The following is a 72089-nucleotide window of genomic DNA, read 5'->3' on the forward strand; positions in this document are numbered from 1 at the left end:
AGACTCGCCTTTCCAGGGCTCGCCCAGAGCGTCCGGGCATGCCCGCTCTCGCCTTTCCAGGGCTCGCCCAGAGCGCTCGGGCACGCCCAGCCTCGCCTTTCCAGGACTCGCCCTTGACACCCGGGCATGCCCGGTCTCGGTTTTCCCGGGCAAACGCCCCGGCATAAATGTGTATATATATTGCTGCCCGATAAACGGGCTTGTCAGAATACCTGAGCTGTTTTGTTTCAATAAAGCAACTCGGACGAATTCCGTCTTTGGTCGCGTCAATTCTTTCGACTCGCGTTGGAGAGCAGCTCCTTCACTGGTGACCTACCGACATGGACACGGCAGTGACTCTTAAACTGCCTACCTTCTGGGAGGCTCACGCAGCTGTTTGGTTCGCCCAGGCGGACTCCCAGTTCGCCCTGCGAGGCATCACCATGGACGACACCCGCTTCCACCACGTCGTGGCAGCCCTCGGTTCCGCCACCGCGGCCCGCGCCCCGAGCCTCCTCGAGCACCCGCCGGCTGCTGACAAGTATGACGCGCTGAAGACGCTCCTCCTCGACGCTTTCGCCCTCTCACTGGCGGCACGCGCACGGCGCCTGCTCGACCTGCCCGAGCTCGGCGACACGCGCCCTTCCGAGCGCATGGAGTATATGCTCTCGTTGCTCGGTGAGCACTCTCCGGATTTTCTGTTCCGCGAGCTGTTCCATCGCCAGCTGCCTCAACCGCTACGCCTCACCCTGGCTGGCACGTCGATCACCGATCCCCGCGCCCTCGCCAGGGAAGCCGATAAGATCTCCTCGGCAGGCCAACACATCGGCGCGGCTACCTGGAGCCTGCCGCCATCCGAGGCGACGCCCACGACGCCCGAGCGCCCTGCGCGGTTGGAGGCCGAACTGCCGGTGCAACTGGCGGCCGCCACGCCGTGCCGACCGCTTCCGACACGACGGCCGGGGCCTCCACCTGACCAGGCGTGGTGTTATTACCACGCCAGGTTCGGACACAAGGCTCGGACGTGCCGACTCCCGTGCACTTTCGGCAAGTCGGGAAACGGCCGGGCCGGCGTTCATTCCCAGCCATGAGCACCGGCCACTCGGGCAACTTGCTTTTTGTTCGGGACAAAGCGTCCGGGCGGCGTTTCCTTTGTGACACCGGCGCCCAACTGAGCGTCATACCCGCCTCCGAGCAGGACAGGCTGGACGCCGTTTGCGGCCCCTCTTTGGTCGCTGCTAATGGCTCGGCCATACGCACTTTTGGCCCGCGCGACGTCACCCTATGCTTCGGCAGCCAGCGCTTTCAGTGGACTTTTGTGACCGCCTGCGTCCCCATGGCTTTGCTGGGCGCCGACTTCCTCTGCGCGCACGGGCTGCTGGTCGACGTCAAACAACGTCGCCTTGTCAACGCCGAGACCTTCAGCTCCCTGGCGTGCACGATGAGCAGCTACGCGCCGACCGAACTGGCGTGCGACCTCCCGACGGCGAACGAGTTCGCTCGCCTGCTCGCGGAATTCCCGGCCCTCACGCGGCCGACGTTTTCGGCCGTCGCAGTGCGGCATGGGATCGAGCACCACATACCCACTACGGGCCCGCCGGTCTACGCCAGGGCCCGCCGCCTCGACCCGGCCAAGCTCGCCGTGGCCAAGGCCGAGTTCGACGCGTTGGAGCACCTCGGCATTGTGCGGCGCTCCAAGAGCGCGTGGGCCTCACCACTGCACATCGTGCCAAAGCCGGGGGGCGGATGGCGCCTGTGTGGCGACTACCGCCGCCTCAACGATGCTACCACCCCCGAAAGGTACCCGATCCCGCACATCCAGGACTTTTCCGCCCGTTTGGCGGGACGGGTCATATTTTCCAAAATTGACCTGATACGGGGATACCACCAGGTACCTGTCCGGGCGGCCGACGTCCCGAAGACGGCCGTCATCACGCCGTTCGGCCTGTTCGAATTTTTGAGGATGCCGTTTGGCCTCAAGAACGCGGCCCAGGCGTTCCAGCGCTTAATGGACGGCGTGCTGCGCGACCTGCCATTTCTTTTCGTCTATCTGGACGACATCCTCGTCGCCAGCACGTCCCGCGCCGAGCACCTCCTCCACCTCCGAACACTGTTCGGTCGCCTCAGCGAGCACGGCTTAATTGTCAACCCGGCCAAATGCCACTTCGGCACGACGACCGTTGACTTTTTGGGCCACCGCATCACCAAGACCGGGGCCGTGCCGCTGCCGACCAAGGTCGAGGCCATCACCACGTTCCCGCGTCCCCGTTCCATCAAGGCCCTACAAGAGTTCCTCGGCATGGTGAATTTTTATCACCGATTCGTGCCCCGCGCTGCTCGGCTCATGCGGCCCCTTTACGAGGCCCTCCGGGGCAAGCCGGCCAAGCATGACATCGTTTGGTCTGCGGCCATGGACGCGGCCTTCACGAGCGCAAAACGGGCCGTCGCCGACGCAACGCTGCTGGCTCACCCGGTGCTCAACGCGCCCATCGCCCTCACTACGGACGCCTCCAACTACGCGGTGGGCGCCGTCCATGAACAATGGGTGGACGGGGTTTGGCAGCCACTCGCTTTTTTCAGCCGGCAACTCCGGCCGAACGAGTTAAAATACAGCACGTTCGACCGCGAGCTGCTCGGTCTATTCCTGGCCGTTCGCCATTTCCAACACCTCCTGGAGGGCCGCCCGTTCACGGCTTTCGTCGACCACAAGCCGTTGGTCTACGCAATGGCCAAAGTCACGGAGCCATGGTCGGCCCGCCAGCAGCGCCACCTCTCCGCCGTGTCGGAATTCACCACGGACATCCGGCACGTCGCCGGCAAAGACAACGCCGTGGCCGACTGTCTTTCTCGGGCCAGCACGAACGCGGTCCACCTCGGCGTGGACTTCGCGCTCATGGCGGCCGACCAGACCACCGACACCTCGGTGCAGGCCCTCCGGGCGGCGGACACGGGCCTCCGCCTGGCCGACATCCCCTTCGCGGGCACCGTCCTGCTCTGCGACGTCTCCCAGGGCCAGCCTCGCCCCATCGTGCCCGTTTCCTGGCAGCGCCGCATCTTCGCCTCCATCCACGGCCTTTCTCACCCGGGCCGGAAAGCTTCTCAGAAGCTGGTGTCGGCGCGTTTCGTCTGGCACGGCCTTCGACGGAACATCCACGACTGGTCCAACGCCTGCACGGCCTGCCAGTGGGCCAAGGTCCACCGCCACACCCAGGCCCCGCTAGCCCCTTTCACCGTGCCTGCACGGCGTTTCGACCACGTCCACGTGGACCTGGTGGGTCCCCTGCCCCCATCGCGGGGGTTCACCCACCTGCTCACCATGGTGGACAGGACCACCAGGTGGCCGGAGGCCGTGCCCCTCACCTCCACCACCACCGCCGACGTGGCGCAGGTTTTCATCGCCAACTGGGTCGCGCGCTTCGGCGCACCGGCGGACATCTCGTCCGACCGCGGCCCACAGTTCACGTCCGAACTTTGGGGTGCGGTCGCCCGCTCGTTGGGGGTCACGCTGCACCCCACCACGGCCTACCACCCCAAGCCAACGGGTTGTGCAAGCGGTTTCACCGCTCCATGAAGGCCGCACTCATGACCGGCCTTCAGGACGACGGTTGGACCGACCGGCTGCCGTGGGTCCTTTTGGGCCTCCGCACGGCCCCCAAGGAGGACCTCCGGGCGTCCTCCGCTGAGCTCGTCTACGGCCAGCCGCTCCGCGTCCCGGGCGAGTTCGTGCCCGACGCTACCAGTCCCTGGTCCGCCGCACACCAGCGCTCGGACCTCCAGGAGGCCGCCCGACGATTTGCCCCCGTGCCAACGTCCCGCCACGGTGGCCCCCAGTCCTACGTCCCCCCGGCGCTTCGCACAGCGGAGTACGTCTTTGTGCGTCATGACGCGCACCGGGGGCCACTCCGGCCGCCGTACGACGGGCCCTTCCGGGTCCTGCGACGGGGCGACAAGTCCTTCGTCGTCTACGTCGGCGGCCTGTCGGACCGGATCTCTGTGGACCGCCTCAAACCGGCGCACATGGACGTCGACCGACCACCACGGTTGGCCCTTCCTCCGCGGTGAGGCCGCCCCCCGTCCACAGTTCCCCCCGCTCGACCACCCACCACCAGATCGGACCCCCCCCCCCCCCACGACCCTCCAGGGGTCGCTTCGGCCGGGTCATCCGGACCCCCCTTAAATTGACCCTGCCGGTGCAGGTCGATTCTGGAGGGGCGTGTGTAGCGGTTCCCGCTGAATGTACACAATCGCCTTGCACCTGCCAGGACGCGGCCAGGGCGCGATCGCCATGCCGGGCTAGTCCGGACGGGCCCAGACGCACCTCTCCTGGGCATGCCCGGACTCGCTGTTCCCGGGCACGCCCGAACCTCCCGGGCACGCCCGGTCTCGTCTTTCCCGGGCATGCCCGCTCTCGCCTTTCCAGGGCTCGCCCAGAGCGCCCGGGCACGCCCAGCCTCGACTTGCCAGGCCGCGTCCAGGACGCCCGGGCATGTCGAGACTCGCCTTTCCAGGGCTCGCCCAGAGCGTCCGGGCATGCCCGCTCTCGCCTTTCCAGGGCTTGCCCAGAGCGCTCGGGCACGCCCAGCCTCGACTTGCCAGGCCGCGTCCAGGACGCCCGGGCATGTCCAGACTCGCCTTTCCAGGACTCGCCCTTGACACCCGGGCATGCCCGGTCTCGGTTTTCCCGGACAAACGCCCCGGCATAAATGTGTATATATATTGCTGCCCGATAAACGGGCTTGTCAGAATACCTGAGCTGTTTTGTTTCAATAAAGCAACTCGGACGAATTCCGTCTTTGGTGGCGTCAATTCTTTCGACTCGCGTTGGAGCGCAGCTCCTTCAGTATCTATGATTTGGATGATACGATTATCATTTCAAACTCCACAAAAAAGGAAGACTATTTTAAGGTAAATGCTATAACAGGAACAGACTGGAATTCAAATGGAACAAAAAGTTTTGAAATAAATAATCAACAAACTTACTTGAATATAGCTGATAGTTTCTTGCTGTGTAAATTTAAATTCACTAAGGCTGCGAATAATACTAATGCTACACTCGTAAATGATTTCTTCTGGAAAATGTTTGACAGTGTCCGCCTGTATATTGGAACACAAGAGGTTGAAGCGGTTGATTATGTCTCTGCTACATCTGAAATGATGAAATTCACACTATATTCGTTTAGTGATAGAATGGGTAAGGGAGCTGTTGAAGGTTTTATTCCTGATATGTCAACGGGTACAAACGCAGACCCTGGTTATAGTCAAAGGAAGGCAATGTATAATGATGATACAAAACCAGAGAATAGTTTTACGGTAGCAGTACCTCTTCTAGGTATATTTGGATTTTGTGATTATGACAAAGTTTTGTATGGTCTTAAATTAGATTTCAACTACAAAGGAATGATAATGTAAATAGGTTGCTTTTTGGGGCTCAAAATGCTTTTGGAGACAACAATAAATTTGGTATTAATGATTTGTGCTGGTATATCAGTGAATATACTCCTAATCTTAATACGGAAGAGATGTTAAATAGAAGACTTTACTCAAAGAAACCGCAGAACCATGATACGATTATCAGAACCATGACATGATACCATGATATATGACATTATAATGTATCATACCTTAAAAGAAGATGACAACACGTTAAACTGGAACACCCGACCTTATACGGTAGTGTTGGCTGGTACTCAGCTCCGGTCTCCACGACGGTTTGGGGCCGTCACAGGTCCCGTGTCCCTGTGCGGGAAAACACAAAATGGCGTGAAGTCGGGTCATTTTTGTGCAGCTGCACCGAGCTCCGGCCGTCCCGAACCTCCCAGGCGCGCACGACACGAAGCGCAGCCGTCACGAGCCAACACCAAGAGAGAGAGAGGGATGCATCTTAACCAACGCCCAGAACAGAGAGAGTCAATGCAAATGCGACTGCCTTTTACCGTGCATGCTAATTATGCTAATTTAGCATGCTAATTTATGCAAATCTACCTGAACTAAAGTAATCACTGCCTACCCCCTACAAAGGTAACAATATCTAGTATTATATGGTTCTGCTCTCCAGTATTATATGGTTCTGCTCTCGTATTATATGGTTCTGCTCTCCAGTATTATATGGTTCTGCTCTCCAGTATTATATGGTTCTGCTCTTGTATTATATGGTTCTGCTCTCATATTATATGGTTCTGCTCTCCAGTATTATATGGTTCTGCTCTCGTATTATATGGTTCTGCTCTCGTATTATATGGTTCTGCTCTCCAGTATTATATGGTTCTGCTCTCCAGTATTATATGGTTCTGCTCTTGTATTATATGGTTCTGCTCTCGTATTATATGGTTCTGCTCTCCAGTATTATATGGTTCTGCTCTCCAGTATTATATGGTTCTGCTCTCGTATTATATGGTTCTGCTCTCCAGTATTATATGGTTCTGCTCTCGTATTATATGGTTCTGCTCTCTAGTATTATATGGTTCTGCTCTCTCATATTATATGGTTCTGCTCTCTCGTATTATATGGTTCTGCTCTAGTATTATATGGTTCTGCTCTCTCGTATTATATGGTTCTGCTCTCGTATTATATGGTTCTGCTCTCTAGTATTATATGGTTCTGCTCTCTCATATTATATGGTTCTGCTCTCTCGTATTATATGGTTCTGCTCTAGTATTATATGGTTCTGCTCTCTCGTATTATATGGTTCTGCTCTCTAGTATTCTATGGTTCTGCTCTGCCCGAGAAATGGAGATAAACATGATCAGGTGTACCGGAAACACTTGCAAATTTTGCCAAAGGCACCCATGACTCGACATGTCGGATATCTAATTTATAAAACTTGTGTGACTCGGCGTGCTCCGCGTGCCTCACCACACATCGTTTCAGAGGGATAGGCATCTTTGACCATTTCGGTGTCTTTGGGGTCTTTTGAGTCTTCATGGTGTTTTGGATCTTCGGGGACATTTGGGTCTTCAGGGTCTTTTGGATCCTCTGGGCCTTTAAGGGTATTTTGGGTTTTTGGGGTGTTTTGGGGCTTTGGGGTCTTTTGGGTCTTCGGTGTGTTCAGGGGCTTTTGGGTCTTAAGGGTCTTTTGTTTCCTCTGAGTCTTTAATTGTCTTTGGGGTATTTTGGTTCTTTGGGGGTATTTAAGGGTCTTTTGAGTCTAAAGGGTCTTCAAGGGTCTTTGGGGTCTTCAGAGTGTTTTGGGTCTTCAGGGCCTTCGGGGTCTTTTGGGTCTTCAGGGCCATTTGGGTCTTCAGGGTCTTTTTGAGCCTCAGGGCCTTCAAGGGTATTTTGGGTCTTTGGGGTGTTTTGGGTGTTTGGGTGTTTGGGGTCTTTGCGGTCTTCAGGGTCTTTTGGGTCTTTAAGGGTATTTGGGTCTTCAGGCGTCTTGGTGGTCTTAAGGGTCTTGGTGGTCTTAAGGGTCTTGGGGGAATTAAAGGGTCGTCAAAGTTGTGAGGGGTCTCAGCAGTCTAAACGTAATTAAGAGGGTTGTAGCGGTTGCCGCTGAACATACACAATCGCCTTACACCTGCCGAGGACGCAACCACGGAGCGATCGCTGTGCCGGGCTCGCCCAGACCGCCCGGAGACGCTCAGACTCGCCTTTCCCAGGCTCGCCGTTCCCGGGCATGTCCAGGCACACCCGGCCCGTCCGGCGACACCCAGGCTCGCCGTTCCCGGGCATGTCCAGGCACACCCGGCCCGTCCGGCGACACCCAGGTTCGCCGTTCCCGGGCATGTCCAGGCACGCCCAGGTCTCCCGGACACGCCCAGTCGCGCCTTTTAAGGGCAAACGCTCCGGCATGAGATATTCGAGTGCTTGTATATAATGCTGCCCGATAAACGGGCTTTTCAGTTTTAGCCGAGTTGATTTGATGCAATAAAGAAACTCGGACGAATTCCAGCTTTTTGGCGCGTCCATTCTTTCGATTCGAGTTGGAGCACAGCTCCTTCAGGGTGTTAATTTTATTTGAAGAAGAAGAAGACGTTTTCGTCCATATAAACATAACGACACAACCATATACGTTTGCTCTATTATAATAAGAAGATAAAAGGATCAAACAATATAAAGTTCCCATTGCTTGTTTGTTCCAGTCGAAGTGTATATGTCTATGTGGGTAAACGAGTGGCGTATATAGATCCTTGTGGCTGTGAAAACGCCGTTTAAACCACAAGAAGAAGAAGAAGAAGAACTTCCTGTATATGGTGTTTGCTTACGTGTTCATTGCAGTTACTTCCTTAACAACGGTCATTGTCATCACCATAAAGTGAAACTTTAAACTTAATTGTTTATTATATGTAGGTCGTAGTGGCTTTTGTGAGTGTTTATACTTGATGTATAAATACTAATTTTAATTCACGGCTGAGCTCACGAAGATACTTGGGAGATGTAAAGCCGAGTTTGTTTTTGTTCTTCCGCTGTTCAAGGAATCTTCAGCAAGCGATTCCCGGCGATCGTAAATGATCCGGACGTGAGCGGGTGAGGTCGCCATGGAGGGTGAGGTTGGAGGGACAGGTTCTGGAGAGGGATCGAGGAGGTCGGACGATATGACCTGGTGGTACCGGATTTTGGTCCGTGGGGTCGGTGTTTGCGGTGGAATCTGTGAGTACCAACCATGGACCAGTCACTCCAGAATGGTGATGAACTCTGAGACCATTAACAATGGCGGTTTATATGTCAAACTAGGTCTAGTTGATGCGGATTATCTTGGTTTAATATGAAATTTGAACTCTTATTACATTGGATGGCACCCGACGAAAGTCTTAAAGACTGATTAGGGACGGTGACCTGATTGGGGACGGTGACCCGATTGGGGACGGTGACCCGATTAGGGACGGAGACCCGATTGGGGACGGTGACCCGATTAGGGACGGAGACCCGATTGGGGACGGAGACCCGATTTGGGACGGTGACCCGATTGGGGACGGTGACCCGATTGGGGACGGTGACCCGATTTGGGACGGTGACCCGATTGGGGACGGTGACCCGATTTGGGACGGTGACCCGATTGGGGACGGTGACCCGATTTGGGACGGTGACCCGATTGGGGACGGTGACCCGATTTGGGACGGTGACCCGATTGGGGACGGTGACCCGATTTGGGACGGTGACCCGATTTGGGACGGTGACCCGATTGGGGACGGTGACCCGATTGGGGACGGTGACCCGATTGGGGACGGTGACCCGATTGGGGACGGAGACCCGATTGGGGACGGTGACCCAATTGGGGACGGTGACCAGATTGGGGACGGTGACCCGATTTGGGACGGTGACCCGATTGGGGACGGTGACCCGATTTGGGACGGTGACCCGATTGGGGACGGTGACCCGATTGGGGACGGTGACCCGATTGGGGACGGTGACCCGATTTGGGAGGGTGACCCGATTGGGGACGGTGACCCGATTGGGGACGGTGACCCGATTTGGGACGGTGACCCGATTTGGGACGGTGACATTCCTCCAGTTCAGTTCTGTTCTGCCTCGTCATGGATGACTATCACTTCATCCATTCTGTGTTCCTGCATCATGACATTAGTTCCATGTTCATTTTGATCTGTGGGTACGAAATCGTTTTCCTTATTCTTCCAACGATCATTGTCCCCCGTCGCACCGCGGAGCGAAAGGGGGACTATGGTTTTCCCCTCCGTCTGTGTGTGCGTCCGTCCCGTGCGTGCGTGCGTAAGCAAAGGACCGAATTCTAATTTGGTGTGTGGGTGCAACCCACGTCAAAATCCAAGATGGCTGCCACCATGTATGTCTGAACCTTGTGAGCGGAATATCTTGAAAAATAAGCGAACTACTAACTTCTAATCTGGTGTGTGGGTGTATCTACGCATAAGGGAGAACGCTATTGAAAATTGGGTCGCAACGTCAAAATCCAAGATGGCCGCCTTGCGTCTTCCACTTTGTCAACTCACATCACTCCACCGACGGTGGAACCTCGGCGTAACGCTTGTTCAGTTTTGTTTGGAATCGGTTTACACATCAGGAAATCTACTGGAAGACTGTTCCGTGTGCGATTATTGGTTGGTTGAAGCTCTGGGGCCACTTCCTTGTCCTGCACCTCATCTTGTACCGTTTCAGGTTGTGGGATTCTGAATAAGTTGAATAACTTGTTTGTTTCATAGTCATGGGGATGTAGCTTCGGTCCTCTGTGCAAGTCGCAGGAGGAGGCCATTTGGACGGACCATCATGCCTGTGCCACACCAACACCAAGTTAAAGGTCCACAGACTCAGATTTTTTTTGATCATTTTGATTTTAAGTAATAAAGAACTGAAGGTGGTTTTTAATTCTAATAATTTTTTTGAAGTCTTACAGTTCAAAAAGCAAAACCGGTGGGTACGTCCCCTAAATATTCCAGAAAAGCACGATGGCCATGACGTCATCTGCGTGACGTGATTAAGGGAAACTTTATCTCAGCACGCAATGGATAATGGCCACACAACTTGCTTCAGACTCGTCAAAGTGAATTTGACCAAGATTTTGACCAATACCTGATTGGGGCAAGAATCCTCAGATTAGGTTGGAGACAGAAGGGGATTTAGGCTGGAATTTGTAATTCGTTCAGGATGCCAGCGATAAATCACCTACTCCGCAAAAGACACAGCAGGATCTTTAATATCCATTAATGCTAGAAGACGAGACACCCGGCTTAATAAATATTTGTGAAAATCTAGTGAGGAATATGTGAAATAATGATCCAAGGGTTGGTGTACCTTGTGATGCCCGCCCTGCCTCCGAAGCACCAATCCGACAGTGTATCGTCGCGTCGAGAATCCTACCGGGATTTGATGGCTCAAAGCTCAATACACCATTACCTCTGCACCATTACCTCTGCACCATCCTATCTGACTTTACATGTGACAAGCACACAGAATATTTTTGTCTCGTGTTTGATAACAAATACGAATATCTAATAATTATGTCTTGCCTATGTAATCAATGGGTTGGAAGAATATGTCAGAAGTAGTGTAATCACCATATACACGTCCTCCAGAAAGTATTCACTCACACCACTTGACTTTTTTCACATTTTGTTGTGTTACAGTAAGAATATAAAATGGCTTTAATTGAGATTTTTTTTAGCACTAATCTACACATGTTATGTAATCTACACATGTTATCTAATCTACACATGTTATCAATCTACACACATGCTACACATATAATGTTAAAGTGGAATTTATTTTTTGAATTTTTACAAATTAATTAAAAATGAAAATCTGAAATGTCTTGAGTCAATAAATATTCAACCCCTTTGCTACGACACTCCAAATTGAGCTCAGGTGCATCCAATTTCCTTTGATCATCTTTGAGATGTCTCTACAACTTGATTGGAGTCCACCTGTGTCCAATCAACAAAGGGCCGCCACAATAACTACAACGATCCACTGTAAATTGTCTCATTTGCTCACAACGCCGCCCAGGGCTAACCAACACCCAGTGCATTTGCCGATCGGCATGCAAGCCCTGCCTCACGGCCTTCGACGTCATCCAAACATTCCAGAAGAGAGATTAGACTCCACCCCCTCGACATATCATAACGGGGAAGCCACGCCCCGGCCTTCGTGATCGAGTAGTGCTCGGTGATTGGACAGAGTGTGACGTGAGGGTGGAACATTCGAGAGAAGGCAAAAAGACTCGTCTCGCCATCTTTCTCTCTTGTTCTGGTTCTCGTCGCGAGTGGATGTTGTGGTTTCAGGTGCGCTGGTGAGGAGACGTGTAGGGGCTTTGGGACTTTTTGCAACGTGGAAGGACGAGGTGTTGGTTGACGGTGGTGCCCTGCAGAGAAGGAGGGGTCATGAGCGAAACAAAGAGGGATCCTGCCTGCTTGTCTCATGCTGGCTGCGGGTGCGATTCTGCGCCATTTTGTGCATTTCCCGCACGGTAGTTCGAGGCGACGACCTTACCAGCCATTTGGGGATGGAAAGCTGAGTTTGGCCAATTATAAAAGGGATTTTAATTTTACTTTCGTTTTCCCCTTGTTTGTATATGAGTCTGAGTGGCGGGTCCCTCATTTAGGAATTGTGGTTTACCCCACCTTTCATTGTTACTTGCATTTATTTTCACGAGCAACGGTACCCGCCCTATGGGCGGAGCTTCAATTGGGAGGCCGAAATGAAAAGGTAAAATATCATAAATTTAAGGTTTTTAAAATTTAAAAAAGATTTATATAAATATCCGTTAACCCTATCGGACCCGCTGTCGACTTTAGTCACCACGGCCATACTCAACCTTCTGACATGAATTTCACCATTCATATAACTGCATGACACAGCTGGAAGTGGCTGGTCCTCACGAGCAGCGCTCGCTTTAGTGGAACGGGTCCGATAGGGTTAAATCATATCACACGCAAATCATCAAAATCTAAACAGTATCTTTCAAATTTCAATAAAAGCCACATCACTGTTCATATCGGTAAATATTATTCCATCGTGTTTCAAATTGTGATATCAACAGTTGATATCACGATTTGAAACACGATGGGATAATATTTACGGATATGAACAGTGATGTGGTTTTTTAAAATCGAAATTCTAAAAATACTGTTTAGATTTTGATGATTTGCGTGTGATATTTAACGGATGTTTATATAAATCGCGCCTCCAAATTGAAGCCCCGCCCTTAGGGCGGGTACCGTTGCTCGTCATATATAATGGCGATACAACAATTTTTACCGCTTTGCTTTGAAGAACGGGAATGAAGGGGGAGGAGCGTGTTAATATGTCTGGTTGAAGGCGTTGGACTGTGAGGGGGTTTGAAGCCAGATTTTAATCTTGCAGCTGCCATATTGGTGCTCACCATCACTGCGATGAGAAGCGAAAGACGCCTCAGAGCTGTCACATTCACAATCGCTGTCGTATGTACTCCCGATACGTGTTTCCTTCATTGTAAAAACTACCAAATCAACAGTTAAAAGGATTTTGAGCCGATAGCTGTTACGGCCTTGGCAAGATCGATGAAGAGAGCAATTTGTTAGCGTATACACCATCCAAATAGCTACGTGGAATTCTCTTATGTAGAGATTAAACGTCGTTTGAACTTTGGCCGAGGTCATTATTTACTTTTAATGATGTTTATATACGAATCGAAAAGAAGATAATTGGTTTTGGGTCGTCCTTTCCACATATCTCGTGGGATTGTGAGTTGGAGAGATGGCAGTGATGGCGGGGAGGGGGTTGGAATTCTCTCAAGCAGGGATTCAACCCGTGTCCTTATAAAAAGGTCTTTGTCTGAGGTCACCGACTCCGATCGGTGCAGCTGTGCAGCGATCGGTGCAGCCGTTTGTGCAGCACCCAGGAAAACAACATCGTCATAATGAAAACATCATCACAATGAACGTTATGCGAATGCGAATGTTATGCGGGAGTCCAAACCTGAGAATACTGGAGACCAAAGTTGAAATTGGAAAAACAAAATAGCCCATTTTACTCCTGGAGATCCCAGGATTATCCACCCAAAATATCGTTGCAATCGGTTCAGCTGTTTTTGCTGTACCTTCGAACGGACAGACAGACAGACAAACAGATGGACAGACAGACAGACGGACGGACATTTGGTGAATTATAGTAAGATTAAATCATTATTTGTCGAATCTTACTTTTCTTGTATTGTGGATTTTGCTTACTTGTCGAATCTTACTTTTGTCTCTGTGTCTGTGGGGATCGGATAACCCCTGTGTGTGTTCCCGATCAGGTAAGACCTTGAACCTTCCCGCGCGTGTCACTACCGCCAAGTTAGGTATACGCCTCGGAGTTAAAGCTCGTTTTGGCCATTTGTCCTCTTGGGGTCTTAACCCCGGGGACACGACAATGTTATTATACTTGTGTTGTATTTATATTTGTGTTGCACGACATTTCATTTTCATCCATCCATCCGTTACCTGTAATAATTATATTGGTTCTTGTTTATCATCCAATTGTTTAAAGCATCTTCTTTACTTTATCTGTTCTCAGCAAGTGCAATTGCTGGCATGTGGAATTGCATCACCATCTACCCACTTCACGTCGTCTCCGGCATCTGGATGATGTACGTTAAAATGACATTAGCATCGTAATGATGATCACTTTGGAAACTTCTTGTGTGACTTCTTCTTCTTCTCTTCCCTTTATGGTAGTGAGGTTCGATGGGACCAATCTCCTGCCCTGCCTTGACCATGATCTTTCTCCACTCCCCTCTGCCCTTAGCCAGCTCTCTCCACCCTCCAACCACCTCCACCTTACTGATATCCATCTTCACACAATCGTCACATCTCAACCATGGTTTACCTCTTTTCCTCTTACCTTGTTCCCACAACCTATTTGCATTTTGGAAACATGGCATCCAAATGGCTGATAGTGTTACATGACAATCTCTACTTTTCCAATCACGGTATTTTCACATTACAATCTCGGCTGTTCAGGCTTGTGTTGATTAGTATATTGTTGTTGTACATTCTTCGGACCACCCACAACCAACAACCTTGCTGTCTGCAGCCTTGCGGCGTTTGTGCTGTTCCTTTGTGAAGCTCCTTTCTGTTGCCAGTTTTTGGAGTTTGCGAACAAGGTGTCCGCTCATGCAGACAAGTTCAAATACTGGCAGAAGGGTGCACTCTACTGTTTGTGAGTATGACACCACACGTTAAAATAGGTGTCAGAGAGCAGGGATATGCGAGATATTAAAATGCACAGTCGATTACTTAAAACCCATTTGCTGAGCAGAATGATGAGGCCCTGTCAGGACAACTTGGTGTGTGTGTGTGTGTGTGTGTGTGTGTGTGTGTGTGTGTGTGTGTGTGTGTGTGTGTGTGTGTGTGTGTGTGTGTGTGTGTGTGTGTGTATTGTTACGTTTATGGGGTGTAGGCAATGGATTACCTTAGTCCAGGTTGATGTGTATAGTATAGTGTGCTCCGAATGTCACGATGAAGAAGAAGAACCCCATGTACATAAGTAGGGAATCCGTCAGACCGGATGTCACGTAAGTGTATCTTTGTCCCCATGACACGGGGTGGGGTTATGCTAATTATTTAGGGATTAATGGTAAATCCCCGCTATGTAAATGGACTCTGTGATCTCCCTTTGTTCCTTATAACAATGCACTACACACACATAGCCAAGCCAAGCAATCGGCATGAATTATAACATTAAATAAAAACAACCAGAACAGGACATTGAACAATACCGCTGGTGCCGCCAGCCGCCACATCGCAACATCGAGCAGGCAGGTCCGTGAGGCCACGCCCTGAAGAGCAGTGATTGGTCCGGTACGATAGAGCGATGAGATGGGACTCGCTGATAGGAGCATGGCGCGATGCCCTTGGATGACGTATGAGCCCTGGGTACAAAAGACTTGGGTCCCGACATTTTCCCTCTCTCCGGGCTGGCCTCCATTACCAGCAGTTGTATATCCCTCTTGCTTCCTGGTGTTCATGGAAGGCGGACGCAGTCGCGCATTTTGTGTTTGTGGTCCCTGGCTTTCATCGGTTCGAGTGACCGCATTGTCCATTCATTGGCTCGTCGGTGCTGGATGTGCGTCATCTGGGTGCGCTGAGAGACGTCGGTGCTTTGTGAAGCGGACGAAGAGGACGAGCGAGGCTGGATGGAGTGAACGAACAGCGCGCTAAGGCCTGGTTCCTGCACACGAACTGCGCGCCAACCGCCAAGGCGTGTTTTCCCGCGCACGGACGCGGGGGCTGTGACGATTCCCGACGGGGTTCAAGAACCACTCAAAGCTGAATACCAAAACAAACACGCATTATTTTCCAGTTATTTTTCCCCTTGTGTTGTATACGAGTCCGTATGGAGGGCCCCTCGATTAGGAATTTTAGTTTACCGTGCATTCTTTAGTTAACGGCATTTCTTTCAATAAAGCTGGTATTTTTGCATTATAATTCCGTGTCGGTTTGAATTGATTACCAGGGTCGAGGACGTCCGTGGGATCTGTTCAGGTAAAAGCTTTGGTACCCTTTGTTGCCTCATCCCCCGCGCATATTCACACCGCCATTGGATTGAACACCTTGGAGTGTAAAGCTCGATCGACTATCCGTCCCCAGGGGTGTTCACCCCGGGAACACGACAACTGGTGTCAGGAGTGTGGGATTCGGACCCGGCGGACACTCGGTGTCCGTGGGTTGCGAGTCCACACCCGCTGGGTGCAAATTGCACTCAGCTTTCGGAATCCAAATTTTTTAACAGTTGTCTTTCTCTCGTCGAGGGGGAAGTAATTGTAGTACCAGGGTGTTCAAATTTTATAGTCCATTGGGGTGCAAAAGCGAAACATCACGCTTTCGGAAAATTTAAATTGAGTTTTTTTTTCTGAGGTTAAGAAAAAGGTAAAAATACGCGCGCGGGAGAACTGCCTTTCTTCAAATAAACTAATTTAAAGTGTGCGTGCACATAACTTATAAAATAAGAACGAAAAATTATCTCGGCAATATTCCCTCTGTTTTTATTTATTTATTTCACATACAGTCACGTGAAAAAGTAAGTACACCCCATGTAAAGTTTTGACTTTTTCAACATATTTCAACATACAGCTATTTGATCTTCATTTCAACAATATTGATAGATAAAGGTGATATTACATAACAAATATCATGAAACATTTACATTTTGTAGTCCATTGTATAATTTAAATAAACATAAATGCAAATTTCACATGTGGAAAAAGTAAGTACACCCCTACATTTATCACTACTTCAAATACCTAAAATTAGAATCAGGTGCACCAGCTCAGGTGCAAATGATTAGAACATCGTTAGAGAGGATCTTGGAGGAACCTGCCTTATTTAAACCTCAGACATTTCGTTTGGTTTGCTCTTTGTTGTTGAAGTGTGTGGCGTCACCATGCCTAGATCAAAAGAGCTCTCTGAGGCCTTCAGAAAGAAGGTTATAGATGCCTACGAATCTGGGAAGGGATTTAAAAAGATCTCCAAACAATTTGAAATCAATCATTCGACTGTCCGGAAGATCATCTACAAGTGGAGAAGATTCCAAACAACTGCCAACTTGTTCAGGCCAGGCCGCCCCAGCAAGTTCAGCCCGAGAGCAGACCGCAAGATGCTGAAGGAAGTCTCTAAGAACCCCAGAATGTCATCACGGGACCCACAGGTAGTTCTTGCCACTGTCGATGTCAAAGTGCACGTGTCTACCATTAGAAAGAGGCTGCACAAATTTGATCTACATGGGAGGTGTGCCAGGAGGAAACCTTTGCTGTCCAGAAATAACATCAGGGCAAGACTAAAGTTTGCCAATGAACACCGAGGCAAAGACCAGCACTTCTGGAACAATGTGCTCTGGACAGATGAGTCAAAGGTAGAGCTATTTGGCCACAGTACCAGAAGACATGTTTGGCGAAAACCAAAGACAGCATTTGACCACAAGAACCTGATACCAACTGGAAAGCATGGTGGTGGAAATATTATGGTTTGGGGCAGCTTTGCTGCATCAGGGCCTGGGCAGCTCACCATCATAGAATCCACTATGAATTCTTCATTGTACCAGAGGGTGCTTGAGGATAATGTGAGGCCATCTGTCGGAAAAGTGAAGCTCAACCGAAGGTGGACCTTGCAACATGACAATGACCCTAAACATACCAGTAAATCCACCAAGGAATGGCTGAAAAGAAAGAAATGGAGGGTTCTGGAATAGGCCAAGTCAAAGCCCGGATCTAAATCCCATCGAGATGTTGTGGGGGGATTTGAAACGAGCTGTGCATGCAAGAAACCCCTCAAACATCGCACAGCTGAAAGAATTCTGCATGGAGGAGTGGGCAAAAATTTCTCCCAGTCGATGTCAGAGACTGGTAGACAGTTATAAGAAACGCCTACTTGAGGTTGTTTCTGCCAAAGGGGGCAATACCACTTATTAGAGCCAAGGGTGTACTTGCTTTTTCCACATGCGAAATTTGCATTTATGTTTATTTAAATTATACAATGGACTACAAAATGTAAATGTTTCATGATATTTGTTATATTATATCACCTTTATCTGTCAATATTGTTGAAATGAAGATCAAATAGTTATGTTGAAATATGTTGAAAAAGTCAAAACTTTACATGGGGTGTACTTACTTTTTCATGTGACTGTATGTGAATTACATGTCGATGCACACGTGAAATGGAGTTTGTTTATTAATCTTGAACTTGCACACTCTTCAGCCTTGAAAACTCGTGCGAAAACCAAAAAGTTTTTTTATTATTAAACATTTCACGATTTTATTTCCCATACACTATGAAAACGCATCTTGTTTGGGCGGTGTATAATAGACCGCTGCCGTGATCGCTCCGAACGAAACAGGCATTACTTTGTTTCCTTTGCATGAGTTGTAATTAAAATATTAAAGTAACTTGTTTCTGTTTAAAGTAACTTGTTTTTTTCTGTTTCTTGTTTTTTCAAAAAGTAACTTGTTTTGATAGAAGACGCGTTGATTCAGTCTTAAAATGGACACCGGAGGCCTATGGAGCCTCAAGCTATGCGGAGCAAACAAAATGGTGGAGATTTGTTTTTTAAGCCCCTCTCAGAATGGGTGGAACCACTTCCTCAATGGGATGGGCCACACCCACGAACGGACAGACAGACAGACAGACAGATAGACTCACCGAAGCAGAATTTAATGGAGATGGAGCTCCTTTTGTGTCCTTCGATGGGTTTCTTCTATCAAAGAATAATAAATGTTACTGTTAGAAGCGCTGCATTAGGTTCCAATGGCTACTTCTTCTTCTTCAATCACAGAAAGAGGGCCTTTTAAAACGGGTACGCTTATGATTAAACGGACATGAATATTTGTTATTACGGACCTTTCCGGACTTGATGGATTAAACGGACCTTTCCAATCAAATGAATCCATTATTAGCTTTCCACTGGTGGTTCGTGTGCAGCCACTCGGCTGCTGGTTGCATCATTTTTCTGTGGGCGTGGCTGGTTGCATCATCTTGTCGACCTCGGAAGGATGAAAGGCTGGCGGATCAACCCCACCTGACGTTAATTCAACGGGATTCGAACTTAGGATCCCAAGCCCGCCGCCCCAACCATTAGGCCAACACCAGGTATAGCTTTCCAATGAAGTAAATTTATTATTGGCTTTCCAACGATACCATTTGTATTATTCTACGACAGCGGGAATCCTTTAGGATAAAGCGTGATGGATGGACGGACGCTTTAGTGATGCAATTTTATGCACAGGCAGAAAATCATTTGATTTGTGTTCTAACTCACGTTGTTTATTTATTTGTGTTCTTACTCAGCAACTCACGTTGTTTATTTATTTGTGTTCTTACTCAGCAACTCACGTTGTTTATTTATTTGTGTTCTGTCTCAGCAACTCACGTTGTTTATTTATTTGTGTTCTTACTCAGCAACTCACGTTGTTTATTCATTTGTGTTCTGTCTCAGCAACTCACGTTGTTTATTTATTTGTGTTCTGTCTCAGCAACTCACGTTGTTTTTTTATTTGTGTTCTTACTCAGCAACTCACGTTGTTTATTTATTTGTGTTCTGTCTCAGCAACTCACGTTGTTTATTCATTTGTGTTCTTACTCAGCAACTCACGTTGTTTATTTATTTGTGTTCTGTCTCAGCAACTCACGTTGTTTATTCATTTGTGTTCTTACTCAGCAACTCACGTTGTTTATTTATTTGTGTTCTTACTCAGCAACTCACGTTGTTTATTTATTTGTGTTCTTACTCAGCAACTCACGTTGTTTATTTATTTGTGTTCTGTCTCAGCAACTCACGTTGTTTATTTATTTGTGTTCTGTCTCAGCAACTCACGTTGTTTATTCATTTGTGTTCGTTCTCAGCAACTCACGTTGTTTATTCATTTGTGTTCTTACTCAGCAACTCACGTTGTTTATTTATTTGTGTTCTGTCTCAGCAACTCACGTTGTTTATTCATTTGTGTTCTGTCTCAGCAACTCACGTTGTTTATTCATTTGTGTTCTTTCTCAGCAACTCACGTTGTTTATTCATTTGTGTTCTTACTCAGCAACTCACGTTGTTTATTCATTTGTGTTCTGTCTCAGCAACTCACGTTGTTTATTCATTTGTGTTCTTTCTCAGCAACTCACGTTGTTTATTCATTTGTGTTCTTTCTCAGCAACTCACGTTGTTTATTCATTTGTGTTCTTTCTCAGCAACTCACGTTTATTCATTTGTGTTCTTTCTCAACAACTCACGTTTATTCATTTGTGTTCTTTCTCAGCAACTCACGTTGTTTATTCATTTGTGTTCTTTCTCAGCAACTCACGTTGTTTATTCATTTGTGTTCTTTCTCAGCAACTCACGTTGTTTATTTCTTTGTGTTCTTTCTCAGCAACTCACGTTGTTTATTCATTTGTGTTCTGTCTCAGCAACTCACGTTGTTTATTCATTTGTGTTCTTTCTCAGCAACTCACGTTGTTTATTCATTTGTGTTCTTTCTCAGCAACTCACGTTGTTTATTCATTTGTGTTCTTTCTCAGCAACTCACGTTGTTTATTCATTTGTGTTCTTTCTCAGCAACTCAAGGTGTTTATTCATTTGTGTTCTTTCTCAGCAACTCACGTTGTTTATTCATTTGTGTTCTTTCTCAGCAACTCACGTTGTTTATTCATTTGTGTTCTTTCTCAGCAACTCAAGTTGTTTATTCATTTGTGTTCTTTCCCAGCAACTCATGTTGTTTATTCATTTGTGTTCTTTCTCAGCAACTCACGTTGTTTATTTATTTGTGTGCTTTCTCAGCAACTCAAGTTGTTTATTTATTTGTGTTCTTTCTCAGCAACTCACGTTGTTTATTCATTTGTGTTCTTTCCCAGCAACTCATGTTGTTTATTCATTTGTGTTCTTTCTCAGCAACTCACGTTGTTTATTTATTTGTGTGCTTTCTCAGCAACTCAAGTTGTTTATTCATTTGTGTTCTTTCTCAGCAACTCAAGGTGTGTATGTATTTGTGTTGTAAGAAGTCAAATCCACAACATTGTCCCAATGATAGGTTTAATACAAATTCGATCTCTGGCAACCCCTGTAAAAATACGATCATGCAATATATCAGGATTATATAATCAAGGAGAAGTCCAGCAATTGACAATCAGTGCAAGCAAGCCTGGATCATCTAAATATACGCACCATTCGAGTCTACGCTGTCACAGATTATAAGTCACAGGAATGATCCGGAGTGATGGTCGTCCGAGTTCTTATAGACGCCTCTCAGTGGTTGGAGAGAGCATAACATCTGGGTTCAACTTAGGTACAATTTCATTACATTCTCCCCGCCGTTAAAACTACACTTCCGCTAAGGCAGGAATCAAGCACGCAGCAGCATAATAGTAGGGGCAGCAATTGTCCATCCATGTCAGTCGGTCCATCCGTAGCGATCGGGGCGACGAATCTCCCTTCCGGCACGGGTCCGGAAACTACCGGGTACTACATCCCCAAGACCAGAGTCCCCTGTGTCGGAGTAGCCGCCTAAGTCAGGTGACGGGGGTGGCACCACCGAGCCTACAGGTTGGGGTCCGTTTAGCGGTGAGATGGCCGGCAGATACTCCACAGGTGGAGCAACGGGAGAGTCCATGGACTCGTAAATTGGTTCGTCAATTTCCCCGCAAGGGGCCAGGTGGCTTACGGAGACAGTTGACTCACGTCCATCAGACATCAACACACGAGCATGCTCGGGATTAGCCTGGAGTACCTGCACCTTATCCACTAGTGGATCATACTTACTCATGCGAACAGCACGTTTGAGGAAAGCCGGTCCCGGCTCCTCAAGCCAACTAGGTAAGGATCGGGTACTACCCGAACTCCTCGGGTGATGAAACATCCGTTCGTGGGGAGTTTGATTGGTAGCCGTACACAGTAAAGTCCTGATCGAGTTCAGTGCCGCAGGTAGTGACCAAGCCCATTTGTCTAGGCCTCGGCCGAGGGACTTAAGGCTCAGTGTAACGGCTCTCCATATAATACCATTGAAGCGTTCGACCTGTCCATTCGCCTGTGGCCTATACGGAGTGGTATAGCTAGAAGCGACATTATGCTGGAGTAAGAAGTTCCTCACTTCCTGGGACAGGAATACCGCACCCCGATCGGTATGCACGTAAGCCGGATTCCCAAACATAGAAAACAAGTTCTGCAGGCACCGGATAACCGTGGCGGCTGTCATATCTACGCACGGGAAAGCAAAAGGGAATCTCGAGAACTCATCAACGATTGTGAGCAGGTAACGAGAGTTACTCTAAGCCGGTGACGCCGGCATTGGCCCTTTGAAATCCATCGCCAATCTCTCCCACGGCCTAGTAGCTCGGACCAGCGTCCCCATAGGAGGGTTGTAGAAGCGCGGTTTGAGTTCAGCACATATAGAACAAGTGTGACAGATCTGACGAATATCCTTAACCGAGTAGGGCAAGTTACGACTACGCACAAAATGAGCGAAACGCGTCACCCCGGGATGGCACAAGATGTCGTGCAAAGCGCGCAGGTCCTCAAAAGATATGAGACTCGCACACGTCGGCGGCCGCGACAAGGCGTCGGCAACCAGGTTATCCCTACCAGGGCGATATTTGATTGTGTAGCAGAAATCGGCGAGTTCGATCTGCCAGCGAGTGATTTTCTCATTCTTAATGCGTTGAGCATGCTGGGTGTCGTACATAAACACAACGCTCTGTTGGTCCGTGATAATTTGGAAGTATCGTCCGAGCAAATAGGGACGCCAACGCCGAATCGACTCGATGATGGCATACACCTCCTTTTCGACAGACGAATGTTTCCGCTCAGCGGAGGAGAGAGTTCGCGAAAAGAAGGCCACAGGGCGCCCCCCTTGGGAGAGAGTTGCAGCTATCGCATGATCCGACGCATCACTTTCCAAAACAAAAGATTTATTTTCGTCAATCGTCGCCACAGCGGCGCCAGCGATGTCGGACTTAAGGCTATGGAAAGCGGCCTTGGCGGCAAGGCTCATGGGGAACGCCTCGCAGTCCAAAAGTGGGCGGAGCTTCACGGAGAAATTTTGTACCCACTTAGAATAATGAGCGAACAGCCCGAGAGCACGCTTCAACGAAGCACGATCGCAGGGCGGTGCCATGTCGAGCAAGGGTCGCAGACACTCCTTATCTGGAGCAACCGAGCAGTGGGTCACAGTGTACCCCAGAAGATCTATTGTGCGAGCAGAGTAACGACATTTAGCCTCATTCATAGTTAAGCGATACCTCTGTGCGACCTCGAGGAAGTGCTTCAGATTAGCATCATGATGTTCCTGGTCATACCCGCAAACCGTGAGATTATCCAGATAGACAAAGACATCGGTCAAGTTCTCCTTAGCGATAAGGTCGTCTGTAGCCCTCTGAAAACAAGAGACCCCGTTCGTGACCCCAAAAGGTAGCCGGGTGAACTGGTATAACCTCTGACCCGATTCAAATGCTGTATAGATGCGATCTGCCTCGGAGATGGGGATTTGATGATACGCACTATGCAGATCGAGAGTGCTATAGACCGAATACTGTGCCACCTGTCGAACCAGGGAGTCCATTCCCGGGAGTGGGTAGGCGTCCAGCTGTGTAAACCGATTAATCGTCTGCGAATAGTCGATTACCATGCATTTGCGATGCGATTCGCTTCGTACCACCAGAACTTGGGCCCGCCATAGCGACCGACTAGGTTCTATGATACCTTATTTTAGTAGCTGGGCCGTTTCTTCCGCAATGAATTGCGCGTCAGCTCGTGAGTAGCGTCGCGATTTAACCGCGACAGGTGTACAGTTCGTGGTCATATTGGGGAACAGCGAAAGTGGCTCAATTTCCATCCCTGCAAGAGCACACACAGCAAGAGTATCAGTACCACCAAATTCCATTTCCAAACGTCCATGTCGCTTGAGAAAATCATGTCCTAGCAAAACTTCTGCACATAATGCTGGTAAGACCATTAGATGCACATCCGGAAACATTCAACCCTTAATGACAAGCTTCAGTCGACATCCCCCTTTTGTGCTAAGCCATAGCCCCTGAGAGGCCATAAAGATTCGGCGTCTTGTCCCTAGAATCGGCCATCCATGTTTCTGCACAAGTCGAAAATCAACATAACTATGCGTGGATCCCGTATCGATCAAAGCATTAGCAAAAATTCCCTCGATCATGAGCGGGATTATAGGACGAGCCAGGCCAGGTGGCCCTGTAGTTATCGAGTCGTCAAGGCGAGGCGCTCGTGCCTCGCGTGTGGATCCAATGCCAGCTAAAGTCTTTCGTGCCGTTGAAGTAGCTTGTAGATCATACGTGCAGCCTCCGGATGGCGCTCGTGCCACGCGCGGAGTTTCAAAGCCAACATTAGCCGATCGGGTGGCCGATCCCGGAAGTTGGCAGGGTGTCGGAAGAATGCCGGCCAAGGACGGTCGCGCCGCGTACTGAAGTGTTTGCGCCACTTGTTTAGTCGGCGCGGGGAGTCTCACCAAGGTCGAGCTCTCACCTCGGGGCCCACGGAAAGGGGCTATCCCCATCAAAGTCAGGTGAGGCGCGCCGTTCGGACCATTCATTTGTGTTCTTTCTCAGCAACTCAAGTTGTTTATTCGAACTGAAGCGGCAAACTGAGCAATTCACATTGCGAGCTGTCGGTGTGTGGGTGTGCAGGTTGGCGATAGTTCCAGTCATCATCAACGCTGGCCTCACCTCGGTGCTGGGCAACGTCATCACATTTGCCACCGGTGTATTGTATGGACTCGCCGCACTTGGCAAGAAGTACGTGAAATTAACACAATAAGGTTTAACACAAGTGGATACTGATTGGTAAATGTGAAATTGCTGTCAGCTGTTGTGCTTTAACTCGTCTTGATTTTTCTTTTCTTTACGTTGATCTCTAATATGAACGTGACTTGGTTTCATTCCTTCCTCTCAGCGCTTGTTACACACCTTGTTTTCCTTCTCTATTAAAGATTTAATGCTCTTCCTCTCAGCATTTGTTCAGTGAGGTGGCTCTCAACGGGATCTCCTCTCCTTGGTCTCCCTCGACTGATTTTGCAACTGGACCGGACATCATCAGCACACACGTTCTAAAAAGCTGCTCTGCTGCTCTTTCCCATCCTCTCTCTGCCCTTTTGACCCTATCATTTGCCCAAGGTCATCTTGCATCTGCTCGGAAATCCGCCAACATCACTGCACTACATAAAAAGGAGCAAAAACTGATCCCCTCAACTATAAACCAATCGGCTTGCTTCCAAATCATCAGCAAGGTCAGGGAATCCATCATCACAGTTGATATGAAATTCTTCCTTTTCTCCAAACAACCTCATCTGAGATCATCAATTTGGTTTCAAACCAGGTGACTCCACCTTGAACGTGCTGCTTCGTCTCGCCCAACAATAGATGAGAGGCCCTGAATGTCAGACATGAGATCGGGGCCGTCTCTCCGGACACATCTCATGCTTTTGATAGTTTGGCATCCCGGCTTACTCTCCAAACTCTCTGCCTATGGAATCCAAGGCCAACTCCACACATCGGTTACTGACTTCATATGCTCTCGTAGCCAACGTGCGGCTCTCAACAGGATCTCCTCTCCCTGTCAAGGCTGGAGGGCAGTATTTTGAGGCCAGTCCTATTAATCATCTTCATTAACGATCTTTATGACTCTATAAAGTTATTTTATCTCTTTACTGATGACCCCATCCTCTGCCGTAACATCCCTCATCCTTCAGATAGACAGTGCAGCCTCTTCCCTCTCTACAGACGTTGATGGAATCACCAGCTGGTCAAACACTCGGAATACATCTTTCAATTCTGAAAAATCTCACGCTCTCTCTCTGTTTCTCTGAAAGGACCATGTGTGAACCCTCCCATCTATTTCCTTAACAACCCTCTTGAAGAAGCTGAGTCACTCAAACGTTTGGGCCTCAGTATCAGTTATGATCTGTCTTCGGCAAACTACATACCTAAGTTGGCCTCCAAAGCCGGTCGCCGACTGGGCATCCTCCATCATGCAAAGGCTTTCCTCGGCACATCTGAATTTTTATTTACCTGCAAGGTCTTCATCCGCAGTTTGATAGAGTACTGCTCTCCCTTCTTGGCTGGTGCCCCTGCCTTAAAAAAAATCCTTGGAATCCCCTGTGATGATGCTGAGTCTCTGGGCCTATGACTTTCACATCACACACAGGTCGTGGTCTCTACATTCTACCATCTCCTTTCTGGTCGTTCCCTCTCTAGTACAATGTTTTTTTGTTTTTAGTAATTAGGCATGATCTGTCATCTGCGTGTTCGTTTTCCCTTTTTTTTAGTCATTCAGTAATTTGAGTCGTTCAATTGGCTTCATGATCAGGGACATGGTGTCCGTGTAGTGGATGTGGTTACTGTGTGCCCCCCCCCCTCCATTGAGGGCTCACTTTACCATTCCAAATGCACATGTCGAGCCATCTCAAACCACAGTCACATGACAATGTGTGTTTGTGTGGTAAGTTATGTAACACCGTGTGATATACGAGGGTTTTTCGGCAATTCCTGTGTTTAGAGCACAAGTGTAACTAGAACGACACTCAGTAGAGAGCACACCTCCGCCAGGTGAACAGTTTAGGTTTTGTATCCCAGAGTAGACCAGAAAATCACAATACAGACTCGCATTTAATCAAAATCATCCGTCCACAACATTTTGAGATATCCTGCTTTGAATTGTTTTTGGCCCGATCTCCCAATGGTGAGGAATCACTGAAAAAATCCTAGTAGCCAGATCCGGATCCGAAACCTTCACCAAAATTGAAGCAATCCTTCCTTGTCACACACCCAACTCGTCCACCAAGTTTCGTCCAAATCCGTCCATTACTTTTTGCGATATCCTGCTATACAGTATGTTAGTTTAGCCCGATCTCCCAATGGTGAAGAATCACTTAAAAAATTAAATAATTATCATATCCGAATCCTTATTCAGATATTCACCAAAATCGAATCAATCCTTCCTTGTGACACACACAACCTGTCCACCAAGTTTCGTCCAAATCCGTCCATAACTTTTTGAGATATCCTGCTATATGTTGGTTTTAGCCCGATCTCCCAATGGTGAAGAATCACTTAAAAAATTAAATAATTATCATATCCGAATCCTTATTCAGATCATCACCAAAATCGAAGCAATCCTTCCTTGTGACACACACAACCTGTCCACCAAGTTTCGTCCAAATCCGTCAATAACTTTTTGAGATATCCCGCAATGTATCGTTTTTGGCCCGATCTCCCAATGGTGAAGAATCACTTAAAAACTTCTAGTAGCCGGATCCGAATCCGGATCTTCACCAAAATATAATCATTTCGTCCTTGTCACACACGCTACATCTCTGCAAAATTTAGTCCGAATCCGTCCACAACTTCTTGAAATACCTTGTTCACAAACAAACGGACAAACAGACAGGGGTGAAAACATAAGCTGCATCCACCTTTGGTGGCGCAGGTAAAAATGCGAGGATAGCTCATCCGTTGAATATCGTGAACGGACTATGCGGAGTGACTTTGGTCATTTGTTTTGTAACATTCGGCTCCCGACTTGCAAATCACTCAAAACCCATAACATTTTAATCCTCATAACATGTTTTATATATATATATAAATGTACATTTTTGCTCATCTCGTATTTTCTTTGTTCCCCACTTTGTTTATGAAGCATTTTCTCCCTATTTCTGGTTCGTCGGTGTCTGTTCTCTCGTTTTTGCGCATGCGCACTAAACGATCTCGTAGGATTTGAGTTGTCGCTGATGGAACGTTGTGGTTGTCATTTGTGCAGGGGCGACGGCACAAGTTATGCCAAGCTTCATCACCGACAGGACATACCAATGGCGGACACAAACGATGCTCCTGTCCCTTACCTGGAAGACGAACACGGATTGTGAGGCCTGCGAATGGACGAGGCAACTGTAATTACGGTTTCGTAGTTCGTGGGAGTCTTTGAAACCGATTGTTGCATTTGAAGTTGTGATCGATGAACACCATCTTACCATCATGAACATCATCCGGGCTCAAACAAAATCCTTTTGGAAGCGAAATATATAATTACATTTAAAATGGAAGTGAGCACAGAGTTTGCGTTGATGAAATGATTTGTTGGGAAACGAGAGGGAAAACTCCAATGGAACGGTCTTCTCTGTGAAGGTCGATGTCGACTTGCGGCGGTGGTTCAGGTTCAACAGGTACAACCATCAATTTTAGCAACTGGAAGCTGATTAATTGCTGCAGTGAGCAATGTGCAGCCGCCATTTTGGGTGTTAGCCCTTCATCAGTACTTTTTACACTCGTTGGAGGGAGAAAAGAGAGTTTGCTGAAAGGTCTTTGTTCGGCGATGGGAAGGTGAGAAAGGGTCGACTGGGTGTACGTTGACGTGGTGGTGCGCGGTCATGCTTCCACCATTTTTAGTTGCGGGTAGGCCCCACTCGTGTGGAAGAATGTTGGTGTTTTCCCGTGATGTGCGGCATGGTAATTGTTACATTTGAAACATAACCTGTGCGTGTGTTGGGGGTTGTTTACCTTGTTGTGCAGCGTTACTTGGTGTAGTGTCCTGACAGGACGGTACTGGGTCTGATTCCCGACCCGACTCTAAGCTGGCAGGTGTTCGCTGGCAAGGTGTTGCATCACAAAGTATGCCATCCCCCGGATGGATGTAACTCTGGGTGTCGCGTCTCATGGAGCATGTGGGTGGATATTTAAAATCCCAAGGTATCTTTCCATGAAGAGCGGGTTACGTGTCGCCGGACCCTGGCCAAATTACAAATTCCGATCCTAACCCACAGGTGGCGCATCAGCAATGTAGTCGAGCTCTCCTCCCAAATATGATTCTACCTGTGGGCAGAACTACTGATTCATTGTCAACCCAATCTGCACAGCGTACAATTTGAATCAACTTTGTGTAGCAAGTGATGCTTTAAAAAAGATTTTACAATTTTTGCATGAAAGGTGTGGGAATGTGAAATCGGGGCAGTGTGGGTAGTCTGGTGTAGTTAAATAGGGGCAGTGTGGGTAGTCTGGTGTAGTTAAATAGGGGCAGTGTGGGTAGTCTGGTGTAGTTAAATAGGGCAGTGTGGGTAGTCTGGTGTAGTTAAATAGGGGCAGTGTGGGTAGTCTGGTGTAGTTAAATAGGGGCAGTGTGGGTAGTCTGGTGTAGTTAAATAGGGGCAGTGTGGGTAGTCTGGTGTAGTTAAATAGGGGCAGTGTGGGTAGTCTGGTGTAGTTAAATAGGGCAGTGTGGGTAGTCTGGTGTAGTTAAATAGGGGCAGTGTGGGTAGTCTGGTGTAGTTAAATAGGGGCAGTGTGGGTAGTCTGGTGTAGTTAAATAGGGGCAGTGTGGGTAGTCTGGTGTAGTTAAATAGGGGCAGTGTGGGTAGTCTGGTGTAGTTAAATAGGGGCAGTGTGGGTAGTCTGGTGTAGTTAAATAGGGGCAGTGTGGGTAGTCTGGTGTAGTTAAATAGGGGCAGTGTGGGTAGTCTGGTGTAGTTAAATAGGGGCAGTGTGGGTAGTCTGGTGTAGTTAAGTAGGGGCAGTGTGGGTAGTCTGGTGTATTCACGTTAGCAGTCGGTACTATAATGATGGCCGGAGCACAACCAATTCAAACAATGCGTCTACTTCCAAAAATATATTGCTACTGTGAAAACCCATCAGGTAACCTGGTTGACTTTGTGTGCAGCCAGGTAAAAGTCAGCCTGGGTGACTTTATGTGCAGCAGGTAAAAGTTTGCCTGGGTGACTATGTGCAGCCAGGTAAGGGTCAGCCTGGGTGACTATGTGCAGCCAGGTAAAAGTCAGCCTGGGTGACTTTATGTGCAGCCAGGTAAAGATCAGCCTGGGTGACTTTGTGTGCAGCCAGGTAAGAGTAAGCTGGGGTGACTTTATGTGTCAGCCTGGGTGACTAAGGGTCAGCCTGGGTGACTTTATGTGCAGCCAGGTAAAGATCAGCCTGGGTGACTTTATGTGCAGCCAGGTAAAGATCAGCCTGGGTGACTTTGTGTGCAGCCAGGTAAGAGTAAGCTGGGGTGACTTTACGTGTCAGCCTGGGTGACTGGGTGACTAAGGGTCAGCCTGGGTGACTTTACGTGCAGCAGGTAAAAGTCAGCCTGGGTGACTGGGTGACTAAGGGTCAGCCTGGGTGACTTTATGTGCAGCAGGTAAAAGTCAGCCTGGGTGACTTCGTGTGGCCAGGTAAAGGTGAAATTGTATAACTGCTTCATCTCGCTTGTTTACCACATTCATTGTTTCTTCAAGAAAGGATTGACTTTGCAGGTGCACGCAGGCTGATATTAATGATTGCAGGTGTCACTGTAATGAAGGCACGACCAGGTTGTACAAAGATTGTGTTTAACACGGGAGGTTGGTTTATTGTGTGCAATGTTTGAACTGTTTACTGAAGTCGTGTTTGAATTATCATTGGATGTTGGGATTTTGAATGATTCCTTCAAACCAAACAAGATTGTTCAGGGATTTCATCCACCTTTGCCTTTGTGATGAGAGCCAGTGCTCACACAGAGGTACGACTATGAAACACTACATGAGAATGCGGCCATTGTGGTCTTGCTCGAAAGCAACCGTGGGCCTGAACTACAATATGGAATCATCTTCTTCACCTCATCTTCTCACCTTTACCTTGATGTCGTCGTTTTATTTACGCATCCATCCCTCGTTATACGGCGACTCGATATCCAGACTTTCGTTATGACGTGACGTATAAACTAGGGAACCAATTCGTTATAAGGTACATTAAGTTCGCTTTCAGGAATTTGAATATCTCGGTTAAACGTTTTTGGGGGTTAAAGCATAAGGTGAGGTAGACCACCCTATTGCCCCACCTTCTCGTTCCCAGTAACCCCCAGTTCCCCCCGTCTCGCTGCACCACCACCTCACGGCCATCGGCACCGTTTTGCCTCATACCTTGTGTTTCTGTTACCTATTTTGAGCATTATTATTATTATATAATATCAGATTTATATTAAATATCTCCTTCGAAAAAAGTTTGTCTGCATTCTTGTGTTTTTATGACGAGTTGGTGCGGAATCTTCTTTTTCTGTCGGAACTCATCCCCAATGATATAACGGAAGTCGATGGCAAAATCGGGTTTGATTATACAGAATTTCACTTTACGAACAATTTATCAAGAATTCCATAAATGGAGGGATTGGTGAAATGATTTTCTGCTGGAATATAAAAATGTTTCTCATTATCGTTTGTGTGTCTGAATTACTTCCAAACTCCAATTTTGTAAATTGTCTGAATCGCATCAACTTGGTCAACCACGTACTCAAAACCTCAGCATGATCTGATCAAAGGCTAGAAAAAGGTTGTCTTGTCTTGGAGGACATGGAGGATGACCCAACATGCCCAAGATCCTCACTAATTAACCCAAGATCCTCACTAGTTACATTTGTATAAAAACAAAGAATCAACGCTGATGTAAACTATGATCAAATTTGTCGGTGTTCTCGGTGTACACACAAACCCTTCAAACAAATCTGCATGTTGAATTGAGGACAAAAAAACAGGAGACGTCGACATGAGCTCATGATGTACATGCTGCGATCAGCACCAGACTACTGGGTGCAGCGCTTCGATCTGGGGCAAGAGCAAACCAAGTGCACCGATGCTGTCGCATGACATTTCCCTTTGCACCGATGCTGTCGCATGACATTTCATTTTGCACCGATGCTGTCACATGACATTTCATTTTGCACCGATGCTGTCACATGACATTTCCTTTTGCACCGATGCTGTCACATGACATTTCATTTTGCACCGATGCTGTCACATGACATTTCCTTTTGCACCGATGCTGCCGCATGACATTTCATTTTGCACCGATGCTGTCACATGACATTTCTTTTTGCACCGATGCTGTCACATGACATTTCATTTTGCACCGATGCTGTCACATGACGTTTCCTTTTGCACCGATGCTGCCGCATGACATTTCATTTTGCACCGATGCTGTCACATGACATTTCATTTTGCACCGATGCTGTCACATGACATTTCCTTTTGCACCGATGCTGCCGCATGACATTTCATTTTGCACCGATGCTGTCACATGACATTTCATTTTGCACCGATGCTGTCACATGACATTTCATTTTGCACCGATGCTGTCACATGGCATTTCCTTTTGCACCGATGCCGTCACATGACATTTCTTTTTGCACCGATGCCGTCACATGACATTTCTTTTTGCACCGATGCCGTCACATGACATTTCCCTTTGCACCGATGCCGTCGCATGACATTTCTTTTTGCACCGATGCCGTCACATGACATTTCTTTTTGCACCGATGCCGTCACATGACATTTCCCTTTGCACCGATGCCGTCACATGACATTTCCCTTTGCACCGATGCCGTCACATGACATTTCTTTTTGCACCGATGCCGTCACATGACATTTCTTTTTGCACCGATGCCGTCACATGACATTTCTTTTTGCACCGATGCCGTCACATGACATTTCTTTTTGCACCGATGCCGTCACATGACATTTCCCTTTGCACCGATGCCGTCGCATGACATTTCCTTTTGCACCGATGCCGTCACATGACATTTCTTTTTGCACCGATGCCGTCACATGACATTTCCCTTTGCACCGATGCCGTCACATGACATTTCCCTTTGCACCGATGCCGTCACATGACATTTCATTTTGCACCGATGCTTTCGCATGACATTTCCTTTTGCACCGATGCCGTCACATGACATTTCTTTTTGCACCGATGCCGTCGCATGACATTTCCTTTTGCACCGATGCCGTCACATGACATTTCTTTTTGCACCGATGCCGTCACATGACATTTCCCTTTGCACCGATGCCGTCACATGACATTTCCCTTTGCACCGATGCTGTCACATGACATTTCATTTTGCACCGATGCTTTCGCATGACATTTCCTTTTGCACCGATGCCGTCACATGACATTTCTTTTTGCGCCGATGCCGTCACATGACGTTTCTTTTTGCACCGATGCTGCCACATGACGTTTCTTTTTGCACCGATGCTGTCACATGACGTTTCTTTTTGCACCGATGCTGTCACATGACGTTTCTTTTTGCAATGTTTGTCATTACAGTTACCAGATGAGGCAAAAAAGTTAGTTTTGCACTGAGTTTGTATGTTTGTATGTTTCTGAGTACAACAAAAATACGAGCATCAGTTCATTCCAAGATGTCAAAATGCTTTAAATTTCAAATCGTGTCATGCGTGTTTGCCAAAACAAAAAGCAACTGATGTAATATTTGATCGTGGAGTAAATATGCTCAACTGCTTGGATCTGGATGTAGGATTCTTGGTTTTTTGGGGTTGTTGTTCAACAACCAGTCTGCAAGCCAAACCTGCAAAGTACCACAACAGAATATTTCATTTGATGAACTAAATGCGGACAAAGTTGATGATTGACTCAACGTAACTAGACTTTGACCGATTTGCACAATGGTTAAAAAAAACTGATCTGTAACCTTTGACTTTAAGATAACTTGGGTGGAATTATTGGAGTAATAAGGACAGTGAAGCAATAAATAAACCAAAGTGCAACTTCACCGGCCTTGCCATCGGGAAGAGGAGATTCAGCCTCGAGTGGTTTATTCTGTGGAACAGACTTTTATAGATCATGGATAAAGCATCAGGGTAGTAAAGGGTGTAACGTGGTCTATGGGATCTGTTGGGTCTCCAGGGTCTTGGAGTTCTGGTGGGTGGTCCTAGCGGTCCACATGGTTTTAAAGTGTCTTGGGATTCTGAAGGGTCTAAAGTTTAGACCCTTCGAAATCTAAAGCATCTTAGGGGTCTTAAGTGTCTTCGGGTTCAAAAGAGTTTTAGGGGTATCAAAGGGTCTTTGCGTTCTGAGGTTCTTAGGGGTCTCAAAGGATCCGCACCTTAGGGTTCAAAAGGGTGCCATCCATTTTGGATCCCATCTATCTTGGGGTCCCATCTATGTCATGGGGTACTAACCTAAAGGGTTTTGGGAGTCTTACTGAGTCTTAAAGGTTCTTGGGGGTCTGCAATGTCTTTGGCCAAGCTCATGGCACCTCGTGCCCAGGGTACCTGGCAGGAGTAATACCTTGTCAGTGGATCAAGGGGTCTTACTCCTATTGAGAGGAGTGGTCCCAATTGTATGACCATGCATTGTGGCCCTTCAGGGGCATGATGCATGAGTTTGAATGACCATGTGCCTCCCACTTGGGGTTGAGGCGCATGTGTATTGTTATGGGGACAGCCTTGTTGACGTTGTGCCTTGGCCATGGGGTCAAGGTGCATGTCCGAGGCTGTTCAAATGTTTGACTTTTTACCTTTTTTCACAAGCAAAAAAGGCAGGCCTTGCGCAGGCCCTAAAAGCTCAAGGGGCCTAATGGTATATGGGGATCTAATGTGATTAATACACATACTCACGTTCTGTCAGACAGACAGACAAACAAATGGACACAAGTGTAATACTCTCTCCTTGCGAGGTAAACGAGAACGACACTGCAGCGCATACCTCTCACCAGGCCGATTAGTTTACGTTTTGTATCGTATCGGCATGTTCTTGTCATCTTACCCACTCGTCCACCAAGTTTTGTCCGAATCCGTCCACAACCTTTTGAGATATCCTGCTCTGTCGTTTTTGCCCAATTCTCTCAATGGTGAAGAATCACAAAACAAATTCTAGTATCTGGATCCGGATCCAGATCTTCACCAAAATCTAATCCATCTTTCCTTGTCCATCCCCAACCTGTCCACAACTTCTTGAGATATCCTGCACAAAAACAGACAAATAAACAGACAGACCGGGGTGAAAACATGACCTTCACCCACCTTCGGACGTAATGACCTGATATAGCTATTAACGGGGTGAACGTTGAGCTCATTTTGACGATGTTCCCCAATTCCGTTACATACCTGGTGCGAATACGTACATTCCATTTTGAATATTACATCGGCATGTATCAAGTCTGCAGTTCCACACTCAATATTCCGCCACAACGGGTTATTATTTAGCTCGAGGACACGATCACTATTTGATATTTGCGCAGGTACCCAGTGCTACGGCAACATCGACCAATCGGAAGCAGGCGGATGAATTCATGGCGCTCTTTTATTACCTCCGTCACCAAAGGTGGATGGAGGTTATGTTTTCACCCCTGTTTGTCTGTCTGTTTGTTTGTGAACAAAATATCTCGTAAAGTTGTGGACGCATTCGGATGAAATTTGGCAGAGATGTAGCGTATGTGACGAGGACGAAATGATTACATTTTGGTGAAGATTCGGATCCGGCTATTAGAATCTTTTAAGTGATTCTTCATCATTGAGAGATAGGGCCAACCAGGTGGAGGTATGCTCTCTACTGATTGCCGTTCAAGTTTTTGTCATGTAATTCCGACCTACACGGTTTGTTGGAGAAAGGAACGTAAACAATGCGGCGTCTGATACATTATTGTCTAAACAATAGTGGAAATTTGATTGAATTCAAGGAGAAGAGCTGGGAAAGATTGCACGGCTTCTCCTCCAATGGGCTGTGCTTGAGGGCGACGAAAACTCCCATTGTTTCGATTGTGATTTTCCAGTTTGAAGTCACATTCAGTCGGTCCGCCATCTTTAGTCAGATTGCAAAACTAAATAGTCTACATATTTATACTCATGTATTCTATTTGTACCAAGTTTGAACGAAATCGGTCCATGCATGTCCGAAAAATGGTTGGGGACACGTTAAGTTAACAAAATGGCCGACAGTCGGCCATCTTGGATCTGATCTCGAAAAAAAATGATGTCAATATGTCAGCCATCATTCATTACGTGTGTCAAATTTGAACAAGATTGGTAAATGCATGTCCGAGAAATGGTCGAGGGCGTGGTCAATATCTGGTTTTTTACAACTAAAATGGCCGCCAGTCGGCCATCTTTGATCGCCTCACGAAACAAGATGATGTGCATATGTATACCGTTGTGGTGCTGCGCACACACGACTCGATTGCCAGAGAGGTAGGCCACAACGCGTTTGATGCAAGGATGATGCTGTGGATGATGCCACCACCCCCGACCGCTACCCGGTCCCGCATATTCAGGACTTTTCCACCCGGTTGGCAAACACGACCGTGTTTTCCAAGGTGGACCTCATCCGGGGCTACCACCAGGTCCCCGTACAACCGGGCGATGTCCCGAAGACGGCCGTCATCACCCCTTTCGGCCTCTTCGAGTTCCTGAGAATGCCTTTCGGGTTGAAGAATGCGGCCCAGGCATTCCAACAACTTATGGACAGCGTCTTGCGTGACTTACCTTTCCTCTTCATCTACCTGGACGACATACTAGTCGCGAGCGCGTCCCGGGAGGAGCACCTGCTCCACCTCCGCATGCTTTTCGAACGCCTGGGCCAGTATGGCCTAATCATCAACCCCGCAAAGTGCCGTTTCGGCGTCGCCATCATCAACTTCTTGGGGCACCGCATCACCAGGCACTGGGCCGTCCCTTTACCGGCCAAGGTGGAGGCGGTCAGGGATTTCCCTCGCCCCCGCACGATCAAGGGGCTCCAGGAATTCCTGGGCATGGTAAATTTTTACCACCGCTTCGTGCCCCATGTCGCCCAGCTCCTCCGCCCCCTGCACGAGGCCCTCCGGGGCAAGCCGGGCAAAGGTGACGTCGCCTGGTCGGAGCCGATGGCCGCGGCGTTTGCGGGCGCAAAGCTGGCCCTGGCCAATGCCACCATGCTGGCGCACCCGGCACCCGATGCACTGATCGCCCTCACCACCGACGCGTCGGACTACGCGGTGGGTGCGGTGCACGAGCAGTGGGTGCGTGGTGCTTGGCAGCCGCTGGCGTTTTTTAGCCGGCAGCTTCGCCCGCACGAACGCCGCTATGGCACTTTCGACCGCGAGCTGCTAGGGCTCCACCTGACGGTCCGACACTTCCGCCATCTGCTCGAGGGCCGCCCGTTCACGGCTTTCGTCGACCACAAGCCCCTTGTGTTCGCGATGACCAAGGTCGGCACGGCAGCAGCATCACCTCTCTGCAGTGTCCGAGTACACGACGGACATCCGTCACGTGGCGGTTAAAGACAACCCGGTGGCGGATTGCCTTTCCCGGTCCGTCGTGCACGCGGTCCACCTCAGGGTCGACTATACCCGGATGGCGGAGGACCAGTCCACCGACCCTGGCGTCCAGGCCTTGCGGACCGCCATCACGGGCCACCGCGTCACTGAGGTGCCGTTCGACGCCGCGGGCGCGGCCCTCCTATGCGACGTTTCCCTCGGCCGGCCTCGCCCCATCGTGCCCGCTGGCTGGCGGCGCCCAGTTTTCGACGCCATCCACGGCCTGTCCCACCCGGGCACGAAGGCATCCCAGAAGCTCGTCGTGGCGAAGTTCGTCTGGCATGGCCTCAGGAAGGACGTCCGCGACTGGGCCAGGACGTGCCTCGCGTGCCAGCGCGCAAAGGCCCACCGCCACACCCAGGCCCCGTTGGCCCCGCCAAACGTCGGCTTGCGCTCCCCAAAACTCCGGGAGTTTGACTGCGACGGCGTTGGTAGCCATGGCGCGTTTGGTGGTCAGCAACGGCTGAACCAATCGGGGTCACCAGTGTGGTGCTGCGCACACACAACTCGATTGCCAGAGAGGTAGGCCACAACGCGTTGGTACAACAAAGAGTCTTTATTCAAAGCTCGCACTTCAGCACTGGGCAGGCTCGAGCTTAGAGCCCGCATATATGTCCCGAGGCCACGCCTTGCCCCCGGGCGTGGCCGATCGGCCGATAGGCGGGGCATGCATTATAGTTCCCCGCCTGGACGTTCGCGCCACCTGCTGGTGCGCTGAATTCTTGTCCCTTGTGTCCGCCACACCGTCATGTATTATTTTCTGCCAAGTATGAACAAAAACGGTCCATATATATCCGAGATATGGTTACGGACTGACGAGACCCAATCCATAAGCTCCCGATTCGGACTAAGTCCAACGGGAGCTAATAACACGCATCCCACACCCACGAACACGCACACATACACACAAGACACATGACACATGAGGCAGTACGCCGAGTACATGGTGCCGGAAGTCATGTGGATCTTCTGGGACGCGGCCTGGCCTGGCAGATTGCTGGAAATCCAATTTCCTTTGATCATCCTCGAGATGTCTGCAACTTGAATGGAGTCCACCTGTGGCCAATTCAATTTATTGGACATTAATTGCAAAGAAACACCTTTCTATATAAGGTCCCACAGTTGACAATGCATGTCAGAGCAGAAACTCTACCATGTGGCGGTTCGTGTGCAGCCATCCGGCTGCTGATTGCATCATTTGTGTGGGCGCATCTGCTGCTGATGCATAATGTGTGTGGGCGCGTAATGTGTGTCTCCTCCATAACTCTCTTCTGTAATGTGTGTCTCCTCCATAACTCTCCTCCGTAATGTTTCTCATATCATAACTCTCCTCTGTAATGTGCGTCTCATCCATAACTCTCCTCCGTAATGGGTGTCTCCTCCATAACTCTCCTCCATAATGTGCATCTCATCCATAACTCTCCTCCGTAATGTGTGTCTCCTCCATAATGTGCATCTCCTCCGTAATGTGTGTCTCCTCCATAATGTGCGTCTCATCCATAACTCTCCTCCGTAATGTGTGTGTCTCCTCCATAACTCTCCTCCGTAATGTGTCTCCTCCATAACTCTCCTCCGTAATGTGTGTCTCCTCTATAACTCCTCCGTAATGTGTGTCTCCTCCATAAATCTCCTCTGTAATGTGTGTCTCCTCCATAACTCTCCTCCTTAATGTGTGTCTCCTCCATAACTCTCCTCCTTAATGTGTCTCCCCTCCATAACTCACCTATGCAATGCGTGTCTCCTCCATAACTCCAAAACAATGAAACCTAGCGGCCCTGAACTTTGCATGCATACTAAGGGAACTCCAAGGGAGTGCGTGAATGAAAATTGGGTGTTTGGGTACATTTAAATTCCCCTTCTGAAGTGGGTGGTGGGTGGTTCGTGTGCAGCCACCCGGCTGCTGGTTGCATCATTTCTGTGGGTGCGTCTGCCACTGATGCAATGCCTCTCTATAACCAGTTATCTGGTACTCATTTTGCCGACCTCGGAAGGATGACAGGCTGAGTCGACCGCACATGGCGTTAATTCAAAAGGATTCAAACTCAGGACCTTAGGATCCCAAGCCCACCACCCTAACCATGAGGCCAACACCAGGTGATAACCCTACCATGAAGTCCAAGGAAGTGTCTGTAGAACTCCAAGAAAGAATTGTGAGGAGGCATAGATCTGGGAAGGGTATAAAACTATTTCTAGAGTTGAAATTTCCCAAGACCACAGTGAGCTCCATCATTAGGAAATGGACAGAATATGGAACTACCTCGACTCTTCCTAGAGCTGGACGTCCGACCAAACTGAGCAACCGGGCAGGAAGGACATTGGTCAGGGAGGTGACCAAGAACCCAAGGACAATTCTGAAAGAACTACAGAGTTCCTTGGCAGAGATGGAAGAACCTGCTGGAAGGACAACAGTCTCTGCAGCACTTCACAAATCAAAGCTTTATGGAAGAGGGGCCAGATGGAAGCCACTCTTGAGAAAATGGCACTGGAGCTGGAGAAATTTCACCCCGGTGTGGAAACCTTAGGTTTGAAATGTTTAAGGTTCGAAAGGAGGTCCTGATTGGAAATTGTCCCTTTTGACCCCTTTCACAATGGAATATCGCATGTGGAACTGCACCATTGAATTCAACAGATCTGAAACAACATGTATCGCCCAATTCCACGTGTGTCCGAGAAGGTTTCGACGGAAGTCCATTTCTAGACACATTTTGAGTTATCAGCTCACGGGATAAGTAGGCGGGTTTGGGGTCGGAGGCGTCACGATAATCCGAAATATGGCCCTTCCGATCCGATAAATGTATCATAGCGTTCAACGACATTAGCGCGTGCGTACCACTTCGCTTCCTGGTCGGACACTCAGCAACACACATGGACACTCAGCAGCACACACAGACACTCAGCAGCACGCACGGACACTCAGCAGCATGCACGGACACTCAGCAGCACACATGGACACTCAGCAGCACACGGACACTCAGCAGCAAACACGTATACTCAGCAGCACACATGGACACTCAGCAGCACACACGGACACTCAGCAGCACACACGAACACTCAGCAGCACACACGGACACTCAGCAGCACACACGGACAATCAGCAGCACATTCAGAAACTCAGCAGCACACACGGATACTCAGCAGCACACACATACACAGCAGCACACACATACACAGCAGCACACACATACACAGCAGCACACACATACACAGCAGCACACACACACACAGCAGCACACACACACACAGCAGCACACACACACTCAGCACCACACACGTACACTCAGCAGCACACACGGACACTCAGCAGAACACACGGACACTCAGCAGCACACACGGACACTCAGCAGCACACACGGACACTCAGCAGCACACACGGACACTCAGCAGCACACACGGACACTCAGCAGCACACACAGACACTCAGCAGCACACACATACACAGCAGCACACACATACACAGCAGCACACACATACACAGCAGCACACACACACACAGCAGCACACACACACTCAGCACCACACACGTACACTCAGCAGCACGCACGTACACTCAGCAGCACGCACGTACACTCAGCAGCACGCACGTACACTCAGCAGCACGCACGTACACTCAGCAGCACGCACGTACACTCAGCAGCACGCACGTACACTCAGCACCACGCACGTACACTCAGCACCACGCACGTACACTCAGCACCACGCACGTACACTCAGCACCACGCACGTACACTCAGCAGCACGCACGTACACTCAGCAGCACACACGTACACTCAGCAGCACGCAGGGACACTCAACAGCACACACGTACACTCAGCACCACACACGTACTCAGCAGCACACACGTACACTCAGCAGCACACACGTACACCCAGCAGCACGCACGGGCACTCAGCAGCACGCACGCTCAGCAGCACGCACGGACACTCAGCAGCACGCACGAACACTCAGCAGCACACACGTACACTCAGCAGCACACACGTACACTCAGCAGCACACACGCACGCTCAGCAGCACGCACGGACACTCAGCAGCACACACGTACACTCAGCAGCACACACGGACACTCAGCAGCACACACGGACACTCAGCAGCACACACGGACACTCGAGTGTATTTTAAAGACTGAAGATTAAAGGTCACAAGCTGGTCAAAATAATTGATAAGGAACGGCTGGCTTGGCAAGCACTAGCTAGCTGCTTGGTAACTGAACACACCCCTATTATCACTGGTACACGTCGACAGGAGTGTGTTCAGTTGCCAAGCAGCTTGTAGAGCACTCACCAAGCCAGCCGTTCCTTACCAACCATTTCCTTGGAGTGCTTGCCTGAGTGCTTAAGCCACTTGGCGAGTGCTCTCCAAGCTGCTTGGTAATAGAACACAACAAACCTTCATGGTTGGGGGGGGAAAACGCTTTAACCACCTGTGCGTTTTACCTCTGTCTTGAGCATACTTATTCCCATTTTGTTGATTTAGAAATTATATTATTAATACAACTGGATTGATCAATTACCCACGAACACATTGTGCTTGAACGTACCACAGGTGCACGAGGCTTGCATTTGCAAAGTGCATCCAGGCCTTGAAGTAGTGTTGGGGTCACGAACTCGTCCAGGTATTCCTTTGCGTTGTGTTGTAATCGCAAATGGTCCACAGTCACTGCGATGCAACAAGAACATCAACCGTGTCGATTTACTCCAAAGCAATCCCAGATGATCCTCATAATCCATACTTCCTGTAACATGGTCTCACCGGAAGGGAAGAAAAACCGGATTTCTCCTTTGGCTGCAGTCAAGCTCCCACTGGCATGCACGGCGTTCCTGAGTCCATCCGTGCCGAACAAGGCGCGCAAGCTGAGAGCAAATGGCGGAACGGAGTGGTGCAGTTTCCTTCATATAAACTACAAAATGCACTACCATAGCAGGTGCACGATACGATATCGGTAATTGATGACGTCATATCCTGCCTTCTCTGTTTGTCCTTTGCACGTGATGAAACAATGCTTTCTGACAATGGGACAAAGAGAAGTGGTACAACAATAGACATACAGACGAACAATATCAGTAATGGGTTGCTGGTGTTGCAGGTAGACAAGGACACGGTAGTTCCGGGGATAGCACGATGGCGTGGAATATGCAACATGGGACACGATAGCAATTGGATGAAAGTCTCGAATGAAAAGCAAAATTGGATGAAATTAGGGAAGTGATTCAATGGATGAGAGCAAATCAGGACAAATGAGAGATTTGTTTCGAGTTTAGACCATCTACCAGGGTGAGCCATACGTCCCAGGAGTAATAACACATTACAGTAATAACAGTAATACAATAACATGTTATGGTACCAAAATACCATGTGTTATGTACCAAAATACCATGGGTTATGTGCCAAAATACCATGTGTTATGTACCAAAATACCATGGGTTATGTACCAAAACACCATGTGTTATGTACCAAAATACCATGGGTTATGTACCAAAATACCATGTTATGTACCAAAATACTGTTATGTCTGGGGGTAAAGCAATATCTAGAGCCAGGTAGATCTGTATAGGTAGGTATTCGACTGTCGCGATAGGGAATCTACCTTGTAATAAGTTATTTGTGTTAGTCTGATTTGTCAGGTTAAGATGTCTGCTTGTGAACATACCAGGATGTTTTTGTGATAAATAGTTAGGGATTAAAGATAAACCCCTGTGCGTCAAACCTGGTAGTCAAACCTTTGTCCCTTCTGGCAATGCACACCAACATAGACATTTAGACAGGCCCTTAGCGCAACATTAAATAATTCCCTTCCCTGACAAGGACTTCGGAAGAGAACAGGCAAAAGGAAACCAGGCCAGGACACCGCCGATGATGGCCGCCGCCAACTACACCTCCGGCAGGCCTAGGAACATCGAGTAGCACGAGCTATCACCACGCTACGGTCCTGTGATTGGTCAGCGCGCTAGGCGCGAACCTCCAGCCAACGAGTGCGAGAGGTGCGAAGCTGGAAGGTTCGGTGGAAGTCGCTGGTTGGTAGCGCGCCAAGGCTGACGTCACCGGCAAGGTTATATCAGCGTGCGCCGAATGACATTTTGAGAGAGCACATCCGGTTCTTGTTTGCGCAGCCCTTCCTGTTGGACATCCGGCGCTTCGTCTTGAGCAGCACGCTCTCTTCGTCTTGGCAGACCGATCGCGAGTGGAGATCGACCTCGTGTGGAGCTCGCTGGCCTGCGTTGGACGCGTGGTGCTTGGTGCACGGACCTCGTGAGCGGCGAGAGGCTTTGAACGGGGCTGTGTTGCATGCAAGACTACGGACGAGATAAGGCTGCACCCACACCCCACATTTCCCAATTCCACGACGAACGTGTTCTTTTATTAATTCTTCCCTCGTCTAGTTTCTGAAGTCTGGTGTGTGGGATCCAAACGTAGGAGCTTTATTTGATTACCGTCACGTTTTATTGTATCGGGTCCGTAATAAACGTGTTTCTTTTGTACATTTTACCCCGGATTCCCGTTTGAGTTAATTCCCTGCAGGATCGAAGCTGCCGTCGGTTCACCAGAAGGTAAGCGCTGTTACCGCAGCTCCCATTTTCCTTCTTCCTCCCGCGTTTCATAGTAAAATCCGTGTTCGGTCGTCGCCTCCAATTAAAGCCGTTTTTGGTCCATGGTATTAACCGAAGGGTCCGCGTGACAATACCATGGGTTACGTACCAAAATACCATGGGTTATGTACTAAAATACCATGGCTTATGCACCAAAATACCATGTGTTATGGACCAAAATACCATGGGTTATGTACCAAAATACCATGGGTTATGTACCAAAATACCATGGGTTATGTACTAAAATACCATGTGTTATGGTACCAAAATACCATGGGTTATGTACCAAAATACCATGGGTTATGTACCAAAATACCATGTGTTATGTACCAAAATACCATGTTATTTACCAAAATATCATGGGTTATGTACCAAAAAACCATGGGTTATGTACCAAAATACCATGTGTTATGTACCAAAATACCATGTGTTATGGTTCCAAAATACCATGTGTTATGTACCAAAATACCATGTTATGGACCAAAATACCATGGGTTATGTACCAAAATACCATGGGTTATGTACTAAAATACCATGTGTTATGGTACCAAAATACCATGTGTTATGTACCAAAATACCATGGGTTATGTACCAAAATACCATGTGTTAAGTACCAAAATACCATGTTATGTACCAAAATACCATGGGTTATGTACCAAAATACCATGGGTTATGTACCAAAATACCATGGGTTATGTACTAAAATACCATGTGTTATGGTACCAAAATACCATGTTATGTACCAAAATACCATGGGTTATGTACTAAAATACCATGTGTTATGTACTAAAATACCATGTGTTATGGTACCAAAATACCATGGGTTATGTACCAAAATACCATGGGTTATGTACCAAAATACCATGGGTTATGTACCAAAATACCATGGGTTATGTACCAAAATACCATGTGTTATGGTACCAAAATACCATGTGTTATGTACCAAAATACCATGGGTTATGTACCAAAATACCATGTGTTATGTACCAAAATACCATGGGTTATGTACCAAAATACCATGGGTTATGTACCAAAATGCCATGTTATGTACCAAAATACCATGGGTTATGTACCAAAATGCCATGTTATGTACCAAAATACCATGGGTTATGTACCAAAATGCCATGTTATGTACCAAAATACCATGGGTTATGTACCAAAATGCCATGTTATGGTGCCAAATGCTTCCTGAATGCGTGTTTCTGTTCATCAACAGATGCCACGTGATGTTCCGCAACTTTAGCTTTGACGTACCCCCACAGATCATCGTACCCCCACAGATCATTGTACCCCCACAGATCAATGTACCCCCACAGATCAATGTACCCCCACAGATCATCGTACCTCCACAGATCATCGTCACAAGTGTTCAGGTCAGGACTGCGCAGTTGGGTAAGGAAGTGTTGGCGAAGACCTGCTAATCCAAAGGTAATTTCGTACCAAACATGCATGATGCGCAGGTGTCCCATCCTGCTGGAAAGAAATCTCATGGCCTAGTCCACGTGGTTCAAGATCAGGTGGGAGGTAATTCTCCAACATATGCAAATATGACTGTTCTTGACCGACACATCAACAATGTAAGGACCAATGAGGTGGTGGGCACATAACGCCACCCAAAGGATAACATGTGCTGAATGATCTTGCACCTCTTAAACATTCTGTGGAGATGAACTGAGGTAAACACCACACTCATCACTAAACATAACCTTTGACCTTTTAGGAATTGTATTGAAGTGCTGCAGCATTCTGTCACAAGATGTCTACCTGTTTCATGACGATTCACAAACGACAGTTGCTTTCTATGGTTTCATGCGAAGGTCTTCCTTCATTGTGCGACGTAACGAGGAATCCGAACCACCCAACTCTGCAGAACGTTTCTGTAATGATTTTTTCGGAGATCTATGAATGGATGTTTAATGTTTTGAAATCCCAAATCACTAATTTTTGTTCGTCCACTGTGCTCGCCTTCGAGTACACTTCCTGTCTGGAATTCCTTTTTTCCCAAAGATGAAGATTTGATTTTGATGGTGCTGGATTTCCAAAACACTTGTCAAAGTCTTCTTGCACCTGTTTCATCGTTTTGTTTGTGTTTCTTCTCCCGTGGTACCACACCACTGCTACCACCCTCTCTCCACTGTAAATGGACTGGTGTCTGCCATCTTGGTTTAATGTATTATTTGTATTATCTGAAAAAAAAAGAATACAGCATAAATACATGGTGTAAACAAACAAATCTTGTATACGCAGCTAACACCTTGTCCTGGGACTTATGACTCACCTTGTAGTAAACAGATTGACCCAACCCAATGAAAACACCTCGTCTGTTGAAATAATGCTTTATTTATTCGTTTAAAATAAACCTTTTTGTTTTACCTTAGTTTGTTGCATTCTCACTTTTACATTTTAGTCAGAATTCTAAGTGCTGAAGAGTCTTTTTCTGCAGAATTGACAATGATCGGACCAGGAGTCACAGCTTGAGAGTAAATAAAGGAAGAGTTAAGATGGCAGGATGCAATGGTCTCCCTGCAGAGGTGCTGGAGGCAGGTGACAGTGGATGGGTTTAAACTAGAATTACATAGATACCTAGAAGCAGTGGTTAATGAATATTGCGCAAACTCGATGGGCCTAAAGGGCTCCTCCTGTGTGATCCTCAACTTCATACAACTGCCTTCATGTTAGTGCTTCCTCTGAAACAATGAACCATCTATACAATTCACAAACCAAACAACTCGAAGAATGTAAGCAGGACTGTTTATCTTACCTATCAGGACAGATTTCTCTTGCTTTGTTACTGTTGGTCGGCCCCACCAACCTCTTAAATTGATCGACAGTCACTCCGGGTCCCCCGGGATGTGTGACAAGAAGCACCAGCAACGGGCCCGAGCTCAGGAAGGTGACCCGGCCAGCGAAGGACATTGTGCCACACTCTTCCGCATAGAACTCACTCGCATCTTCTGCTGAGAGTTTTACTGCACGTCGCTAACACACAGACATACATAAACAGTCATTCAATGTTTGTTCTTATTTCTATCTCTTAACTATTAAACATACTAAAATACTCAGTTTCCTGTCTGTCTGTCTATCTGTCTGACCACGATACATTCGCTCGTTACGTATCCAATCTCAACCAAACTTGACAGGAGGACTAAGGGTCACACGATGGAGGTTGTAGCAACTTCATTTGCCCCCCCTCCCCAAGGGGGTTTCCCGCTTTAGGCGAAATCCATGTTAAGGTGTATAGTTAGTTTATTGTGGCGTTTTTCCAAATCCCCTTCTAATAACAACACCAATGATAATAGCATAATATTAATATTATTACAAAAAATATGAATAATATTCGCCCTCCCCAAGAGGTTTGTCCTTCTTGGACACTGTGTTAACGCATGTATAAATAGCTTATCATGGCGTTCTGTGCGGCACCCCTATCGGAAGTAAAACAATAATTATAAACCGCAAGCACGCATGATTACCTTTTTAAACCGTCACTACTGCTGTTTAACACTAAACAGGAAGGGATGATGTTGCGTCTGTTGCTTACTTTGGCACCGCGTGATCTGCTTTGTGACGAAGTTGATGACGTGGCATTGGGGGTGTTTTTGAGGGAGGCGCGTGCGCAGGGGAGACCTTGGCATAATGCGAATAAACCCGCTCGTCTCTCGTACTTTGTGCCGGTTACCGAGTCGACGGACATAACATCCTCAGGAAACCTGACGTTCTGCTTATTGCGTTTCCCACAGATTAACGGTCTCAATCCTAGATCTACTGTAATCTACACCTATATACTCCAGAGAGAATAATATAATGACTCTTTCTGTCATTCCCGAAGAGAGCGGGTGGACTAACAATACAAATCAGGAATAAAAACTGGAAAAAAAAATCAGGGATATTACATAGGAAATAATGCAACCAATCCACAATTGTCCGGGGTTCAACAACAATCCTGGAAAAAAGTCTTGGAACAACAAAAAGTCCTAATTGGGTCCTTGAAACATGACGTAGTAAGGGGATACTTTAGGCCAAGAGAAGGCTCTTTTCTACCTCCTAATACCCGCTCAAATTGTGATCCGAGTAAGGGGATACTTTAGGTCCAAAGAAGGCTCTGTTCTACCTCCTAATACCCGCTCAAAATGTGATCCTAGTAAGGGGATAATTTAGGCCAAGAGAAGGCTCTTTTCTACCTCCTAATACCCACTCAAATTGTGATCCTAGTCAGGGGATACTTTAGGCCCAAAGAAGACTGTTCTACCTCCTAATACCCGCTCAAAATGTGATCCCAGTAAGGGGATACTTTACGCCTGGAGAAGACTCTGTTCTACCTCCTAATACCCGCTCAAATTGTGATCCGAGTAAGGGGATAATTTAGGCCAAGAGAAGGCTCTTTTCTACCTCCTAATACCCACTCAAATTGTGATCCTAGTCAGGGGATACTTTAGGCCCAAAGAAGACTGTTCTACCTCCTAATACCCGCTCAAAATGTGATCCCAGTAAGGGGATACTTTACGCCTGGAGAAGACTCTGTTCTACCTCCTAATACCCGCTCAAAATGTGATCCGAGTAAGGGGATACTTTCGGCCCAAAGAAGGCTCTGTTCTACCTTCTAATACCCGCTCAAAATGTGATCCTAGTAAGGGGATACTTTACGCCTGGAGAAGACTCTGTTATACCTTCTAATACCCGCTCGAAATGTGATCCTAGTAAGGGGATACTTTCGGTCCAAAGATGACTTTTCTACCTCTAATACCTGCTCAAAATGTGATCCTAGTAAGGGGATAATTTACACCTGGAGAAGACTCTGTTCTACCTTCTAATACCCGCTCAAAATGTGATCCGAGTAAGGGGATACTTTCGGCCCAAAGAAGACACTGTTCTACCTCCTAATACCCGCTCAAAATGTGATCCGAGTAAGGGGATACTTTCGGCCCAAAGAAGACACTGTTCTACCTCCTAATACCCGCTCAAAATGTGATCCTAGTAAGGGGATACTTTCGGCCCAAAGAAGACTCTGTTCTACCTCCTAATACCCGCTCAAAATGTGATCCGAGTAAGGGGATACTTTCGGCCCAAAGAAGACTCTGTTCTACCTTCTAATACCCGCTCAAATTGTGATCCTAGTAAGGGGATACTTTCGGTCCAAAGAAGGCTCTGTTCTACCTCCTAATACCCGCTCAAAATGTGATCCTAGTAAGGGGATACTTTCGGCCCAAAGAAGACTCTGTTCTACCTCCTAATACCCGCTCAAATTGTGATCCTAGTAAGGGGATACTTTCGGTCCAAAGAAGACTCTTTTCTACCTCCTAATACCCGCTCAAATTGTGATCCTAGTAAGGGGATACTTTCGGTCCAAAGAAGGCTCTGTTCTACCTCCTAATACCCGCTCAAAATGTGATCCTAGTAAGGGGATACTTTCGGCCCAAAGAAGACTCTGTTCTACCTCCTAATACCCGCTCAAATTGTGATCCTAGTAAGGGGATACTTTCGGCCCAAAGAAGACACTGTTCTACCTCCTAATACCCGCTCAAAATGTGATCCTAGTAAGGGGATACTTTCGGCCCAAAGAAGACTCTGTTCTACCTCCTAATACCCGCTCAAAATGTGATCCGAGTAAGGGGATACTTTCGGCCCAAAGAAGACTCTGTTCTACCTTCTAATACCCGCTCAAATTGTGATCCTAGTAAGGGGATACTTTCGGTCCAAAGAAGGCTCTGTTCTACCTCCTAATACCCGCTCAAAATGTGATCCTAGTAAGGGGATACTTTCGGCCCAAAGAAGACTCTGTTCTACCTCCTAATACCCGCTCAAATTGTGATCCTAGTAAGGGGATACTTTCGGTCCAAAGAAGACTCTTTTCTACCTCCTAATACCCGCTCAAAATGTGATCCTAGTAAGGGGATACTTTCGGCCCAAAGAAGACTCTGTTCTACCTCCTAATACCCGCTCAAATTGTGATCCTAGTAAGGGGATACTTTCGGTCCAAAGAAGGCTCTGTTCTACCTCCTAATACCCGCTCAAATTGTGATCCTAGTAAGGGGATACTTTCGGTCCAAAGAAGACTCTTTTCTACCTCCTAATACCCGCTCAAAATGTGATCCTAGTAAGGGGATACTTTCGGTCCAAAGAAGGCTCTGTTCTACCTCCTAATACCCGCTCAAAATGTGATCCTAGTAAGGGGATACTTTCGGCCCAAAGAAGACTCTGTTCTACCTTCTAATACCCGCTCAAATTGTGATCCTAGTAAGGGGATACTTTCGGTCCAAAGAAGACTCTTTTCTACCTCCTAATACCCGCTCAAATTGTGATCCTAGTAAGGGGATACTTTCGGTCCAAAGAAGGCTCTGTTCTACCTCCTAATACCCGCTCAAATTGTGATCCTAGTAAGGGGATACTTTCGGTCCAAAGAAGGCTCTGTTCTACCTCCTAATACCCGCTCAAAATGTGATCCTAGTAAGGGGATACTTTCGGCCCAAAGAAGACTCTGTTCTACCTCCTAATACCCGCTCAAATTGTGATCCTAGTAAGGGGATACTTTCGGCCCAAAGAAGACTCTGTTCTACCTCCTAATACCCGCTCAAATTGTGATCCTAGTAAGGGGATACTTTCGGCCCAAAGAAGACTCTGTTCTACCTCCTAATACCCGCTCAAATTGTGATCCTAGTAAGGGGATACTTTCGGTCCAAAGAAGACTCTTTTCTACCTCCTAATACCCGCTCAAAATGTGATCCTAGTAAGGGGATACTTTACACCTGGAGAAGACTCTGTTCTACCTTCTAATACCCGCTCAAAATGTGATCCGAGTAAGGGGATACTTTCGGCCCAAAGAAGACACTGTTCTACCTCCTAATACCCGCTCAAATTGTGATCCGAGTAAGGGGATACTTTCGGTCCAAAGAAGACTCTGTTCTACCTCCTAATACCCGCTCAAAATGTGATCCGAGTAAGGGGATACTTTCGGCCCAAAGAAGACTCTGTTCTACCTTCTAATACCCGCTCAAATTGTGATCCTAGTAAGGGGATACTTTCGGTCCAAAGAAGACTCTGTTCTACCTCCTAATACCCGCTCAAAATGTGATCCGAGTAAGGGGATACTTTCGGCCCAAAGAAGACTCTGTTCTACCTTCTAATACCCGCTCAAATTGTGATCCTAGTAAGGGGATACTTTCGGTCCAAAGAAGGCTCTGTTCTACCTCCTAATACCCGCTCAAAATGTGATCCTAGTAAGGGGATACTTTCGGCCCAAAGAAGACTCTGTTCTACCTCCTAATACCCGCTCAAATTGTGATCCTAGTAAGGGGATACTTTCGGTCCAAAGAAGACTCTTTTCTACCTCCTAATACCCGCTCAAATTGTGATCCTAGTAAGGGGATACTTTCGGTCCAAAGAAGGCTCTGTTCTACCTCCTAATACCCGCTCAAAATGTGATCCTAGTAAGGGGATACTTTCGGCCCAAAGAAGACTCTGTTCTACCTCCTAATACCCGCTCAAATTGTGATCCTAGTAAGGGGATACTTTCGGCCCAAAGAAGACTCTGTTCTACCTCCTAATACCCGCTCAAATTGTGATCCTAGTAAGGGGATACTTTCGGCCCAAAGAAGACTCTGTTCTACCTCCTAATACCCGCTCAAATTGTGATCCTAGTAAGGGGATACTTTCGGTCCAAAGAAGACTCTTTTCTACCTCCTAATACCCGCTCAAAATGTGATCCAAGTAAGGGGATACTTTCGGCCCAAAGAAGACTCTGTTCTACCTCCTAATACCCGCTCAAATTGTGATCCTAGTAAGGGGATACTTTCGGTCCAAAGAAGGCTCTGTTCTACCTCCTAATACCCGCTCAAAATGTGATCCTAGTAAGGGGATACTTTCGGCCCAAAGAAGACACTGTTCTACCTCCTAATACCCGCTCAAAATGTGATCCTAGTAAGGGGATACTTTCGGCCCAAAGAAGACTCTGTTCTACCTCCTAATACCCGCTCAAAATGTGATCCGAGTAAGGGGATACTTTCGGCCCAAAGAAGACTCTGTTCTACCTTCTAATACCCGCTCAAATTGTGATCCTAGTAAGGGGATACTTTCGGTCCAAAGAAGGCTCTGTTCTACCTCCTAATACCCGCTCAAAATGTGATCCTAGTAAGGGGATACTTTCGGCCCAAAGAAGACTCTGTTCTACCTCCTAATACCCGCTCAAATTGTGATCCTAGTAAGGGGATACTTTCGGTCCAAAGAAGACTCTTTTCTACCTCCTAATACCCGCTCAAATTGTGATCCTAGTAAGGGGATACTTTCGGTCCAAAGAAGGCTCTGTTCTACCTCCTAATACCCGCTCAAAATGTGATCCTAGTAAGGGGATACTTTCGGCCCAAAGAAGACTCTGTTCTACCTCCTAATACCCGCTCAAATTGTGATCCTAGTAAGGGGATACTTTCGGCCCAAAGAAGACACTGTTCTACCTCCTAATACCCGCTCAAAATGTGATCCTAGTAAGGGGATACTTTCGGCCCAAAGAAGACTCTGTTCTACCTCCTAATACCCGCTCAAAATGTGATCCGAGTAAGGGGATACTTTCGGCCCAAAGAAGACTCTGTTCTACCTTCTAATACCCGCTCAAATTGTGATCCTAGTAAGGGGATACTTTCGGTCCAAAGAAGGCTCTGTTCTACCTCCTAATACCCGCTCAAAATGTGATCCTAGTAAGGGGATACTTTCGGCCCAAAGAAGACTCTGTTCTACCTCCTAATACCCGCTCAAATTGTGATCCTAGTAAGGGGATACTTTCGGTCCAAAGAAGACTCTTTTCTACCTCCTAATACCCGCTCAAATTGTGATCCTAGTAAGGGGATACTTTCGGTCCAAAGAAGGCTCTGTTCTACCTCCTAATACCCGCTCAAATTGTGATCCTAGTAAGGGGATACTTTCGGTCCAAAGAAGGCTCTGTTCTACCTCCTAATACCCGCTCAAAATGTGATCCTAGTAAGGGGATACTTTCGGCCCAAAGAAGACTCTGTTCTACCTCCTAATACCCGCTCAAATTGTGATCCTAGTAAGGGGATACTTTCGGCCCAAAGAAGACTCTGTTCTACCTCCTAATACCCGCTCAAATTGTGATCCTAGTAAGGGGATACTTTCGGCCCAAAGAAGACTCTGTTCTACCTCCTAATACCCGCTCAAATTGTGATCCTAGTAAGGGGATACTTTCGGTCCAAAGAAGACTCTTTTCTACCTCCTAATACCCGCTCAAAATGTGATCCTAGTAAGGGGATACTTTACATCTGGAGAAGACTCTGTTCTACCTTCTAATACCCGCTCAAAATGTGATCCGAGTAAGGGGATACTTTCGGCCCAAAGAAGACACTGTTCTACCTCCTAATACCCGCTCAAATTGTGATCCGAGTAAGGGGATACTTTCGGTCCAAAGAAGACTCTGTTCTACCTCCTAATACCCGCTCAAAATGTGATCCGAGTAAGGGGATACTTTCGGCCCAAAGAAGACTCTGTTCTACCTTCTAATACCCGCTCAAATTGTGATCCTAGTAAGGGGATACTTTCGGTCCAAAGAAGACTCTGTTCTACCTCCTAATACCCGCTCAAAATGTGATCCGAGTAAGGGGATACTTTCGGCCCAAAGAAGACTCTGTTCTACCTTCTAATACCCGCTCAAATTGTGATCCTAGTAAGGGGATACTTTCGGTCCAAAGAAGGCTCTGTTCTACCTCCTAATACCCGCTCAAAATGTGATCCTAGTAAGGGGATACTTTCGGCCCAAAGAAGACTCTGTTCTACCTCCTAATACCCGCTCAAATTGTGATCCTAGTAAGGGGATACTTTCGGTCCAAAGAAGACTCTTTTCTACCTCCTAATACCCGCTCAAATTGTGATCCTAGTAAGGGGATACTTTCGGTCCAAAGAAGGCTCTGTTCTACCTCCTAATACCCGCTCAAAATGTGATCCTAGTAAGGGGATACTTTCGGCCCAAAGAAGACTCTGTTCTACCTCCTAATACCCGCTCAAATTGTGATCCTAGTAAGGGGATACTTTCGGCCCAAAGAAGACTCTGTTCTACCTCCTAATACCCGCTCAAATTGTGATCCTAGTAAGGGGATACTTTCGGCCCAAAGAAGACTCTGTTCTACCTCCTAATACCCGCTCAAATTGTGATCCTAGTAAGGGGATACTTTCGGTCCAAAGAAGACTCTTTTCTACCTCCTAATACCCGCTCAAAATGTGATCCTAGTAAGGGGATACTTTACACCTGGAGAAGACTCTGTTCTACCTTCTAATACCCGCTCAAAATGTGATCCGAGTAAGGGGATACTTTCGGCCCAAAGAAGACACTGTTCTACCTCCTAATACCCGCTCAAATTGTGATCCGAGTAAGGGGATACTTTCGGTCCAAAGAAGACTCTGTTCTACCTCCTAATACCCGCTCAAAATGTGATCCGAGTAAGGGGATACTTTCGGCCCAAAGAAGACTCTGTTCTACCTTCTAATACCCGCTCAAATTGTGATCCTAGTAAGGGGATACTTTCGGTCCAAAGAAGACTCTGTTCTACCTCCTTATACCCGCTCAAAATGTGATCCGAGTAAGGGGATACTTTCGGCCCAAAGAAGACTCTGTTCTACCTCCTAATACCCGCTCAAATTGTGATCCTAGTAAGGGGATACTTTCGGTCCAAAGAAGGCTCTGTTCTACCTCCTAATACCCGCTCAAAATGTGATCCTAGTAAGGGGATACTTTCGGTCCAAAGAAGGCTCTGTTCTACCTCCTAATACCCGCTCAAAATGTGATCCTAGTAAGGGGATACTTTCGGTCCAAAGAAGGCTCTGTTCTACCTCCTAATACCCGCTCAAATTGTGATCCTAGTAAGGGGATACTTTCGGTCCAAAGAAGGCTCTGTTCTACCTCCTAATACCCGCTCAAAATGTGATCCTAGTAAGGGGATACTTTCGGCCCAAAGAAGACTCTGTTCTACCTCCTAATACCCGCTCAAATTGTGATCCTAGTAAGGGGATACTTTCGGTCCAAAGAAGACTCTTTTCTACCTCCTAATACCCGCTCAAAATGTGATCCTAGCTGTGGTGGATCCAGGGGGGGGTGACAGGGGTGACTAGTCACCTCCCTATTTTTGGAATAGCAATGTTTTAAAACAGAGGAAATTGTTTTTTTTGGTCTTTCAGATTTCCGTTTTGCAAGGGGCCTATGGAATCCATCTACATCACCTGGTAATATTATCTATTAATTTAGTGTTCGTTATGGTTGAAGATAAGCTCTAATTAGCAGGAGGTAGGCCCTAGTTAGATTAATGCTGCCGAGGTGTAGGATAAGCCGCTGGGGCCTGACTAGGCCTAGGCTTAGTCGATCATAACCTACTGTTTGGGAATAGGCGTTCTGTATAGCCATAAGTTTCATCTTTATTGCAGTTATTCAACTTGATTATCAATTTATTTCAGATTTGAGCGTGCGTTTGAAAAATGGACAACCCAAGGAAGAAAACACGTCGCCAAGGAATCCTGGACGCTTTCATTAAAAAGCCCAGTTCCAGCGAAGGTACGACAACGTCTGAAGCTCCTGAGGTGATTGATATGGTCACGGAGCCAACGGCAGAACACACAGAACCGATAGCTCCAAGAGAACTTCAACCTCAGCATGGTGTTGTTGCGAATTCTATTTCTTCTGATGGTACAGCGGCAGCCGTCGCTGTGGCATCCTCGACAGTTGAAGTGTCTGTCTCGCCGTATGACGTCGGACAAGTAATTCGTGGCTCATCAACATTAAGTGACTCGGATAAGATTCGGTTCATAGACAATTGCTGGAAACCTTCAACGTCTGATGCCCTGGATTCCCAATATTGCGAGTCGAAAAGGTGGTACCTGACATTCCAATGGAAATGGCTTGATCACCACAAATGGCTTGCATACAGTGCGCACGTCAACCTTAGCGGTGGTTGGTGTTTACCGTGCTTACTGTTTTTGTGTGACCATGAAAAGGAAACTCTTGGGGTCTTTGTTAAAACTCCATTCAGAAACTACAACAAATCCAAGGAATCGCTGAGTGGACACGAGGATAAGAAATACCACAAGATATGCATCGAACGGGCAGGTATTATCCGAGCTCAGATGGCAAACGTCGAGGGTAGCATTGACGTACAGATCAATCAAATGGCGGCGCAAAATGTCAAAAGAAATGAACAGATACTGCCATATATCATCGACGTGGTGATGCTATGTGCCACACAGCAGATCGCTTTACGTGGGCATAGGGACGACAAGGTGGATTTCGCTCAGGCACCCGTAGCCAACGAAGGGAACTTTATAGCTATCATTCGTCTTCTGGCAGAGAGCAATCCTGCCCTGAAAGAGCATCTAATCTCTGGACCGAAGAATGCTCGGTACACCAGTAAAACGGTTCAGACTGAGTTGATCAATGTAGCTGTCGACTTGTTCCGTGACTACTTTCGAAAATGCCTTGAAAAACACCCTCACTTTGCAATCATCGCGGATGAAACAACATCACAAGGCCGTGAGGTTTTGTCAGTATGCATTCGCCTACTCGACTTCCTTGCTGATCCATCCAAACCGAAAAAGCGTGAAGTGCTGATAGACATATGCGACCTTGAACGTACGACTGGACAGGCTATTGCCAAGGCAATTCAAAAAAGCCTTGAGAGAAATAAGATCAGCATTGCTGATTGTAAGGGTCAGGCATACGACACAACTGCGTCAATGAGCTCCGACAAGAAGGGTGTTCAAGCTGAAATTTCCAAGCTTGCGCCGGATGCGGATTATCAAGGTTGTTGTCTGCATGGACTCAATCTTGTTATCTGCCATGCTTGCAAAATCCCATCCATTGTAAATATGATGGATAATTGCCGAGAGTTGTTCAGCTTTTTTGACAATTCACCGAAGCGACAGAGGTTTTTGGAGGTCATTATCCTTGCCCTGTCTCCAGACGCAAAGAAGGTCAAGCTAAAAAAAACCTGTGCAAGACGAGATGGATCGAAAGGCATACCGCCTTCGAAACAATCTTCGAGCTGTACGAATACATTGTCGTCACTCTCGATGAAATATGTCAACCCACAACTGATGAGAGATTCTATCCGCACAATGAAGAATGGAGCTGGGACACAAATACCAGGACTGCAGCCAATGGTCTACGGCATACGATGGCAAGCTTTGGCCATATTGTCAACTTCGTGTGTGCAAAGGAACTGCTGGAACCTATGTGACCACTGGTTACATCGCTACAAGGTAGACTGATGGAGGTGTACTTCGGGTTTCAGAAGATCGAAGAGGTAAACCTTTCGTATGTGGACATCCGAAAAGGGATCGACGAGTGGTTTCAGCATATGTACGTGGAAGTACTAGCTGTAGCTGAAAAAGTTGGGTCTACTGAGCAACGGCCAAGAGTATGTGGTCGACAAACACAACGAAAAAACTGCCCATCTGAGTCCGTAGCCGAATATTGGAAGAGGACTGTAGCGATACCATTCCTTGACGTGATATGTAGTGAGATGAAATCTCGGTTCAGTCAGGATAAAAGGGCGCATTATGAGCTTTGTGCTCTCATTCCTGAGGTAATCATGAAACAGAGCACTGCCGAAGTGAAGGAGCTGGGTCAATGCCTTCTGGTGAAGTGGAACCACGTCATGCCGTTCCCATCAGCCTTTCAAAGTGAGCTGCAGAGGTGGATGAATTACTGGAAGCGGCAGTTGCCTATCTCCGCAAGCTCAGTAACCAGCCTTTTGACCTTCCATGCTGACGCCACCTTCTTTCCCAACCTACGAGAACTACTGAAGATTCTAGCTGTGCTGCCAGTGGGAAGCGTGGAGGCAGAGAGGTCGTTCTCGTGTTTAAGGCGTATCCACAACTGGCTCCGAAATACGATGGCAACGGAGAAGCTGAGCGACTTGGCAGTAATCGCTATGCACGGACACGAGGTGCCAATCTCAAAGGCGGACATCTGCAAACGATACATGGATCTACACCCTCGTCGAATGATGGCATCGTCGTTGTTTGATGACCGTGATGGTGATTAATTCTATGCACGAAAATGCCGGTGACAGAGTCACATTGATCATGTTTGATACTGCTCACATTCATGTTCATTGTTTCTGATCAGTCAAGTAATATTGTAAGTTGGCCAGCGATTACTGATAGTCGGAATAAATTCTTCATCCCGATACCGGGTCACTGTTTTGGTCAATCTTATTTCTTCCTATTTTACGAAAATTTAACTCATTGATGAAAAATTAAAATCCCTACCTAAAACGTCATACTCTAGGAGTCCAACAGTGAGGCAGATTTGTTTCACAGAATGCAGGAAATTGCATTTCAGAACAAGCAAAATTGAAAATTTCCATGCCCCCCCCTCCCCCGGTCCCCCCTAGCGGGCTCGGCCCCATTGGGGCCTCGAGGAAGTCACCCCCCTGCAGAAAATCCTAGATCCGCCACTGCCTAGTAAGGGGATACTTTACGCCTGGAGAAGACTCTGTTCTACCTCCTAATACCCACTCACGGTAATTGTAACCACTGAGAGAGCTACTTCCGTGATCCTCGTAAGGTGTGTGTGTATGTTTGTGTGTGAGTGTTTGTGATAGTTTGTGTATGTGTGTTTGTGTGTGTGTGTGTTTGTGAGTGTTTTGTGTGTGTGTGTGTGTGTGTGTGTGTGTGTGTGTGTGTGTGTGTGTGTGTGTGGTGTGTGTGTGAGTATGTTTGCGTGTAAGTTTGTGTATGTTTATAATAATGAAGTTGTGTGACAAGATAAGCTCCTTACCTGCAGGATAATGAAGTTGTGTGACAAGATAATCTCCTTATCTGCAGGATAATGAAGTTGTGTGACAAGATAACCTCCTTACCTGCAGGATAATGAAGTTGTGTGACAAGATAAGCTCCTTACCTGCAGGATAATGAAGTTGTGTGACAAGATAATCTCCTTACCTGCAGGATAATGAAGTTGTGTGACAAGATAATCTCCTTACCTGTAGGATAATGAAGTTGTGTGACAAGATAACCTCCTTACCTGCAGGATAATGAAGTTGTGTGACAAGATAAGCTCCTTACCTGCAGGATAATGAAGTTGTGTGACAAGATAACCTCCTTACCTGCAGGATAATGAAGTTGTGTGACAAGATAACCTCCTTACCTGCAGGATAATGAAGTTGTGTGACAAGATAACCTCCTTACCTGCAGGATAATGAAGTTATGTGCAAGATAACCTCCTTACCTGCAGGATAATGAAGTTTGTGACGAGATAACCTCCTTACCTGCAGGATAATGAAGTTGTGTGACAAGATAACCTCCTTACCTGCAGGATAATGAAGTTGTGTGACAAGATAAGCTCCTTACCTGCAGGATAATGAAGTTGTGTGACAAGATAACCTCCTTACCTGCAGGATAATGAAGTTGTGTGACAAGATAACCTCCTTACCTGCAGGATAATGAAGTTATGTGCAAGATAACCTCCTTACCTGCAGGATAATGAAGTTTGTGACGAGATAACCTCCTTACCTGCAGGATAATGAAGTTGTGTGACAAGATAACCTCCTTACCTGCAGGATAATGAAGTTGTGTGACAAGATAAGCTCCTTACCTGCAGGATAATGAAGTTGTGTGACAAGATAACCTCCTTACCTGCAGGATAATGAAGTTGTGTGACAAGATAAGCTCCTTACCTGCAGGATAATGAAGTTGTGTGACAAGATAATCTCCTTACCTGCAGGATAATGAAGTTGTGTGACAAGATAAGCTCCTTACCTGCAGGATAATGAAGTTGTGTGACAAGATAACCTCCAGGATTTCTTCAGATCTCGCATACGCATCTGGTTTGATAAAGGCCAACGTGACCTCCATATCAATTCGACCCGAAAGTTGAATACCTGACACACTTTTGACGTTCGCCATGTTTAACCGATACCTTTAATCTACCACACTAAGTCTATACTTAAGGAGATAAAACGTATCTCGATTTAAAGGCAGAAGAACCCGCGCGATGAAATCACAGCAAAGTTCGGCCATCACATCGTCTCCATGGCAACGCAGGTCGGTCGCTTCTTCTTCTTCTTTTTCTACTTCCGCTTCGTCTTCTGCTTCTTCTTTTTCTTCTGTTGTGGCCGTTTGCAGCGCTTTTGCACATCAGCCTGGATTTGATCCTGATACGTTTTGACTCACCTGGCTTGAGTCGTAACTTTCGCTGTTGTGGTGACACAGTAAACTTGATGATCTGTAAACTGAGTATTCACATTTGCCGTTTCGTGGATCTGCTATATGTCACGTGTTTCGCTCAGCCAATCATCCTGTTGCTTATGATCCTCCACCATCTTGGTCAGGGATACTCGTGATCCTCCTCCATCTTGGTCAGGGATACTCGTGATCCTCCGCCATATTGGTCTGAAGGGATACTCGTGATCCTCCACAATCTTTGTCAGGGATACTCGTGATCCTCCACCATCTTGGTCAGGGATACTTGTGATCCTCCGCCATCTTGGTCAGGGATACTCGTGATCCTCCACCATCTTGGTCAGGGATACTCGTGATCCTCCACCATCTTGGTCAGGGATACTCGTGATCCTCCACCATCTTGGTCAGGGATACTTGTGATCCTCCACCATCTTGGTCAGGGATACTCGTGATCCTCCACCATCTTGGTCAGGGATACTTGTGATCCTCCGCCATCTTGGTCAGGGATACTCGCGATCTCCGCTATATTGGTCAGGGATACTCGTGATCCTCAGCCATCTTGGTCAGGGATACTCGTGATCCTCAGCCATCTTGGTCATGGATACTCGTGATCCTCAGCCATTTTGGTCAGGGATACTTGTGATCCTCCGCCATCTTGGTCAGGGATACTCGTGATCCTCAGCCATCTTGGTCAGGGATACTTGTAATCCTCCGCCATCTTGGTCAGGGATACTCGTAATCCTCCGCCATCTTGGTCAGGGATACTCATGATCCTCCGCCATCTTGGTCAGGGATACTCGTGATCCTCCGCCATCTTGGTCAGGGATACTTGTGATCCTCCGCCATCTTGGTCAAGGATACTCAAGATGTCCACTATATTGGTCAGGGATGCTCGTGATCCTCAGCCATCTTGGTCAGGGATACTCGTGATCCTCAGCCATCTTGGTCAGGGATACTCGTGATCCTCCGCCATCTTGGTCAGGGATACTCGTGATCCTCCGCCATCTTGGTCAGGGATACTCGTGATCCTCCGCCATCTTGGTCAGGGATACTCGTGATCCTCTGCCATCTTGGTCAGGGATACCCGTGAGCCAGTAGATTCGATGTTTCTCGTGCAGTTTGTAATCTTGTGAATCCGGTCCCTGTGTGAACCGCATTTTACTGTTTCATCTTCGCTCCATCACCCTGAAATGGTCGCCATCTTGTAAGTACATGTATTTTGTGCAACGACAACCATTTTGTGCCCATCAGATAACTTTGGTTATGATTTATCGATTGATCGGTGTGGTCTGCGTCTCTATCCTGATGTCTGGATGAGGTTTATTTGAATATATTCTTTATTATACCGAGTTTGTTAATGTTTGCAGAGCATTATTACAAGGTTTTGTGCATTGACAGTGTTTGTATCGCCCTCCCGGGCCTTACCGTACCGATTCAATGGTCTCGTATGTCCGTATGTTAATTTAATAATGAGTAATTTTGAAGAAGAAGAATTTGGTGCCAACATCGTTATGATGAACATGCATCGCCGTGCTGACCTGTGTGTCTCGTGTGTGGAACTTAGTGTTACGGATTCGTCACTTCCGTTGTTGTGGTTTTCATCCACTTGAAACATTTTTGGTTGTATGTACTATTATTGTTATCGTTTAGGTGAAATAGAGATCTGTTTTCAAAAGGGAAAAGAAATTTATGTTTTTAAAAGAAACCGGAAACCGGATCGGGAACCGGAGGAAGAGAAAGAAGAGGAAGAAGAGGCGGAGCGAGTAAGGTCGAGAAGGAGCAGAGCTGCCTTGAGGTCTGGAGCAAACGCTGGCGAACGGGGGTCACTAGCAAACTTTGGGGTTTCCTGGGAAAGGGATTCCTGCGACAGAGTTGTTATCGCTGTGACAGATAAACCGGCGTGACAGGTTTTGCGGTTGATTCCGAAGAGAATCATTGCAGTGCCGTTACGTCTCGAGTACGGGCCATTGGCCATTTTGCCTCGCGCACGATTTCGGATCGCTGCAGGCTTTTCACCTCGCTTCAACCTTTTCACCGCATCCAGACGTTAACCTGGTGTGTGTGTGTAATGTGGATTTTGAGTAGGAATTTCCGGTTCGCCGATTGGGAGCCGTTGAACGTCCATACCCCAAGGTGTGATTTCCCAGTCGCCTCTTGAGGACACCTTTGCCCATCTTTGGCGGTGTGACTGTCAACCGAGCGGGATTCTGGTCTCGATACAACATCGTTCTGACGATCATTGGAGCGTGGATCGACTTTGGTTTGAAGCTGGGACAGAGACATTAGGAATGTTATTTTCGCTCACTTGGAGCACAGTGAGTTATATTGTACGAAACTGATGGTACCATCATAGGAATGATATATTGGTTGTACAATTGATTACTATTGTTTTTGTGCTGTTATTCTTGTGTGACCTTAATACAATACTTGTTTGTTGGGAACAATTGGTGTGGTTTCACCATTGATCTTTGACACACAGAATAACACATCTTTCTGCCGTGACTCCTCTCGGGGCTCGGAGGTACAACGTGACCGGGGTTTGGGGAGGAGCACGTAACATTAGTGGTACATTTTGTTTTGTTGCAGTGAATCTGCGTGGAAGAAACGTAATTGATTAAAGACATGAATGAAAGATGTGACATCTGCTTCATCGGTAATCTTTTATATCAGCATTGAAAATAGTCCTGGAGTGATCAGCCAGGTTGTAGGCGGGTTATCGTGAGCATCTCTGAAAGAGCACGAACACCCGTAACATCATTCTTGGGGAAAATGCCAGAGGCTTAGAAAATGCCCCTTTATATAAGGGCATGTGCCATGTGGCAAAGTACAGAAAAGAAGAGACATTCCATAGCTTGTATAAAATGCCAAAAAAGAGAGAAAAGAAAGGACATTCAAAAACTCTGGTGTGCATGCTGGACTACCCTTGTGTTCTGAGGAGGAACCAAGGAAGGCTCCAGAAAAGTTCATATAAAGAGGTGCCAATTTGATTCATACACCTGCATGAAGAGGTACAACAACAACAACAACATGCATTTTAAGGCCATTTTCCCTGCTAGAGCGGGGGTTAGCCTTGCGGTCCCCATGACAATCTTCTCCATTTTGCCCTATTTTCTGCATCTCTCCTTGTTAACCCCCTTGCCCGCATTTCTTCTTCCACCATCTTTAGCCAAGTCTTTCTCGGTCTTCCCCGTCCTCTACGTCCTTCTACATTCATTTCCATCACTCTTCTCAACCAGTCACTATCACCCTTCCTCAACACATGACCAAACCATCTCAACCTGTTCCTCTTCACAGCATCAATCACAGGCTCTATTCCCATCATCTTTCACAATTCATCATTTGTCTTCCTCTCTCTCAACGATACTCCGCACATCCACAGAACCATTCGCATTTCCACCCTTTCCAGCCTTCGTTGCTGCTCTACGTTCATTACCCATGTCTCGCTCCCAGAAATCGTAACACTTCTCACACATGCAGCATACACCTTTCCCTTCAGCTTCAACGACACTCCCCTCCTCTTCAGCATGCCCCTCAGTTCCCGAAACTTCTTTCATGCACATCTCACTCCAGCAACCATTGCCGAGTCTGATCCACCTTCTCCATTCAGCATGTCTCCGAGGTAGCAAAATGTTTTCACACCTTCCAGCTTCACGCCATCTCCAAGATCCAACTCAACATTTCCTCCATCTGCAGCTCCCTCTGTGCACACCTTACATTTGAATGTAGCTGCCACACTGGTTAATGACCCTCTCAGACCACTACATTTTTGATGAACCCACTCAGCGCACATTGTACATTGAATGGAGTTCACTCCGACACCCTTCCTGCACACAGCACATGGCCACTTCCCAGTTCTTTCCACCTCACCACATGATTTACCCATTGCCATCACCTTCGTCTTTCCTATATTCACCTTCAGACCTTTTGTCTCCATACATTCCTTCCACTTGTTCATCTTTTCCTTCAGTCCATCCATACTTTCCGCAATCAACACCAGATCATCTGCATACAACAACTCCCACGGTAAACCCTCCTTTACGTTCTGAGCCAGCACCTCCATCACAGCTACAAATAGTAGTGGACTTAGTACCGACCCCTGATGCACTCCCACCTTCACCTCAAACTCACCACTGTTCCCGTCCTTCGTCCTTACAGCTGTGCGCGCTCTTTTGTACATTCCCATCACTACTCTGATCAACCATTCCTCCACTCCTAACTTCCTCAATGCCCATGTCAATACTTCGTGTGGAACCCTATCGAATGCTTTCTCCAGATCAACAAACCCAAGAAACAACTTCTTCCTCTTCTCCATGTACTTCTCCTGCAACTGCCTCACAATAAAGAGCACGTCTGTCGTTCCTCTTCCTGGCATAAATCCAAACTGAATTTTGTCGATCGTCACCTTCTTCCTTATCCTCCTCTCCAACACCCTTTCCAATACCTTCATTCCATGCTCCAATAACTTTATCGCTCGGTACGAGCCACACTCCAGAGGGTCACCTTTCCCCTTGTATAGAGGGACGAGGGTACTCAGTTCCCAATCCACTGGAATGCGGCCTTCTTTCACCACCAGATTACAGATCTCTGTCATTCTCTTCACACCCCAACTTCCTGCTGCCTTCAACATATCCCCCACAACTCCCGTCGGCCCTCCCTCTTTTCTACTCTTCATTGCTTTTATCACTTCCTCAACTTCCTACTCAGTTATCTTCTCTGCCGGTCCTAAAACTGGGTTACTCTCCATGTTGCCATCCCATTCATTCTCTGTAATCAACAACATTTCCATATATCTTTTCCATCTTCCTTTAATTCCATCTGCATCCACAACGATTTGTCCCACTTCATCCTTCAAGCAACTCACCCCCATCACATCACACCTCTCTTTTGCTGTCTGCTTTGCAATCCTGCATACCGCTCTCTGACCCTCTTCCGAATTCAAGCGTTCTCCGAACATTTTCCTACATTCCTCCTGCGCCTTTGCTACCTCTTTCTTTGCAGCCTTCTTGGCTGCCTTATAACTTTCATGCTCTGCTTTTTCTGCTCCTGTACCCTTCGCCTTCTGCCACTCCTTGAACTTCTTCCTCTTCTCGTCAATCCTCTTTCCAACTTCATCATCCCACCACCATGTTTCCGAGTGCCTCGGTGGTCGTTTTGTCCATCCTCACCATACCATACCAACGCCATACCATACCAACATACCTCACCAACGGCTCCCAACAGACTATCTTTCATTGACATCCAACCACTGTCAAGCTCAACCACATCATCCTCTACCCTACTCAGCCTCTCTTTTAATCACCTCACCAACGGCTCCCAACAGACTATCTTTTATTGACATCCAACCACTGTCAAGCTCAACCACATCATCCTCTACCCTACTCAGCCTCTCTTTTAATGCCTCCCTTACTGTCACCTCTTTCCACCTCCACACCTTCATTCTCGGTTGCGACTTCACCCGCCGAGCTCTCCTCGCACCTTTCACCCTTACATCGCAGACAACCAAGTGGTGCTGTGAAACAGCCTCCTCCCCAGGATCACCTTTGTGTCCCGGAGGTGCCCCCTGTCTCGCCTACGCACCATCAGGTAGTCAACGGTTGTCGTCGACCCACCTGACGTGTATGTAACAAGCTTATTATCCTCTTTCTGGAACTGAGTATTACAAATCAACAAATCAGCTCCATCAGCAAACTCCAAAATCCTTTCACCTTCTCCATTTCTCACACCATATCCGTAACCCCCAAGAACTCCCTCAAAACCATCCATACTCCTTCCCACATGTCCATTTAGGTCTCCTCCTACCACAACAACATCCTCATCTTTCACGTTTTCCATCAGCTTCTCTATCGCACACCAGAACTTGTCCTTCTCTTCATCGCTCTGACCAACCTGCGGAGCATATCCCGAGATGACGTTCACCAAGAGCTTTCCAATCATCCTTTTCACCATCATCAACCTATCACTCACTCTAGTCACACTCACCACACTGTCTACAAACTCCACAGAAAACAGGACACCAACACCATGCACACCCTCCGGGCACCCTTGCCACACAAACTTGTATTTCTGTCCCTGCCTCCCCTTCACCATTCTCACACCACTTCCCTTCCATCTCATCTCGCATGAAGAGGTAAATGTATTTTATTTGCCAGATGTAGGGCGACCATTTATATGAACTTTTCTCGAGCATTCCTTGGTTCCTCCTCAGAACACAAGGGTAGTCCAGCATGCACACGAGATTTTTGAATGTCCCTTATTTTGTATCGTTTGGCATTTTCTATAAGCTATGGAGGCCTCCATACTTTGTAGAAAATCTTTTTTTTTTCCTCTTTTTCTTGTAGAACAAGACATTCCCCTCCCTCGATGCTTAATGCACCTCCCTTGATAAAGTGGCAGTTCGAGTTATTATCGATTTCATCGTGATGTTCCTCCCTTATACCGTGTAGCCCTTCCCACCCCTCGCCTCCCTTATACCATGTACCCCTTCCCACCCCTCCTCACTTCTCCCCCACCTTCCCCCCCCCCCTCCTCCCCCCCCCCCCCCCAAGCGCTCTCCCTCCCACAGATCTCCCGATGTCTCTGTTCTCTACTGTTGTGATTGTGTGCTTCCATCTCTCTCTCTCCCCATCTTGTCTCCCCCTCCCTTTATGATGTTTTTTGTGTCCGTTTATGTTTTTTGTGTTTTATGTGCTAATGTGTGTTTAATGTCCCAGCTCTTACATGAGCCTCGATGTTGTATACAAAAAATAAAAAAAGTGTTCATTGATTGGGAATACAATGGTTGATAGTGCCTCTTACCGTTCATTTGAATGTACAATCGTTCAGATACCAGGTAGGTGTCTTTGCCATTCCAACACCTGTATCCTTAACGTACTCACTTTAATAAATCAAACACCAAAACCTTCTGAGACATCCCAGGTCGTGTGATTGGAAAAATAAAATAAATAAACAAAGAAACAAGTTTCCATTTTCGTGGCGTATTAATGAGATTCCCTTTTAAATCAACATTAAACTGAATTTGCTTATGGACAAAAAGTTCACCTTTCACAAGACTTTGTCCTGATTTTGTTTTCTTTGTTGTACTTGAATTAATTTTGGTGCAGGTAAAAGCACGAGTCACGTGATTGTGTTCTAAATGCATCATTACATCATGTTGGAATACAGCAAGTGAAAGTATTCTCAAAATGAACCGAAAGACGAGTATTTCACAGAAAACATCAGGAATCGAGTTTCTCTACTTCATTTAAAAGGAATTTACTTCCAAATAAACAAATTTAAAAGCTCGTCGTGGAACATTGCAAGCCCAAACTGGACGTTTCAAGAAGAAGAATATTCCTCACAAACCAGTGAGTCGGGAATGGTAGTCAAAGCAAACAAACAATTTCACAATGGTGCATTATCTGTACTAGTGAGATACCCGTGCTACGCACGGGTGGGAGGCCAGAAGCAAACAGGCAATGCAGATACGGCGAATGCTAAAGCATGAAACCAATAAATTCCACATTCCTGTAGCACCCTCAGTCGCACGTCAGCCATGGACAGCAAGTTCGTGAAGGACTTCCATGAAAAACGTACCCGTACGCAAACAAACGGGTACGTTCACGTATAGAAACATCGATCGTGGGTCCGTGGCAAATCTGCATATGGCGATCCGCGAAGTTCACGTTCAGAAGGTAGAAACCATCACGGCATGTCGTCATTTACTTGAACTCGATATCTCTTTTTTCATTCCAAACAACATATCTCCAATCACAAATTAAGCACAAAATAAACTTTTAACAACATGGTTAATGTTTCCTTCATTGTAAAAACTACCAAGTCAACAGTTAAAAGGATTTTGAGCCGATAAGTGTTACGGCCTTGGCAATATCGATGGAGACAGCGATCTGTTGACTTATACACCGCCCAAATAGCTATGCGGCATTCTCTCATGGAGAGCATAAACCCACATCGTTTGAACTTTGGCCGAGGTCATTATTTACTTTTAATGATGTTTATATACGAATCAAAAAGAAGATAATTGGTTTTGGGTCGTCCTTTCCGTTCTCGTGGGATTGTGAGTTGGAAAGACGACCGTGATGGCGGGGATGGGGTTGGAATTCTCTTAAGCAGGGATTCAACCCATGTCCTTATAAAAGGTCTTTGTCCGAGGTCACCGAGTCCGAGCTGTGCAGCGATCAGTGCAGCCGATTAGTTCAGCTGTGCAGCGATTGGTGCAGCCGTTTGTGCGGCACCCGGGAAAATAACGTTATGCGGGAGTCCAAACCTGAAAATGCTGGAGGCCAAAGTTGAAATTGGGAAAACAATATAGTCTACTATTTTACTCCGGGAGATCCCAGGATTACCCACCCAAAATATCGATGCGATCGGTTCAGCCATTTTTGCGGTACCTTCGAACGGACGGACAGACAGACGGACAGACATTTGGTGAATTATAGTAAGATTGTTTTGGATATATATATTTATTAGGTATGCACAATGATGCATTCTATGAATTGTTTTGGATAGATCCATTTATTAGGTATGCACAATGGTGTAGCATCCTCATACATAATACCCTCATAATACCCTGATACAGCCCCTCATCCATTATTCCAAATTCCTGCACACTCTGCACCTTCTCTCGCTCTCCCATCATGCTTCCTTTTGTCATTTTAAATTCCTCGATTCGTACCACCACCACCACCACCACCACCACCACATATGTATAAAGAATCAGAGATAGGACCATATGTACATGTATATTTATTTAATAAGACGTTATATATGGTGTTCTCATTTGAGATGCATAAACTGTAGTTAATAACATGAGTCGATTAACATACATTCTTACTTTGTCATCATTTGTGAACGTTTACACACATGGTTATCATTTGTGAACGTTTACACTCATGGTTATCATTTGTGAACGTTTACACTCATGGTTATCATTTGTGAACGTTTACACTCGAGTTTATCATTTGTGAACGTTTACACTCATGGTTATCATTTGTGAACGTTTACACTCATGGTTATCATTTGTGAACGTTTACACTCATGGTTATCATTTGTGAACGTTTAAACTCGAGTTTATCATTTGTGAACGTTTACACTCATGGTTATCATTTGTGAACGTTTACACTCATGGCGGAGACGAGGCACGTCGAATGACGTGTAAAAACACCACGGGCTCTTCGGTTTGACCTGGGATGTGTAGTTTGAAATCTCCATAAACCCTGTTCTCTGCACTTCCTCCAAACACTTCTGATGCAAGTTCGTTGAATTCATCGAGTAGTACAGGTGAAAGAGAAACAGAAAACGTCCTGTGATAGAAAAACAACAAGTACAGGTACATTCAAAGTACACCACCCCAATGCCCAAAAATAAATAACATATCCTCCAGTGCACCACCCTGCTCGGGTGCCTTAGGTGTCCGGCAATGCCCCCATGCAGCACAGAGACGGTATTGGGAGGGAGAGGTGTACGTACAATAATTGATTGATTAATTGCATAATTAAAAGAAATAATAATGGCAAAATAATTAATTTCTTAATCAGTTGGCAAATAGCACACCTAAACCACCAATGTTTCATCTGAAGCTGTAACTTTGAAAATTAATTAATCGAAAAAATTAATTAAGTAATTAATCGAAACATTAAATAATTAATCAATTAATTGATTAATCAGTAATTTTAAAATATCCTTTATAGCCAAATCACTTGATCACTGTCGTGTCCACATATTAGCTTCCTAGCTTAAAAGGTGCTGATATGGTCCAGATGAGAAAGAAAATAAATAAATGATTAATAATGAAAATAAATAAATAATAATCGCAAAATAATTCATTGCTCAATTGGCTAATAGCATACATTAACCATCACCGTTTCATCCGAATCTGTAAGTTAAAAAAAAAAACTTCATCCATTGAATAATTAAATAATTAATCGATTCATTGATTAATCAATAAATCAAAAAGTACCCTTGACAGCCAAATCACTTAGTCATTGTCATGTCCAAATATCAGTTCTTAACTCAAAAAGTGCCTGAGATATTGCCCAGATGACAAAGAAAATAAACAAGCATTGTGAGTATTGCGCTGCAACACATGTCCCCTCCCGGCAGTCTGTCGTCCGGAAAACTGTTGGGGAAATTACCAAAGGGTTATTTACCCACAGGTTCTGAATCGTTCCCAATCGCTAATTACCTCAGGACGGGCTCACCTGTGATTCACACTCGGGACTTCGATTTATACACCATGCAGACAGGTCAGCAGAAGCACGAGAAAATAAGTTGTTGATAAAGAACCTTTCGAGTCGCTAAATATCAGTAATTTATTATATTTTCCGGTTCACGATCAATGATCGATGTGTCTATATATGTTGCTCGGCTTGGCTCCGCCCCTCCCGAAAGTGCGCGCTGTGTCGCGCTTTTGACGTTGGTGAGACGAGGCTGAGGGCGCGCGGTGCGGCTTGAGGAGAACTCTCGAATAAACAAGAGATGTCCATTTTTTTAAACATTCTCGTTTAATTAACGATATCTGCCAAACCACGTGACCTATCGCCAATTCCAAAAGGACATTTTAGTAGACTGACGTGCTGAACAGATCTGTGAAGTTTCCTCTCGATTGGATCAAAAATGAGGGAGGAGCTCGGTTTTAAAGCTTCATGCTTAAAAACGTCATAACTCTGAAACCATGTGATGCATGACGTCATGCTCGCTGACTTTTTTGTTCGTCATGGGTATGTGATTCGGCCTGCAAAGATTGGCCTCGATCTGTTCAGCCGTTGCAGAGAAAAAGGGGTTTTCGTGTTTTCACGAAAAACAATATGGCGGCCGAACCACGTGACCTGTGACGTTATAATTACCATTAAAATATTCCACAGACCGAGTCCCTCATATGGTGAAAATTTGATCTCAATCGGCCCTATTATTGCAGAGAAATTGGTTTTTAAAGGAAATTAAAACTTAAAATGGCACTGAGTTAAGGATCATCAGAATTATCAGAATTCCCGAAGTTCAAAGTGCCATAACTTTGTTAAAAATAAGCGAAACGTCGTGAAGCTCGAACTTGATCTGTAACTTATCATGAGGAAACCATGTGCCAAGTTTGAAATCATTAGCTTTAAGAGTTTAGAAAAAAAGTCCGGAAAACTGTTCTTTGCGTGATGGACTGACGGACTGACGGACTGACGGACGGACGGCGTGCAAACCTATAGTCCCCTCCGGTGTACACCGGTAGGGGACTAATAAGTGCTTAATAAATTGATAATAATCGAGTAATTAATCAATTAACCGATTAATCTAAACATACAGTTTTTGCCAAACCACGTGCCCAAACTTCAGCTTCCTAGTACTGTAAAAAAAAGTTTTTTTAAAAATCCTTAATACCGCTGCACATCAACAATTCAACATTGCAAAGGACGATTTAATCTTGGTGTGTGGACAACAAACTCCACATGGAAATTTGAGGCAGAGGTCAGGATTCGGGGATGGAAAAGCAAGATGAAAAAAAATCCGGCATCCATCATCGCAGTCGACATAATATCATATTCCTTTTCTCCAATGACCTCATCTCAGATCATCAATTTGGTTTCAGACCTGGTCACTCCATCTTGGACATGCTGCTTCCACTCACCCAACAATGGATGGAGGCCCTCAATACCAGACATGACATCAGGGCCGTCTCTCTTGACATATCTCGAGCTTTTGACACAGTCTGGCAGTCTGGCATCCATAATTATTACTTGTTCTTGTGTACTCTTCAGAAGTATGCTGTTGTTCAGCAGTCCTGTCTAACATCCCAGTCCCTGATGTGCGTTGGAAGGCAACAATTGTGAGAGAGTTTGACTGTATCAAAGCCAACCCAGAGCTTCCAATCCATGAAGACCTGAAGAATCTACCAAATATGCGACTCAAGTTACGCAAACTTTGATACGACAAGAATGTACAGCAAATGACCTGTTGAAAATAAGGTTCACCCTTAGCTTTGTTTGAGCAGTACAGGTGTAATTAAAATTGCGTTTGGTACCTTTTACTTTTTGTTTCATTTGTGTCCTCATTGTTGATTATATAATCCAGGATGACGGTTTTAGCAACACCTTTCTCGTAGATGATGGACTGCTCAAGGCGCTCAGTGAGTATGTTCTGGGGAACAAACAAGCAAGGCCGTGCGCTGCATATCATTCTTTTATATTCATCATACGTATATACTGTACGTAAAAGAGAATCTGAATATCATTCTTTTATATTCATCATACTGTTGCGAATATGGAATTTGGCCTCCATATCCGCTTGTAAATATTCCCCTATTTTCTCCAATACTCCCCAACTTTCCCCGATCCCCCATTCCCTAGTCCCATTGCATGTAAATAACAATCAGTAGAGCCGACCTTCCCCTTATTCCCCCATTAAATGTCGTGCCCAGGTCCA

General features: G+C 46.8%; 3 protein-coding genes across 9 annotated transcripts in view; 1 reads left to right on the top strand and 2 right to left on the bottom strand.

Annotated features, from left to right (window-relative positions):
* Positions 1-8168: 8168 nt before the first annotated feature.
* On the top strand, positions 8169-31067 carry CACFD1 (calcium channel flower domain containing 1). 5 transcript variants are annotated; one of them, XM_068133641.2, is made up of 7 exons: positions 8169-8261; positions 8391-8565; positions 13921-13993; positions 14440-14565; positions 24525-24632; positions 27652-29955; positions 30019-31067. In XM_068133641.2, the coding sequence occupies exons 2-6, from the start codon at positions 8454-8456 to the stop codon at positions 27755-27757; spliced, it is 525 nt and encodes a 174-aa protein (XP_067989742.1). In that variant the 5' UTR covers positions 8169-8261; positions 8391-8453; the 3' UTR covers positions 27758-29955; positions 30019-31067. The 5 variants fall into 5 exon arrangements, with proteins under 5 accessions (XP_067989742.1, XP_067989741.1, XP_078623085.1 ...); XM_068133640.2 differs by having other exon boundaries at positions 8177-8280; XM_078766959.1 differs by having other exon boundaries at positions 8189-8565; positions 27652-29798; positions 29835-29955.
* A 1593-nt stretch (positions 31068-32660) lies between these two features.
* LOC137438418 (nucleoside diphosphate kinase homolog 5) lies at positions 32661-59549 on the bottom strand. Its single transcript, XM_068133539.2, has 5 exons — positions 59262-59549; positions 46282-46499; positions 41686-41786; positions 41474-41592; positions 32661-33216 (listed from the first exon to the last, which is right to left on the bottom strand). The coding sequence occupies exons 1-5, from the start codon at positions 59406-59408 to the stop codon at positions 33142-33144; spliced, it is 660 nt and encodes a 219-aa protein (XP_067989640.2). The 5' UTR covers positions 59409-59549; the 3' UTR covers positions 32661-33141.
* An 8866-nt stretch (positions 59550-68415) lies between these two features.
* The window catches only part of LOC137438525 (glycine N-methyltransferase), a 67002-nt gene continuing 63328 nt past the window's right edge, over positions 68416-72089 (bottom strand). For all 3 annotated transcript variants that reach the window (XM_078766961.1, XM_068133643.2, XM_078766962.1), the window contains 2 exons: positions 71689-71804; positions 68416-68983 (listed from right to left, as the gene is read on the bottom strand). In XM_078766961.1, the coding sequence (XP_078623087.1) occupies positions 68803-68983; positions 71689-71804 (297 nt within the window). In that variant the 3' untranslated portion in view covers positions 68416-68802. The remainder of the gene's footprint in view (positions 68984-71688; positions 71805-72089) is intronic.

The sequence above is a fragment of the Myxine glutinosa genome, chromosome 13, assembly GCF_964187855.1.
Source record: "Myxine glutinosa chromosome 13, kmMyxGlut1.1, whole genome shotgun sequence".
In the NCBI taxonomy this organism is placed as follows: domain Eukaryota; kingdom Metazoa; phylum Chordata; class Myxini; order Myxiniformes; family Myxinidae; genus Myxine; species Myxine glutinosa.

Bases quoted from the DNA above. Each gene is read 5' to 3' on its own strand.
- CACFD1 (XM_068133641.2), top strand. From the start codon at position 8,454: ATGGAGGGTGAGGTTGGAGGGACAGGTTCTGGAGAGGGATCGAGGAGG. The intron at 13,994-14,439 runs GTACGTTAAAAT...TGCTGTCTGCAG, and splicing joins GTCTCCGGCATCTGGATGAT to CCTTGCGGCGTTTGTGCTGT. The intron at 14,566-24,524 runs GTGAGTATGACA...GTGGGTGTGCAG, and splicing joins AAGGGTGCACTCTACTGTTT to GTTGGCGATAGTTCCAGTCA.
- LOC137438418 (XM_068133539.2), bottom strand. From the start codon at position 59,408: ATGGCGAACGTCAAAAGTGTGTCAGGTATTCAACTTTCGGGTCGAATT. The intron at 41,787-46,281 runs GTAAGATAAACA...ATTTGCTCTCAG, and splicing joins AGAGAAATCTGTCCTGATAG to CTTGCGCGCCTTGTTCGGCA. The intron at 33,217-41,473 runs GTACGTTCAAGC...GGTACTTTGCAG, and splicing joins GCAAGCCTCGTGCACCTGTG to GTTTGGCTTGCAGACTGGTT.